A 72,089-nucleotide genomic window follows, 5' to 3' on the forward strand; every position below is an offset into this window, starting at 1 on the left:
GATATAGTACAAACAGTGGTATCTGAAGTGTCTGTGAGTGAGAACTTAGGCTCTAGAGATCATCAGTCTGTATGATTTAATATTCAGGCAAAGGTATTGTGCAACATCGTAAAAACAAAATTTATGTAAGAACTTACCTGATAAATTCATTTCTTTCATATTAGCAAGAGTCCATGAGCTAGTGACGTATGGGATATACATTCCTACCAGGAGGGACAAAGTTTCCCAAACCTTAAAATGCCTATAAATACACCCCTCACCACACCCACAATTCAGTTTAACGAATAGCCAAGAAGTGGGGTGATAAAAAAGGAGCGAAAGCATAAAAAAAATAAGGAATTGAAATAATTGTGCTTTATACAAAAAATCATAATCACCACAAAAAAGGGTGGGCCTCATGGACTCTTGCTAATATGAAAGAAATTAATTTATCAGGTAAGTTCTTACATAAATTATGTTTTCTTTCATGTAATTAGCAAGAGTCCATGAGCTAGTGACGTATGGGATAATAAATACCCAAGATGTGGAACTTCCACGCAAGAGTCACTAGAGAGGGAGGGATAAAATAAAGACAGCCAATTCCGCTGAAAAATTAATCCACTACCCAAATCAAAAAAAGTTTCAATTTTTATAATGAAAAAAACTGAAAATATAAGCAGAAGAATCAAACTGAAACAGCTGCCTGAAGTACCATTCTACCAAAACTGCTTCTAAAGAAGAGAAAACATCAAAATGGTAGAACATAGTAAAAGTATGCAAAGAAGACCAAGTCATTGCTTTGCAAATCTGATCAACAGAAGCTTCAATCTTAAAAAGCCCAGGAAGTAGAAACTTACCTAGTAGAATGAGCCAAAATCCTCCAAGGCGGGAATTCACCCGACTCCAAATAAGCATGATGAATCAAAAGTTTAAGTAAGATGCCAAATAAATAGCAGAAGCCTTTTGACCTTCCTAACACCAGAAAAGATAACAAATAGACTAGAAGACTATCTGAAATCTGAATAGCTTCAACATAAGATTTCAAAACTCTTACCATATCCAAAGAATGTAAGAATCTTACCAAAGAAGTCTTAGTAAAAGACAATAATTCCTCCCTAATGTTGAAAGAAATCACAACTTTAGGTCAAAATTGAAATGAGGATAGCAAAAAACACCTTATCCTGATGAAAAAAATCAGAAAAAGGAAACTCACAAGAAAGAACAGATAATTAAAAATTGTTCTAGCTGAAGAGATGTCTAAAAAGAACAATACTTTCCATGAAAGTAAATAATGTCTAGAAAAAACATATGCTCAAATAGAAGAGCCTGTAAAGCCTTTAGAACCAAATTAAAACTCCAAGGAGGAGAAATTGGCTTAATGACAGGTTTGATAAGAACCAAAGCCTGAACAAAATAATGAATAACTGGAAGGAACACTGCCTTACCCTGATGAAAAATCAGAAAAGGAGATCCGCAAGAAAGAGCAGAAAACTCAGAAACTCTTCTAGCAGAAGAGATAACCAAAAGGAACAATACTTTCCAAGAAAGTAATTTTAATGTCCAGAGAACGCAAAGGTTCAAACGGAGGAGCCTGTAAAGCCCTCAGTACCAAATTGAGACTCCAAGGAGGAGATATTGACTTAATGACAGGCTTGATAGAAACCAAAGCCTGTACAAAACAATGAATATCAGAATGAATAGCAATCTTTCTGTGAAAAAGAACAGAAAGAGTAGAGATTTGTCCTTCAAATAACTTGCAGACAAAACCAACCTGAAAAATTGTAAAATTCTAGGAATTCTAAAAGAATGCCAAAAGAATTTATGAGAAGAACACCAAGAAATTAAAGTCTTCCAAACTCGATAATAAATCTTTCTAGAGACAGATTTACAAACCTGTAACATAGTATTAATCACTGAGTCAGAGAAATCTCTATGACTAATAATTAAACGTTCAATCTCCATATCTTCAAATTAAATGATTTGAGATCCTGATGGAAAAATGGGCCTTGAGATAAAAGGTCTGGTCTTAAAGGAAATGTCCAAGGTTGGCAACTGGCCATCCGAATGAGATCCGCATACCAAAACCTGTGAGGCCATGCTGGAACCACCAGCAGTACAAACAAACGCTCCATTAGAATTTTAGAAGAACTAGAGGCGGAAGATATAGACAGAATGATAATTCCAAGGAAGTGTCAAAGCATACGCTACTTCCGCCTGAGGATTCCCGGACCTGAAATAGGTCCCTGGGAAATTCCTTGTTAAGACGAGAGGCCAACAGATCTATTTCTGGAAGCCCTCACATCTGAAAAATTGAAAAACATATCTGGGTAAAGACCATTCTCCCGGATGTAAAGCTTGATTAACAGAGATAATCCGCTTCCTAAACGTCTATACCTGGGAAATGGACCCCAGAATTTAGATAGGAGCTGGATTTAGCCCAAGCAAATATCCGAGATACTTTGTCACAGTCTAAAGACTGATAGTCACACCCTGATGATTGACATACACCACAGATGTGATAATGTCTGAAAAAACAATAAATGTCTCTTCTTCAAAAGAAACCAACTGAAGAACTCTGGGAATGCACAGAGTTCAAAAATATCAAATGGTAATCTCGCCTCCTGAGATTTCCAATCCCCTTGTGCTGACAGAGAACCTCAGACAGCCTCCCAACCTAAAAGACTTGCATCTATAGAGATCATGGTCCAGGTTGAAAGAATCGAAGAGACCTGTAGAACTAAATGATGGTGATCTTAACCACCAAATCAAAGATAGATAAACATAGAATTCGAAGATTTAAAAAGTAAAATCCTAGAATCCCTGCACCATTATGCAGCATAAAAAACTGGAAAGGTTTTCTATGAAAAATGAGCAAAGGAAAATGAATCCAATGCTGCAGCCATAAGACCTAAATTTCCATGCATATATAGCATCTGTTAGAGACAAAGACAGTGACACAATCTATCTGGAAACCTAAAAAAGGTGACCCTTGTGTGAGGAATCAAGAGCTTTTGATAAAAAGATCCTCTAACCATGTCTTGAAAAAACAAAATTGAATCATATGAGATTCCGTAGTCTCAGAAAATAAAAATAATCTGAATGAAAACATAAATGAAGATATGCATCTATTGTATCTAATGAAAACAAATAATGCTATCACTGACCAAAAAAAGTCAGAATAGACCATATAAATACCAATCTAAAAGATGGTACATTTATATAATAAAAAGATTTTCTATCTTTGGAACAATGAATAGTTTGAATAAAACCCCAAAACCCAGATCCTAAAAATGGAACTGGAATAAATACCCCAGAAGATTCCAGATCTTGAGCAGCGCTTGATCCTCAACAGGTGATCAACCGCACTTCAACATTACCCAAAATATATGGGACTGAAACACCTTAAGGAAAGTGTTAGCCTTACTGGAATAGCTGGAATATAATAGAGAGAAAAACACTTCTCACAGACGGTTTTACTTCAAATTTTATTTTGTACCCAAAATCTAAGAATTTTGGACCGAATAGAACCAAAAAAACTTCTAAATAAAAACATGTTACTTGGGTAAGAATTTAGAATTTTATTCTTTAGTAAGATCAACCAAACTAAAATGAGCTTAAAGTTTTAGTCTAAGAACTTAATCTTGAAGCCCAGAGTAACAGTTAAGAATTGAATCCAATATGAATCAAAAAATTGATTATCTTGGAAAAAAAGAAATAAGGATTTTTTAGAAATCACAAAATTTCTTCTAGCTAAAAACAGCTAAAGACATAGATTAAACCTCATTTGTGAAAATATTCAATAAAAATTAAGAAACAAATAAAATTATTAGCATGTTAATCCAGTTAAGGGACCAGAACACACCGGACTTGCATAAACAAAAATGCAAGACAACAAGACAAATGCAACAGCACCCAGTCTGAACCTCAAATGAGCAGTAGACTTTGTCCCATAACAATGCTAAATAATACATAATCTGATACTTGATCTTTAAAGTAAACAGAAAAAATGGAGCAAAAGCAACATCATCCAAATAAATTACAGGTCCAAGAAAAGTACCTGAAAATAAAAAAAATTCCTTAAATAGGATACAACCATTTAAAAAGAAAATAAATACTATTTTGCTATAGAAACAATAGCATAATTTAGCAGGAGTAGAGAGAGCCCCATTAAATTGGAGAACCCTCAAAATTGAATTTAACTGCCGGCAAAAAATATAATTTAAAACCTTTGAAGAAAATTGTCAGCCTATTCCATTCCCTAGTATGAAGGAATGGAAAAAAACCTCTGAAGACACAGAAGATAAAATAAGCAGAAATAAAATGTTAGCTAGTTTTGAAAAAGAACTAGTTACCTCAATATCCAAAATAATCAACACCTTTTCAACAAAAAACAAATGTACTCTAATAAAAAATAAAAAAGTAGATTTGTTAGTGTCAATATCTGATGAAGAAAAGTTCTGAAAGAGAAAAAAACATCATCAGAGAAGGATAATTCAGTATGTTGTTGGTCATTTGAAACTTCATAAAAAAGAAGTTTGAAAAAGACCTAAAAATATTTTAATAGAAGGAGCAAAGTCAGACAAAGCATTAACCTAGAATCAGAAAAATATTCTTATAAATTTTCTAAGTATATCTTGTACATAAGATGTAAAAAGAAAAGCAATACATAAAGCATAAATACTAATGGATTCTGCATGTAAAAGTTTATCATGATAACTTATTACAAACCATAGCTAAAGATAAAGATTCATAACATTTAAAATAAATGAACTTAGCTTTGGTAGGACTTCTTAGTCAACAGGAATCCCTCAGTATGTTCTGATCCAGGAATAATTTATGGAAAATCTTGCAATATGTAATAGAAAAAAACAACATATAAAGCAAAATTATCAAATTCCTTAAATGACAGTTTCAGGAATGGGGAAAAATGCAAAACAAACAAGCCTCTAGCAACCAGAAGCAACAAAAAAGTGAGACTTAAATAATGTGAAAAAAAAAAGTGGCGCCAAGTATGACGCCCACTTTTTTTTGGCGCTAAGTAAAACGCCCACATTTTTTGGTGCCAAGTATGACGCCCACACTTTTTGGCGCAAAAAAACGTCTGTAACACACAGGCGTGAAAAATGACGCAATCAAGTGTAAACTTCCGGCGTCAACTATGGCGCCGGAAATGACAAAATTTTGCGCCAAAAAAGTTTGCGCCAAGAATGACGCAATAAATTGAAGCATTTTCTGCCCCCGCGAGCCTAACAGCCCGCAAGGAAAAAAGTCAATTAGAAAATTTCTTTAAGGTAAGAAAAAATATTTTATTCATATGCATTTTCCCAAATAATGAAACTGACAGTCTGAAAGAAGGAATACTGATTATCCTGAATCATGGAAATATAATTTTAAAGACATATATTTAGAACTTTACGTATAAAGTGCCCAACCATAGCTTAGAGTGTCACAAAAAATAAGACTTACTTACCCCAGGACACTCATCTACATATAGCAGATAGCCAAACCAGTACTGAAACGAGAATCAGTAGAGGTAATGGTATATAAGAGTATATCGTCGATCTGAAAAGGGAGGTAAGAGATGAATCTCTACGACCGATAACAGAGAACCTATGAAATGGATCCCGTAGAAGGAGACCATTGAATTCAAATAGGCAATACTCTCTTCACATCCCTCTGACATTCACTGCACTCTAAGAGGAAAACCGGGCTCCAGCCTGCTGTGAAGCGCATATCAACGTAGAATCTAGCACAAACTTACTTCACCACCTCCACGGGAGGGAAAGTTTGTAAAACTGAATTGTGGGTGTGGTGAGGGGTGTATTTATAGGCATTTTAAGGTTTGGGAAACTTTGCCCCTCCTGGTAGGAATGTATATTCCATACGTCACTAGCTCATGGACTCTTGCTAATTACATGAAAGAAACAAAAGTTTTAGATTTTAAAAAGGCTGATTTTTCTTACATGGGAAAATACCTAAATGATTCTATAAATGTACGGTGCAGATTTCAGGAGCACAAGAACAATGGGAATATTTTAATAATGTTTTTTTTAGATGCAACTAAACACTGTTAGGCTTGTTTGTAAAATTGATAGAAAAATAAAATTAATATGGTTTTAAAGAAAAGTAGCACATGCAGTTAAGACAAAAAAAGAGTCTATAAAATATTAAATAACACTGGCTCAGAAGTGGATAGGGAATTATGGAGAACCTATCAAAAATGACAAAGCACTTAATCATAAAGGTTAAAGCTGATACAGAAGAGAGAATAGCACAATCAGTAAAAATTGAGTCAAAAACTTATTTAGATATATCAGTGAGGAGAGAAAAACTAAGGGAGGAATAGCATGATTAAAGACTGAGGATGATAGAGTAGTGGAAGATAAACAAATAGCAAACTGTCTAAATGATAAAGATAGTGAATTATATTAAGGGATGTTTGTTTAAATGATACTGTGAGCAGTACTTCTCTTTTAACAGAGGAAGAGGTTTCAAGGGATTTATCAAAAATTAAAGTAAATAAGTCTGTGGGTCTAGATAATATTCATCCAAGGATTCTAAGAGAACTTTTATCAGTGATAGCTACTTCATTAGCTGATTTATTTAATATGTCACTGTTACTTGAAGTTGTTACAGAAGACTGTTAAATTGCTAATATAGTCCCTCCTAATTAAAAGGGTAGTAGGGGAGATTCTGCTAACTATAGGCCAGTCAGTTTGACCTCAATTTCAGGGACATTAATGGAAACTCTTTTAAAGGAAAGACGTGTGTCCTACCTTCAGGTAAACAACTTATAAGACAAAGGACAGCATGATTTAACTGCTGGATGATCATGACTAAATTAATAAATCAGGGAGGAGCCATATATGTAGCGCATCTGGACTTTGGCAAAGCATTTGACACTTTCCCACACAACAAACTTATTTACAAAATGTATTGGAGCAGATGTTAATATTGTTAATTCTTCAAAATTGACCTTCACTTTAAGTGGGTAGAATGCTGGCTTAAGGATAGAAGCCAAAGGGTTTCAATAAATGTAGTACGTTCAATTGACCAGTTACTAGTGATGTTCCCCAAGGATCAGTCCTTGGGCCTGTTTTGTTTAACGTATTCATTAGTGATATTGGAAGTGGGCTCCAGGGGAAGGTATGCTTGTTTGTTGATGATACAAACATTTGTAACATAGTTGATATTCCAGAGGAGTGGATCAAAAAAGCAGTGATATTAAAAAAACTAGAGTACTGGGAATTATTGTTCCAATACAGCAAAGAATGCTGAGTAAAATATGCATATGAGGTTCACAATCTCTCACCTTTTTACTTCAATCTGCTTATAGGCAGATTCCCTTTTAGCCATAGCATTGCTGTGTAGCTACTGAATGAGAAATAGCACAGTGGAGGAGGTACTCTAGGTTGTGCAGCAATGGGCAGCAAATATAAATGTATATGCTTATATACATATATATCTATGTGTGACTATGTATATATACATATATATTTATGTGTTAGTATGTATATATACATATATATTTATGTGTTATTGTGTGTATATACATTTATATTTATGTGTTAATAAGTGTATATATACATATATATTTATGTGTTAGTATGTATATATTGAGAATATGATAGTGAAAGACAGCACTTATTTTCCTTCTGCGGCACAGGAAAAGGGTTAGCCAGACCCCAATGTATATCCAAAAGAAAGTATTTATCCAGCCATCAGTTAAACTTTAAAATAGACCTTTATTCATTTCTTACAGGGTCCATCATGTCAAACAACGTTTCAAACCTATACTAGGTTCTTAATCATGTCATGATTAAGAACCTAGTATAGGTTTGAAACGTTGTTTGACATGATGGACCCTGTAAGAAATGAATAAAGGTCTATTTTAAAGTTTAACTGATGGCTGGATAAATACTTTCTTTTAGTATGTATATATACATATATATTTATGTGTTATTGTGTGTATATACATATATATTTATGTGTGACTATGTGTATATACATATATATGTATGTGTTAGTATGTGTATATACATATATATTTATGTGTTAGTATGTGTATATACATATATATTTATGTGTTTATATGTGTATATACATATATATTTATGTGTTAGTATGTGTATATACATATATATTTATGTGTTTATATGTGTATATACATATATATTTATGTGTTAGTATGTATATATACATATATATTTATGTGTTAGTATGTGTATATACATATATATTTATGTGTTTATATGTGTATATACATATATATTTATGTGTTAGTATGTATATATACATATATATTTATGTGTTATTGTGTGTATATACATATATATTTATGTGTGACTATGTGTATATACATATATATTTATGTGTTAGTATGTGTATATACATATATATTTATGTGTTACTATGTGTATTTACATATATATTTATGTGTTAGTATGTGTATATACATATATATTTATGTGTGACTATGTGTATATACATATATATTTATGTGTTAGTATGTATATATACATATATATTTATGTGTTATTGTGTGTATATACATATATATTTATGTGTTAGTATGTGTATATACATATATATTTATGTGTGACTATGTGTATATACATATATATTTATGTGTTACTATGTGTATATACATATATATTTATGTGTGACTATGTGTATATACATATATATATTTATGTGTTAGTATGTATATATACATATATATTTATGTGTTATTGTGTGTATATACATATATATTTATGTGTGACTATGTGTATATACATATATATATTTATGTGTTAGTATGTGTATATACATATATATTTATGTGTTACTATGTGTATATACATATATATTTATGTGTTACTATGTGTATATACATATATATTTATGTGTTACTATGTGTATATACATATATATTTGTGTGTTACTGTGTGTATATACATATATATGTATGTGTTACTGTGTGTATATACATATATATTTATGTGTTACTATGTGTATATACATATATATTTGTGTGTTACTGTGTGTATATACATATATATTTATGTGTTACTGTGTGTATATACATATATATTTATGTGTTACTATGTGTATATACATATATATTTATGTGTTACTATGTGTATATACATATATATATTTATGTGTTAGTATGTATATATACATATATATTTATGTGTTATTGTGTGTATATACATATATATTTATGTGTGACTATGTGTATATACATATATATTTATGTGTTAGTATGTGTATATACATATATATTTATGTGTTATTGTGTGTATATACATATATATTTATGTGTTATTGTGTGTATATACATATATATTTATGTGTGACTATGTGTATATACATATATATTTATGTGTTAGTATGTGTATATACATATATATTTATGTGTTAGTATGTGTATATACATATATATTTATGTGTTTATATGTGTATATACATATATATTTATGTGTGACTATGTGTATATACATATATATTTATGTGTTACTATGTGTATATACATATATATTTATGTGTTAGTATGTGTATATACATATATATTTATGTGTTAGTATGTGTATATACATATATATTTATGTGTTTATATGTGTATATACATATATATTTATGTGTTATTATGTGTATATACATATATATTTATGTGTTATTATGTGTATATACATATATATTTATGTGTTATTATGTGTATATACATATATATATTTATGTGTTAGTATGTGTATATACATATATATATTTATGTGTTACTATGTGTATATACATATATATTTATGTGTTAGTATGTGTATATACATATATATTTATGTGTTACTATGGGAATATACATATATATTTATGTGTTAATATGTGTATATACATATATATTTATGTGTTAGTATGTGTATATACATATATATTTATGTGTGACTATGTGTATATACATATATATTTATGTGTTAGTATGTGTATATACATATATATTTATGTGTGACTATGTGTATATACATATATATTTATGTGTTACTGTGTGTATATACATATATATTTATGTGTTATTATGTGTATATACATATATATTTATGTGTTATTATGTGTATATAAATATATATTTATGTGTTACTATGTGTATATACATATATATTTATGTGTTACTATGTGTATATACATATATATTTATGTGTTACTATGTGTATATACATATATATTTATGTGTTAATAAGTGTATATACATATATATTTAGGTGTTAATAAGTGTATATACATATATATTTAGGTGTTAATATGTGTATATACATATATATTTAGGTGTTATTATGTGTATATACATATATATATTTATGTGTTAATAAGTGTATATACATATATATTTATGTGTTATTATGTGTATATACATATATATTTATGTGTTATTATGTGTATATACATATATATTTATGTGTTATTATGTGTATATACATATATATTTATGTGTTACTGTGTGTATATACATATATATTTATGTGTTACTATGTGTATATACATATATATTTATGTGTTACTGTGTGTATATACATATATATTTATGTGTTAATATGTGTATATACATATATATTTATGTGTTAATATGTGTATATACACATATTAACACATAAATATATATGTATATAAGCATATGCATATATATATTTACAGGGATAACAGAGTTCCCCATAGACCACGATGTAAAGGCACTTTTCAGTGCCGTTATTTTTCTAACACCCCACACCAGCCACTTTTAAACCATTATAACTGCTTTTAGCATTTTTTTTAAAATAAATAAAGATGCTTTTTTTTAAAAAAAATTAAACCAAAGCACACCACTTTATTGGGGGACATTTACAAAATTAACCAGAGATCTGATCGCTGGTTAATTTTCTGAGCGCTAATTGCTATTATTTTCTTATGTACAAAACATCCAATAAAATGTATTGATCTGTGTCAACTCCATCCCTCACTCTGTGGTCAAAGCTATTATGTGTATAGCAGTATATTTTACCACCACACACACAGGACCGCTATCAGGGGGTGAATAGGGTAATTCCTGTCAGGGGCCCCATGAGGCAAGCACAACTATTATTTAAAAATATATATATATATATATATATATTATTATTTTTTACATTTTGGCAGCCACCAGAGGGCACTACAGCAGAGTGCTATTGAGCATGGGAAATGTCATTACAATGAGTAAAGCATTAGCATTTGAGAGAATTTCTGAGTGTGCACTAAACCACTATGCACAGTGTGAGACAGATTTGGCACTTCAGTTTGTACGGCAGATCACTTTCATTTGCAGAGTAGGTAGGACTTACTAAATGTAAAATGTTTTTTTATTTATTTGTGCAATTTCAGATTGTAACTTCAGTGTGGTAGTTGTGTCGTGTGGCCAGGGGTCCATAAAAAAATATTTTTTTAGCAACATGCAGCAGTGTATTTATGATTATTTGACAATGCTGTAGAAATTCTATATTTAAAACCATGCAGAAATGTTTCCTTCTCAATACACAAAAGGTGGGTGCCCTTTTGGCAGATATGATTTTTTAATGTATATATATATATATATATATATATATATTACATTCCAGTTTACTGCCCCTTTATGCAATGACTTTACAGATGCCAGGAGGCATTGTATCTAAAATTTTTATATTTGCATAAAATGTTATACTTTTAAGCTAAGATTGATCAGTGTTTGAAATGAGACAGGTTAACTTAACACTGTTCAGTTTACACTACAGCTGACTTAATTTTGAAATACATACAAACAAGCCTAAATTCTGCATTTAACCAGATTTAATGGTATGAGACCTAGTGCCACAGCTTATGATTCCACCAAGACCATATAGAGTAGAGCATTTTCAAAATCCATAAGTACAACTAACAGATGGGAACATTTGTACACCAGATTTAAAGTGGTGCTCTTGGTTGGGGAAAATGGGGAAGGGGGAAACGCTAAACATATGTCAACCTTTCAAAAGTACTTTTCATCATCTACCCATTCTGACAGATCAATAATGTACACTCTTGAATATACAGAAGTATTTTTATTTTCACAATTACAAATATGATTCTTTAAAAAGTGATCTTTTAATTTCTGCTATTTCTTTATCATGCATGTCACACAATGTTGATTTGGGGGATGGCAATGTGCAGAAATTTTTCCTCCTGTGAGTGTTTCTGTGGGTGTCTGTGTTTATGTCTTTGTGCTTTTGTTGCTGTCTCTATGAGTGTGTATATATTTTTTCTGTGGATCTCTCTGTAAGGGTTTGTGTGTCTGTCTTTGTGCATTTTCTGTAGATGTCTCTGTGAGAGTGTGTGTATGTATGTATTTGTGTGTTTTCTGTAGATGTCTCTGTGTGTGCATGTCTTTGTGTGTCTGTGAGTATGTATGTCTTTGTGTGTTTTCTGAGGCTGTCTCTGTGGATGTTTCCTTGAGTGTATGTGTAAGTTTGTGTTTGAGTTTGTGTGTGTGTGTCCATTGTCTGTTCCTTTTTAGGACATTTTTACCTTACTACTGATTATTCACATCTTTCTACAGACTTTGAGACTGAGACCTTTCTGGGAGTCACCAATCCACCACTTAACCTTTAAATTATTGTTTAGGCAGTTCAGGGCCCTTCCTTTCAGCCACTGCATGCTGTTGTCATCATATAGTTGGCATCTTCCTTGACAAAGGGATAATCAGAAATCCATATTTTATCTTGTAAATCTCCTTTTTTGACAAAACTGTAGTTTACCTCATTACTTGTCAGGTCAATGAAAACAAGTGCTTAGTGTCTGTGTGGGCGTCTGTGCCTGAGATTGTTTGTGTGTTTCTTTGCATGTCTGCTAGAGTGTCTGTATGTGAATCCTTATGTGTGTCTGTGTTTGTGTGTTACTACCTTTACAACATTTTCAAGTTTGACTACACCTAAGAATAAAGTGCATATACGTTTTAGTTACTTGGTCAAAAATTGCACATGTCATGGGTGGGGGCTGATCATGATTAAGTAAGGGTCCCCAAAATTTCTAGTGGCGGCGCTGCACACACATATAACTCTGAAACCTACCAACATAGAATTTATCTGTAATATTTTACTGTGCAAGATTTTCTATGTGACATTTCCCTGCAGGTCTTTATCTAGATTATTTCACCTCCCTTATTTCACATTACTTTGGCCTTATTTACTTTGTGCACATGACAGCCACATATTTTCTCATATACATCTGACACTTTCTTTGACACATTTAATTTAATTTCAGTGGGGGATGGAGATGTCTTATGCTTACTTTACATTAATTAGGGGTGTTTTAAATATAAAAATAACTCCTTTAAAATATATACAGATGCAATGCTGTCTACAGTTTCATCTGACCACATTATTACTGCTATGCATGTAGTTGGTGTGTGTGTGTGTGTGTGTGTATATATATATATATATATATATATATATATATATATATATATATATATATATGTATCAAAATAACACTTCCTCCTCTCCCTGCACTTTCTTTCTTCTTAGCTATTCTGTGTTTTAAGATATAATCTGTAAATTCCATTGAATAGGTCAGTATTGCTTCAGAATTGATAAAGGAAGGAACTCTTCCGAAAGCTTGTCAACTTATAAATGTATAGTTAGTCCAATAAAAAAAAGTATCATTGCTCAATGCAATACTCTTGTTATTTTGATATCTAAATCTCTGGACTAACACGGCTACTCCAATCAACATATATATATATCTCACCCTAACCTAAAGCATAACTCTCTGGTAAATATTGAGCCCCAAAAATAAACCTAGCATGTTAGTGATGTGACATATGTAAGTTTATAATGTTACATTTGAAAACATGAAAGTTATAGAACAACTTTTTTTAACCATAAGTTTGGCGAGTTACATATAATTATAGTAACCTGATAATCTGGAAAAAAACCTTGACCATACAGTTTCTATCAATAATTAGTAGAACTAATTTAAAAATATATATTAGATAATGATTTGTTAATATAAATTATTTATAGTGTTATGGGACCTGTGGATAAATTAATCTTCATGAAAGCAACCTATTTTTTTTATTTTTTCTAAAATGACAGAACACACCTGAAAAAAATTAGGTTGATAATTAAAAATGGTAATAAAACTAAAACCTGGTAATTACCTTATTTAACAGTTTAATTAATTATATAATTTGTTTTCTAAAAGACAGATTTTAATTTTGGTTTGTTTCATTTTGGAAATTAGTTTCATTAAGTGATGATAGTAAGAGAATTCCTGGACTGTGATCACTGTATTTACCTATGTATACAATTTTCATAATATTTATTACCTAAATAATGTTTTTACATGCATTAGGAAATTGTATGTTTTTTTTTAATTTAAACTATGCGATACATTTTAGGTATAAAATAAATGTTATTTTATTTTTTCATTTTTTCATTTTTATTTATTTATTATTTATTTTGTATCTATTTGCAGATTTTTCTTATTTCGTATATAATCAAATTTAATTAATGTGTGATTTATGAAATAAAATCTTAATATATAACAATTGGTCAGAAGATAATATTTTTAAGCTATTTAAGTTTACTGGTAATATCTCCATTTGACTTTTGAAAACATTTTTGTAATAAAACCTGTTAAAGGGACCATTTGTTATTGTTGTGAACGAGAGAAATAGCGTGCATATTACCAGTTGAAAGTAAATGCATTTGCTTGTGCACAATCAAATTTAACGTGCGTCAGGTTAGCGTGACTTCTGATAAAGAGTAATTTAAAAAATTGCATTTAAACGTTATAAGGGCTCAAAGATTTGAGTCCTCAGATGTTAAAAAAATGCCTACAAAGAGCTTTAACAGAGAGATGCATACATAAACATGTATAAATATGTATGTGTATGCATAGATATATATTTATTTGTGTACATATGTATTTTAGTATTTATGCATTTTACTGTGTATATACTGTACATATTTTACATTCCAATGTTCTTCACCTACAGGATGTCTTTTTTATTGTAAATATATATATATATATATATATATATATATATATATATATATATATATATATATATATATATATATATAAATATATACCTTTATATCTATTCCTATAGATATATAGGTATAGATATTTATTTTACACGAACATTAAGATATATATATATTTAAAAATATATGTTTAATAATAAAAAATACAATATTTTCTATGTGAAGAACATAGGAATATAAACTATGCATAACATGGATCAGATTTCACAACTCAGGACTGGTTCATTTTTTAAATGTCCCCCAATTGCCCCCCAAATAACATGTGATGTCCCTTTTATTAAAAAAAAAGTAGCATTTAAAAAAAAATAAAAAAAAATAAGCTGCACAAAGCAGTTTTTGGAGGCTAAAGTTGGAGGGTGTTAGAAACAAAACGTCACTGAAAAGTGCCTTTACATTGTGATCTATGGAGACTGTGTGTTCCCAGTAAATATATATGTATATTCTTATATACATATATATGTATGTGTTAATATGTGTATATACATATATCTCAACAAAGGACAGGAGCGATCGGTCCGTATACAAATAAAAGATTCTTTATTTCCACAGGTTAAAAAGGACCTCAGAGTCCATGGTACAACATAGAGGGTGTAGTGTATCAGATAGGCTTACGCGTTTCGGTGAAAGCCTTAGTCATAGCCTGATCTATCCGGTACACTACACCTATTTAAATACATAAAAAAAGTATTCTTGGTTAATTGACAAATCAAACATTTGCATAAACACGCCCTCTAACAATGTTACATGATACCAGTGCTGCCCAGGATGAACATGTAATCATTCTGGAAACATATAAATGCATTCCACCATGCCTACAACCATATAATAAATAATCAATACACCTAAAACTGACATACAAAATAGAAGAGGGCATATAAGGAGGTATTAATTATTAATTCTAATTTTAGTGGCAAAAAGTAGAACAGATGTTATCCCACCAAGGAATAAAAAATAATAATTTTAAACATTAGGGGTTATCTCCCAAAATTAATGGCACTTCTCCACCTAGCAATAATATCTCAGCTAGTTACCAACTCTATTTGCTGCTAGGTAACTATAAATAGCAAAGCTAATCTATATGCCCTTATTCTATTATGTATTCAGATAAATGGCATATACCATACATAAAATTATACAATATATATATATATATATATATATAAGAAGGTATCTATCCCGGAATGGGGAACCAATCTAAATATGAATACCAAAGATTTATAGTATAAAAAAAAATCTAAGATAATAGAAAAATATTTATATTGTCAGATATATTATCCCATTCCTGGCACAGTACAAACAAACCTCCACAAGTTATCTATAAGTAATATATAAATATGAATAAAGGATGTTAACAAATCGTTATATGATAGTGTAGGATTACAAACAATATATGATAATAAATCAGATATATAGAGAAATGTAAATATATATATTGACAAAGTAATACACAAAATAACAAAAGGAAGAAAGTAAGAAAATTGGACACTCAATCTATTGCTAGAAATTAATTAAATAGTATTCAGAGCTGAGTCCTGTTGGTACCCTGTTTTTTAGCCGAAATATCCAAAACATTTCCTGACGTTCAAGCCATTTGTTCTTGTCCCCACCTCTACCTACTATAGGAATCCTTTCAATGATATTCCAGGCTAAGGTATCAGTGCTTTTATTATGGAAATAAGTAAAGTGCTGTACCAAGGGAATTTTTGCTTTACCTATGTGGATAACTGAAAGATGTTCTCTGATACGGGAATTAACATCCATAGTCGTAAGTCCTACATATTGAATAAAACATGTGGTACATGTTATAATAAGGTATATAACAAAATTACAGGTGCAATTTAAGCAACTGCGAATAACAAAGCTTTCCTGTGTTACTATAGATTTAAATGTATCCCCCAAAAAGACATGTTTACACATTGATCTACTACATTTAAACATGCCTTTGTGTTGTAACCAAGTGTGGGTGGTCTGTTTGGGTTTGATCACTTCTGATGGTGCTACTGCATTTTCCAATGTTCTCGCTTTCCTATAGGCACATCTTATACATTTTTTGACTGTAGGGACCAATAGGTCATCAGCGATTAACACTTTAATGTGTTTGCGTATTATGTCACACACACTTTATTGTATTGTGCACTATAATTGGTAATAAATGTAACACCATCAAAGGATTTATTTTCCATTGTATTTTTATCTTGCAGCAAAGAACCCCTATCCAACCAATCCACCTCTAGTCGAGTTCTATTAACTACAGATTTCTTGTAGCCCCTTTCCATAAGTCTACTGCTCAATTCATTAGCTTCTTTTTCATACTGGCAAGTATCTGTACAGTTTCTTTTTCTTCGTATAAATTGGCCTTTGGTTGCAACATGCCTTGGGTTGCAACTCTCAAGAGTGTATTGCCTAAGATTGGCTTGCGATACATCCCTGATTCAATTCTACCATTGGGTAGTCCCTTGAGTTTCAAATCCAAAAAATTGATGGTATCCTTATGAAACTCATAGGTGAATCACAAGCCTACCTCGTTGGTATTTAACCAATTCACAAAGGCAAGGGCAGACTGTTCATCACCCCGCCACAACAGTAGCAGGTCGTCAATATACAGTCTGTATAAATGAATCTTAGTTCTAAAGGGATTAGTATCTGCAAAAATGTAGGTCAGCTCCCACCATCCCATGAAGATGTTAGCATAGGATGGGGCAAATTTTGCCCCCATGCCTGTCCCACATTTTTGCACATAAACCTTACCATCGAAACTGAAGAAGTTATGGGTCAATAAAAAAGATGCAACCTCCAATACATATTCCTGGAAGCAGGTAGTGAAATCAGTGTAGTTGGACAGAAAATATTTCAATGCTTTTAAACCAAAGTTATGTTGAATGAACAAATAGAGTGAACTTACATCTATTGTCAACCAACTAGACTGTATATCCCAACCAGTTTCCTCTACTATCTTCAGGACATATTTGGTGTCAAGAAGATAGCTCGGAAGGTTCTTAGCAATAGGCTGTATAACCTCAACAAGCCAAAGAGAGAGCCAATGCCACTTACTATGGGTCTCCCCTGGATATCAGTTAGTGACTTGTGGACCTTGGGCAAATGATGGAAAATTGGCATTCTAGGATGCTCCACATAAAGGAATTATATGATGTTTTTGTCCAAGATCCCCAAGCCACCACCTCTGTCCAGGAGATGCGTCCACTCTCTTTGATAATGGAGGGTAGGGTCACTGCTCAACAAATCATAGTTATCCCTATTGTCCAATTGTCTAAGGGACTCAGCTACATAATCACTCTTGCTGAGCACTACTACCGACCCCCCCCTTATCAGCATTACGTATTACAAGATCATTGTTATTTTGGAGTTCCCTCAAGGCTAGTTTCTCTTTTCTTGAGAGGTTAGAGGGGGCAGTCATGCCTTCACTTTTAAGTTGTATAAGATCCCTTTCTACTCTATTGAAAAACAATTCTAGAGTAGGACCTCTACTATGGATGGGATAGAACTGAGAAAGTTTTTTAAAACTCCTAATTCTATTCGTTCCTTCCAAATGGCTAACGTCTAGCCTACCCTCCTGTTCTAACAATTCAAGTGAAAATAAATCACAACACTCTTCAAATGGCAAATTGATCCCTGCTCCCTGTTTAATCGTTGAGGATTCAATCAAATGCTTGTCACTGTGGAAATGTTTACGTAAAGTAACATTTCTAATTAATCTGTTGACATCAATCAATGTGTTAAAGAGGTCAAAGTCAGTGGTTGGTGCAAAATTAAGCCATAGGACAACACCTTACGTTGTTCCTTGGTCAAAACATATTTGGATAAATTAATCACATTGGCAGTTTGTACTTGGATTGAGATTGATTTCGGCTTCCTCTCAGTTGGTACCGTTCCTGAGTTGTTTTGTGTATATCCCCCTGCCCCCCTCCCCCCGTGTCTATCCTGTCTATAGGAAAACCTGCTCCAATATATTTGGATCACTAGAAGTTCTAGGATTGGAAGTAATCTGTGATACATGAGAGGGTTGTGTGGGTTTACTCATTAAATATTTTGAATGTTGGTGTATGGGACCAGCTGATAGTTTGGGCACAATGTGATCCTTCGGTCTGACCGCTGGATCAGCAGTAACTATATTTTCTTGTACCAGATGGCTTACTTATAAGCTCATTACCACTGGAGGATGCTCCGTCATCAGACTGTAACCCTTCTCCTCCTGAGAAAGAAACCTTTCTGTTTTTCTTATGTCTCTGTCTACATCTACGTGCTCTATTGTTATTAGAAAATTATCTATTTGCTTGTCTCAATTTTCTATTATACATGTAAACAGTGTTACTATTGTAATCAGCTTTGTCTCGCAAATACTTAGAATGCTTGGTCTCAATCAAACTCTGTCTAGACTCTGCTACAGTTTTCTGCAGTAAGTTGTCAAAGTTACAAAAATCATTATCCATACTACGAGTATTAAGTTCTAATTGTAACTCATCTATTTCTATTCTGAGTGCTGTGAGATCTTATACTGTAATAATAGCTGCATGAGGCGAATAGAACAATCTGTAAGAACTAAATTCCAAGAACCTATAAAGCTTTTATCTGTAATATCAAATGTCGGATATGTGTTCATTCTAAGGCCTCTTGATACCATTTGGAGCTCAATATAATTTTCAAAAGTCCAAATATCCCATTGGAGTCTTAGTTCTTTTGTCAACAGATTTTCCATGCAATTAAATAATGCAGACAAACAGAAATTGGCTTTATGCAGTAGCACCATCAGAAGTGATCAAACCCAAACAGACCACCCACACTTGGTTACAACACAAAGGCATGTTTAAATGTAGTAGATCAAGGTGTAAACATGTCCTTTTGGGGTATGCATTTAAATCTATGGTAACACAGGAAAGCTTTGATATTCGCCGTTGCTTAAATTGCACCTGTAATTTTGTTATATACCTTATTATAACATGTACAACATGTTTTCTTCAATATGTAGGACTTACGACTATGGATGTTAATTCCCGTATCAGAGAACATCTTTCAGTTATACACATAGGTAAAGCCAAAACTCCCTTGGTACAGCACTTTACTTATTTCCATAATAAAAGTACTGATACCTTAGCTTGGAATATTATTGAAAGGATTCCTATAGTAGGTAGAGGTGGGGACAAGAACAAACGGCTTGAACGTCAGGAAATGTTTTGGATATTTTGGCTAAAAACCAGGGTACCAACAGGACTCAGCTCTGAATACGATTTAATTAATTTCTAGCAATAGACTGAGTGTCCAATTTTCTTACTTTCTTCCTTTTGTTATTTTGTGTATTACTTTATCAATATATATATATTTACATATTCTCTATATATCTGTTTAGATTTATTATCATATATTGTTTGTAATCCTACACTATCATACACCGATTTGTTAACATCCTTTATTCATATTTATATATAACTTATAGATAACTTGTGGAGGTTTGTTTGTGCTGTGCCAGGATTGGAATGGGATAATATATCTGACAATAGGAATATTTTGCTATTATTTTAGATTTTGTTTGATAACTATAAATCTTTGGTATTCATATTTAAATTGGTTCCCCCATTTCGGGATAGATACCCTCTTATATATATATTGTATATTTTTATGTAGGGTATATGCCATTTATCTGAATACATAGTTGTAGGCAGGATGTATGCATTTATATGTTTCCAGAATGATTACATGTTCATCCTGGACAGCACTGGTATCATGTAACCAATGAATACTTTTTTATGTATTTAAATAGGTTTAGTGTACCGGATAGATCAGGCTATGACTAAGGCTTTTGCTGAAACGCGTAAGCCTATCTGATACACTACACCCTCTATGTTGTTCCATGGACTCTGAGGTCCTTTTTAACCTGTGGAAATAAAGATTTTTTTTATTTGTACACGGACCGATCGCTTCGGTCCTTTGTTGAAATATTCAGTTTTCGCCAGAAAGTACAGTCCGTATACAGGGATAGCCAGCTTACGACCATTGGATCTTTTACAGCATGTGATCACTCGACCATGTGAGTGGTTACATACCCTGAAGAAGATGGATGTGGGCGCATGGTACAGCAGGCATTGTACTCTAAACGGACTGCCGAGTTTGAATATCGCGGGTCCGCGAGTAGACTCGGTTGGATCTGAGTTTCCTGCCAAAAACACCTGAAGGTCCTGGTCTCCAGAGCTTCACCCTTTTGCATACTGAGACTTTACCTCTTATCCTTTGTTTTAAAGCAAGCAAGCTGTTGTCTACACCACCAACTCTTAAGTGGTTATTGAACTTTATTTTTTTATGACAAGTACATAGCAGTGCAGCGACCTCTTGTGACTTTATATACATATATCAACATATAAATATATATGTATATAAAAATATACATATATATTTATACTTGCACAGCATGAGAACGAGGTTCCTATTGAAGCCTATGGAAGCGCGCTTCCATGCAATGCGAATGCGAGGTCGCGTTCGCATTGCACCTCACTTGTAATAACAGCACACATTTGAGTGCACTGGTATTACTAAGTTGAGCACAAATATTGCTTTTGTGGAAGCGTTCACTTGCGCTCAACTTGTAATCTAGCCCAATGTTTTTGAACATTTGGTTCCTAAGGTTTTGCTAATATGGACAATGCTTATATCCTAATCGGGGGTGAACCACATGCCTCTGTCCACCTTATGTAATTTAAGTCAGTAATGGCAAATAAAAATAGTAATACAAAATAAATACATAAAACATTTAAAAACACAGATATACATTTTACAACACTCCCTTTTAAATGCAGTAAACATTAAGCCTGACAAGGTTCCATTTGCCTTTTCCAACTCATCATGTTGTTTAAAACTATTATTTATAGATTATATTCACTGTTAGAATCCCTTATTGTAAGCATGCAAAACCAGTAAATGTGATGCCTATTTAAACTGCACAAATTAATTTTGAGGTTCAGTGACATTTTACAATCCTTACAAGCTTCTGTTTTATGTTTTTCAAATGTCATATAACTCATTGACAAAAGTAATCCTTTTAAAGGAAAAGTTGATTTCTTCAGCTTTATCTGCTTAGTGTGTGTGTGCATATTGTCTGAATGTATTTCCAATGCATTAGTTCCTTTTTCTTCTTGATAAGTGGAAGAAGCCTGAAAATGTAAAGATATCATTTACTCGTTGTTTGAAGGGTCTACAATATTGACTTTTGGACGATCTGCTTCAAAAGATATGCATAGTCAATTTTAAATCATAAATGTACACAGTAACAACAGAACTCAGATAGATGAAGCTGGTCGACAAACCTTATCAGTACTCAAATGAGTTCATTCTTCAAATATGTACGAGTTGAAAAAATTAAACAAACACAAATTTGATTTGCGTGTAGTGAAATGAATTGTTTTGGGAGACAAATGATTAGTTTAATTGAAACACTTTTAATTAGTTATGTGGTATTTTCCAGATAATGAATTTCTTTTTTTTTTATGCAACATTTTTCTCCATGTTAACCTAAAATATTTATAGATTTAATATATATATATATATATATATATATATATATATATATATATATATATATATATATATATATATATATATATATATATATATATATATATATACAGGGAGTGCAGAATTATTAGGCAAGTTGTATTTTTGAGGATTAATTTTATTATTGAACAACAACCATGTTCTCAATGAACCCAAAAAACTCATTAATATCAAAGCTGAATATTTTTCGAAGTAGTTTTTAGTTTGTTTTTAGTTTTAGCTATTTTAGGGGGATATCTGTGTGTGCAGGTGACTATTACTGTGAATAATTATTAGGCAACTTAACAAAAAACAAATATATACCCATTTCAATTATTTATTTTTACCAGTGAAACCAATATAACATCTCAACATTCAAATATACATTTCTGACATTCAAAAACAAAACAAAAACAAATCAGTGACCAATATAGCCACCTTTCTTTGCAAGTACACTCAAAAGCCTGCTATCCATGGATTCTGTCAGTGTTTTGATCTGTTCACCATCAACATTGCGTGCAGCAGCAACCACAGCCTCCCAGACACTGTTCAGAGAGGTGTACTGTTTTCCCTCCTTGTAAATCTCACATTTGATGATGGACCACAGGTTCTCAATGGGGTTCAGATCAGGTGAACAAGGAGGCCATGTCATTAGATTTTCTTATTTTATACCCTTTCTTGCCAGCCACGCTGTGGAGTACTTGGACGCGTGTGATGGAGCATTGTCCTGCATGAAAATCATGTTTTTCTTGAAGGATGCAGACTTCTTCCTGTACCACTGCTTGAAGAAGGTGTCTTCCAGAAACTGGCAGTAGGACTGGGAGTTGAGCTTGACTCCATCCTCAACCCGAAAAGGCCCCACAAGCTCATCTTTGATGATACCAGCCCAAACCAGTACTCCACCTCCACCTTGCTGGTGTCTGAGTCGGACTGGAGCTCTCTGCCCTTTACCAATCCAGCCACGGGCCCATTCATCTGGCCCATCAAGACTCACTCTCATTTCATCAGGCCATAAAACCTTAGAAAAATCAGTCTTGAGATATTTCTTGGCCCAGTCTTGACGTTTCAGCTTGTGTGTCTTGTTCAGTGGTGGTCGTCTTTCAGCCTTTCTTACCTTGGCCATGTCTCTGAGTATTGCACACCTTGTGCTTTTGGGCACTCCAGTGATGTTGCAGCTCTGAAATATGGCCAAACTGGTGGCAAGTGGCATCTTGGCAGCTGCACGCTTGACTTTTCTCAGTTCATGGGCAGTTATTTTGCGCCTTGGTTTTTCCACACGCTTCTTGCGACCCTGTTGACTATTTTGAATGAAACGCTTGATTGGTCGATGATCACGCTTCAGAAGTTTTGCAATTTTAAGAGTACTGCATCCCTCTGCAAGATATCTCAGTATTTTTGACTTTTCTGAGCCTGTCAAGTCCTTCTTTTGACCCATTTTGCCAAAGGAAAGGAAGTTGCCTAATAAGTATGCACACCTGATATAGGGTGTTGATGTCATTAGACCACACCCCTTCTCATTACAGAGTTGCACATCACCTAATATGCTTAATTGGTAGTAGGCTTTCAAGCCTATACAGCTTGGAGTAAGACAACATGCATAAAGAGGATGATGTGGTCAAAATACTCATTTGCCTAATAATTCTGCACTCCCTGTATATATACAGTATATATATTACACTCAAGAAAAAAATAACATTTTATTAGTGACATCAAGAACAGGCGTACAAAATATACACACATGCCTAAAAAGTAATTTGAAAGCTAATGCTTAGGATAGTGAGTTGGGTACATCCGTTTTTACTGGTTTCTGTTTCATACCAGTTCACAAACTGGCCAGGGCGACACTAATAGATATCATTATAAAGGGGGCATCTCCTGGACCTGTTTGAAAACTGCAAGTTGCAACAGGAACAGCAAGATGTGACAAAATAGGACCCAAGACTCCCACACCTCTGAAGCAAATAAAATAAAAAATCTTGTGTCACTGGGGTTTCACTTGTTTACATGTTCGACAAGTTTGTCACAATATTTGTAGGAAAGGGAGAATATATATATTGGTGTCGGTGGATTCATTTTATACAGACACAAACACACACATACTGTATATATATATTTACATTGGTGTCAGTGGAATCATTTTATATATCTATTAATTATCTATTAAATACAAAACATTGGTGTCAGTGGGATATATATATACACACACATATATATATATATGTACACACACATATATATATATATATATATATATATACACACACATGGGTGTCAGTGGGTTAATTATATAATAAGTAATTGGTGTCAGTGGGCTAATTACATAAATCATTGGTGTCAGTGGTATATATATATATATATACTATATATATATATATGTATATATATATATATATATATATATATATATAAATATATATATATATATATATATATATATACATTGGAGCCAGTGGGCTAATTATAATATAATTAATTGGTGTCAGTGGGCTTACTTACTTGTAAGCAAGATCCGTCTGCTCCTTGTTACTATTCACACCGTTACACAATCATGATGCGCAATGTCGCTTTGACAGCCTGTCCAGAATTTCAGAGATGTGCTTCGTTTCTCTATGGGAAGACGTTCTCAAGAGGAAATATGATATTTAGTGCTTTCTGTGCTGCTATCATCACAATTCCTTTTTAGAACATTTTTTCCGTACAAAAACGTGCATTGAGGGTTTTTTTGTTACCTAAGGGATACCATACTCCTACCTATTATGTGCTGAACACCAAGGATGCACATGACTCTGAGCATAGGATCCTACAGTAAGGAAGCAGCTGTTTTTGGGAGGTAGAAAGTCAGGAGCTATCCAGTGACATTTCTGTTTGCCAATAATACTTTCACTTTTGTAAGTGCATTTATAGCTGTGTGTCACAAGTTGTTTTCTTATTAAACTATTTGAATTGGAATTGCACTGTCTGTCCATGTATTTTAGATTATCTTACTTAATGACAGCCCCATGGAACAAAGCTTTCAGGATAGTAGCTCATGAAGAAGGATATGTTTTAGATGATTCACTTGGAACAGTGCTTGGATTTTTGAGCTGACTGTGTTTTTTTACATAGGATTTTTTATATAAATACATTGGGCTGTATCACAAGTTGCAAACAAATGTTAGCACATTGAAATATCACAAGTTAAAAATAAATGCATTTGCTCGAGCGCAATTAAGGTGCGTTTGGTTAGCATGACTGAAGACCTTGCATAGAGAGTTAGGGATAACATAAGAGTTGCATCAAACACAACATAATTATATATATATTATATGCTGAATCTGTTTTTGGCTATCTAATACTATGACTACTAGTTGCCGAAGTGTGTTTTTAACTTTTATAATTTCTAATTTTAAATAAACAATTAATGTTAAGTTTTATTTTTTTGGGCTCACATTGTAGTGTTCTAGTTATTTTTCTGCTATCATCATTTCGAGCTATATCAGTATTCCAGCAAACTCCTGAGTGCTAATAAGTGTATCCTATTTAGGGGGTTTCTCTACCCCTCTGTTTTTATTTTTTAAGTTTAACCACAATACACAGCACCTATACCTATTACAATAATCTCTGATGTAGAGTTTTTAACAAGGATTTAGACTGAGTTTGCTATAACCCAATAGTAGTGCCATTGGTTTCCACATTTTTAGCATATATTGAAATTTGTATTTACAATAAAAAGAACATATTCCTGTATGTGATGAACTGAAATGTGAAACATTTACCGTAAATACACAGTAAAATATTCTAGATTTATTATTTAGATACACACACACACGGTCTGAGGAAGGGGTGAAAACCTCAAAATATTGTGTAGTAAAGATTGGTGAATTTATAAATCCAGAGAGTGCATTCTCTTCATTCATTTATATCATTCCTGATACACTCTGGTATGAATATTTTCAAAGGTTCATGAGAGTGCTGTAATTTTTGTAAATATATATATACAGAGAGAAGTGCATTCACAGGAGCGTACAACTGACTCAATACCCTTGTTAGCCTGTTCTATGGTGATTTACCACCAGCTTTTTAGTCCAGTAATGCTTTTCACAGAGTAGAACTTTCCTGTAGTATATCAGTCTGATCCCGCCTATCCTATATCAGTCTGATCCCACCTACGATCGTCTGGGGTTGCTGTGTTCCTTGTTCAGAGAGGAATTGCTTGGTATTTTGGTGCTGGACTGACCGTAATAGGCGTGATCAGACTGATATACTACAAGAAAGTTCTACTCTGTGAAAAGCATTACTGGGCTAAAAGAATTTGCACCCAGGTGGTAAATTGCCATAGAACAGGCTAACAATGGTATTATACTGGTTGTTTGTTCCTGTGAGTGCACTTCTCTCTGGGTGTATTTAGTCTCCCTATGGGAAAAAGGGGCAACCAGACGTGGACTCCTTGCTCAGTGTGCTTAAAGGAATATGACTACACCTCACTGATGAGGCCCAATGAAGCCCGAAACAATATTCTGGGGTTGCTGTGTTGCTTGTTCAAAGAGAAATTGCCTGGTATTTCGGCGCTGGACTGACCGTAATAGGCGTGATCAGACTGATATACTACAGGAAAGTTCTACTCTGTGAAAAGCATTACTGGGCTAAAAGAAGTTGCACCCAGGTGGTAAATCACCATAGAACAGGCTAACAATGGTATTGAACTGGTTGTTCATTCCTGTGAGTGCCCTTCTTTTTGTGTGTATTAAGTATCCCTATGGGAAAAAGGGGCAACCAGATGTGGACTCCTTGCTCAGTGTGCTTAAAGGAATATGACTACACCTTACTGACGAGGCCTAATGAAGGCCAAAACAATATTCTGGGGTTGCTGTGTTCCTTGTTCAAAGAGAAATTGCCTGGTATTTCAGCACTGGACTGACCGTAATAGACGGGATCAGACTGATATACTACAGGAAAGTTCTACTCTGTGAAAAGCATTACTGGGCTAAAAGAAGTTGCACCCAGGTGGTAAATCACCATAGAACAGGCTAACAATGGTATTGAGCTGGTTGTTCGTTCCTGTGAGTGTACTTCTCTCTGTGTGTATTTAGTCTCCCTATGGGAAAAAGGGGCAAAGAGACATGGACTCCTTGCGCAGTGTGGTTAAAAGAATATGGCTACACCTCACTGACGAGGCCTAATGCAGTTGGAAACGATCGTCTGGGGTTGCTGTGTTCCTTGTTCAGAGAGGAATTGCCTGGTATTTCGGCACTGGACAGACCGTAATAGGGGGTATTAGACTTATATACTACAGGAAAGTTCTACTCTGTGAAAAGCATTACTGGTGGTAAATCGCCATAGAACAGGCTAACAATGGTATTGAGCTGGTTTTTTGAGCTGGTATTGAGCTGATTGAGCTGGTTGTTTGTTCCTGTGAGTGTGCTTCTCTCTCTGTGTGTATATATATATATATATATATATATATATATATATATATATATCCCTTTGCATCAAATACATTGCCATATATATATTTTAATCTATTGATGTTGTGTTTGGTACAACTTTTATGTTATCCCTAACAATTTATTCAAGGTCTTCGGCCACGCTAACTTGACGAGCGTTAAATAGTATTGCACTCTCACGTTCACAAACGCAAATTAAAACACCTTTAAAATTATTATATCACACGCTAATGTTAGTGTTCCACTTGTAATCTAGCCCATGGTCTTTTACGTTAAGGCCAATTCAAGTAAGTAAAAAATAACTCATAATTGTATGAGATTCAGTTTAAGTAATTAAACATCATTACATCATGCGTGAATATAAGTTCACTATCTCTAATTAAAGTTGCATTCTATTTATAAATTGACAAAGATATATATATATAATTGTCATGTTATAACAAGCTAAATACATACTTACTTTCCTCATACCCTAAAGGTTAACTTAAGTGTTGTTACATTGGTGTATATTTAGTAGACAGTTGTCATAATAAACAATTTCATTTTTTGTGGAAAGCACAGATGCATTTTAGTGAAAATGTACAGTATAAAATGGATGAGAACATTATTTCTATAATGTTATATAATTGAAGAATACAGTGGGGTAGCTTTCCTCATATATATTATTAAATAGCAAGTTTACCTAGAAACAAAACATAGATTTTGTTGGCAGATAAGAACCATAGACCCAATAAGTTTGCCCACATTTCCATTAAAGTATAAATAATATTTAAAAGGGCTAGATTGCATGTGGAGCACTATTTAAAGCTTCCGCTGGAGTATTACCTGTGCTAGAAGTAAGCTTTTTGCACTCGTCGGGTTGCGCTCGTATTATTAGTTGAAAGTTAACTGTTTTCATTTGTGTGCTATGCAGACGAGCGCAAAAATCTAAACTTACAATATCACATGCGCAATAACCTATTTTCCCATAGAAATCAAAGGAGAAAATAAACACAATCCCATATTCTCCTGTGCACTAACCTGACATGAAAGTATGAATATTTCACATTCAAATGTTCTTCACATATTTTTAATACATGCGAAAATCCAGACGCACGCTAACACCCGCAATATACCATTATTACTCATGCGTAGTCTGGCCTTTAATTTGGTCATAGAATAGCCTTATTCTTATACCATGTCTTCTTGAAGTTAGACTGTCTCTATTTTAAAAGTAGACTGTCCAGAGAACTTTTTTTCTAAACAAGTTGGCTGGATAGAGTTTTATGTTGTCTCTTAGGGTCACATTTTAAAAAATATGTATGGACCAGGTTCTGCTTAAACATAATATTGCAGTACTTAAAGTGAACGTAAAGGTTAATGAATAAGTTCCCAGTCTTTAAAAATAATCGTAAAAAAAGGTGCACTTTCATTTATTAAACTTAACAATGAAGCTGATTTTTAAAAATCTTTGTTTTATGGAAAGCAGACCTGCGATACTCCGCCCGCCTGTTTTACTTAGCACAATGATGGCAAATCCGGCTTCCTCCAATCATTTTGCGCCCCCTTTGGCATTGCCTTTCTGATTACAGTGCTGTACTATATTTCTGATAGTAATATGTATACTAAATTAATAAAAAATGATAAAAAAAACTTTTAGGTTACACATATGTAAGTTGTATTATGACATATAAATTTTGTCTAAATGACAAGATGTTTACACTTGGTCCCATTCCATCTCTAAGCTATTTTATTTTACAGATTCATATATACAACTATTCCGAAAAACTTTTTATGCTCCCACGCAGTTTGGATAAAAGATTTTAGGCTAGATTACAAGTGGATCACTAATTTATTGTGCATGATAAATAAACAGCCATTACAAGTAGCTGTTTTTTGCTACCACAAGCTCGTGGTAGAATTTAGCGCTTATAAAATTAACCAGAGATCAGATCTCTGGTTAATTTTATAAATGTGCTCCAATTGGCCCCAAAATACAGTAAAATATAATTTATTAAAAAATAATCACCAAGATTACAAGTGTTGCGGTATAGCTATGCCGTTGAAAAATTGGCCATTGCGCACAGAATATGCAGGTCTCCCATATTACAAGTTGCGACGGTACAGCTATATCACTAGCATTTTAGCCTTTATGCAACTCTCCATTCCGCACTCCAAAAATTACATTTGAGTGTGAAATTTGGAGGTCTCCCGTATTACAGGTTGTGCGGTCCTGGTATAACGCTAGCGTTATAACTTATACCACTACGATCCATTCCGCAATCTGAATCCAGTAGTTATGGATTTTGCAAAATGTTTCACAAAACTCACAACAAAAATGTTACAAAGTTCACAAACACCCATAAACTACACTATTAACCCCTAAACCACCACCCCTGCATTGCAAATACTATAATGAACCTATGAACCCCTAAACCGCCAGCCCCTCAACATCGCTACTGCTATAATAAACCTATTAACCCCTAAACCGCTGGTCCCCCACATTCCTACTGCTATAATAAACCTATTAACCCCTAAACCCCCACCCCAACATCACTACTACTATAATAAACCTATTAACCCCTAAACCCCCACCCCCACATCACTACTACTATAATAAACCTAATAACCCCTAAACCACCGGCCCCCCACATCACCAATACTAAACTAAAACTTTGAACCCATAAACCGCTAAACACCCACATCGCGACACACTAAATTAAACTATTAACCCCTAAACCTAACACCCCCTTACTTTAAATTAAATTTACAATAAAACTAACCTTTAAATAATTAATAACTTACCTGTGAAATAAAGAACAAAACAAATTTAAACTATAAATTAATCTAACATTACTAAATTAAAAAAAAAATGAAAAATAAGAAACCTAAGTTACAAAATTAAAAAATCCTAACACTACTACAAATTTAAAAAACCTAACATTACAAAAAAAATCAAACACTAAAATTACGAAAATTAAAAATAATCCAACATTACAAAAAAAACCCACTAACATTAGGAAAAATAAAAAAACACTAAGATTACAAAAAATAAACAAAATTATCCAAAATAATAAAAATTAAACCTAATCTAATATCCCTATAAAAACAAAAAAGCCACCCAAAAATAGAAACACCCCCTAATCTTTCAATAAACTACCAATAGCCCTTAAAAGGCCCTTTTGTAGGGCATTGCCTTAAGTTAAAGAGCTCTTTTACCTACAAAAATAACAAAGTCCCCCCTAACAGTAAAAACCCCCACACAACCAACCCCCCAAAATAAAAAAACCTGTCTAAAAAAAACTAAGCTACCCATTGCCCCTAAAGGGGCATTTGTATGGGCATTGCCCTTAAAAGGTCAATCAGCTCTTTTGCGCCTATTAAAAAATAAAAAGTGCCTTAATCTAAACCCCCCCCCCCAAAAAAAAAAAACAGTAACCCCAGAAAATGTACTCACAGTTCCTGAAGTCTGGACATCCATCTTCATCCAGGCGGCGGCATCTTCATCCATCGCGGGGGCATCTTCTATCTTCATCCCAGTGGCATGGAGCTGTGGCGGCGTGGAGCTGGCAGGACTGGCGGTGATGACGACATCCAGCACGAAGCCTCATCTTCATGCTATCTCTGCCGCACACTGAAACTTGAATGCAAGGTACCCCTTTTATGTTTGGGCTACCGTTGCATTCCTATTGGCTGAAAATTTTAAATCAGCCAATAGGATGAGAGCTGCTTAAATTATATTGGCTATTCAAATAAAGGCTTTTTTTATTTTCATGTGCACTAAAAGAGCTGATTGCCCTTACAAATGCCTCTTTAGGGGCAATGGGTAGATTCATTTTTTTTTAAGTTAGGTCTTTTTTAATTTTGGGGGGTTGTACTGTTAGGGGCGACTGTAATTTTTTTTTGTGTAAAAGAGCTGATTTCTTTAGGGCAATGCCCTGCAAAAGATCCTTTTAAGGGTTATTGGTAGTTTATTCTTAGATTAGGGGGTGTTTTTTTATTTTGGGGTGTCTTTGATTTGAAACGGGGTATCAGATTAGGAATATCTTTTTTATTTTGGATAATATAATTGTTTTTTTTCTGTAATGTTAGATTTTGTTATTTTGTGTAATTTTAGAGTTTGTTATTTACTGTAATGTTAGATTTTTAGATTTTGTTATTTTGTTTAATTTTAGAGTTTGCTATTTTTTGTAATGTTAGGTTTTAAAAAATTGTAGTGTTAGGAGTTTTACATTTTTGTAATTTACATTTTTTTATTTTTGGTATCTTTTATTTTTTTAAAATAGTAATGTTAGGTTTTGTTATAGTTTAATCTTAGTTTTTTTTTAATTCACAGGTAAGTTTTTATTTATTTTAAGGTAGTTATATTGTAACTTTAATTTAAAGTAAGGGGGTGTTAGGTTTAGGGGTTAATAGTTTAATTTAGTTTGTCGCAATGTGGGGGACAGCAGATTAAGGGTTAATAGGTTTATTTAGGGAGTCACAATGTAGGGGGCCGGCGCTTTAGGGGTTAATAGGTTTATTTAGTGAAGGCGATGTGGGGGGGGTGGTGGTTTAGGGGTTATTAGGTTTATTCAGGGAGTCATGATGTGGGTGGGTAGTTTAGGTATTAATAGGTTTATTTAGTGTTGGCAAGGTGGAGGGGTGGCAGTCTAGGGGTTAATAGATTTAATTAGTGTTGGCGATGTGTGGGGACGGCGGTTTAGGGGTTATTAGACTATGCGTTTATGTTAGGGTGCTTTTAAAAAAACGTTCTTTTTCCATAGACTTCATTATGGAATGAGAAATTACGGTAGGTTTTTTTCCTACATTTTTTCTCCATTGATCTCTATGGGGGAAAACATGCACAAGCACGCCAAGTCAGAAATGTATTTTTGTGCGGTATACAGCTTACCGCACCATACCGCACAACAAAATAACGTTTTAGGTTGACTTGTAATACCGGCGGTATAGAAATAGCTGTATGGCCCCATTTTGCAATGTGTTTACGCTATGGCTATAGTGCACAATTTGTAATCTGGGTTATAGTGAAGTAAGCAGTCTGTTATATTCTCTTTCTTTCAATTTGTGTTTTTAAGTTTCTATTTTTGTTTAGTTTAACTGATCTTTTTTCTTGTACTAAGAAAAACTACAGGGAGTGCAGAATTATTAGGCAAATGAGTATTTTGACCACATCATCCTCTTTATACATGTTGTCTTACACCAAGCTGTATAGGCTCGAAAGCCTACTACCAATTAAGCATATTAGGTGATGTGCATCTCTGTAATGAGAAGGGGTGTGGTCTAATGACATCAACACCCTATATCAGGTGTGCATAATTATTAGGCAACTTCCTTTCCTTTGGCAAAATGGGTCAAAAGAAGGACTTGACAGGCTCAGAAAAGTCAAAAATAGTGAGATATCTTGCAGAGGGATGCAGCACTCTTAAAATTGCAAAGCTTCTGAAGCGTGATCATCGAACAATCAAGCGTTTCATTCAAAATAGTCAACAGGGTCGCAAGAAGCGTGTGGAAAAACCAAGGCGCAAAATAACTGCCCATGAACTGAGAAAAGTCAAGCGTGCAGCTGCCAAGATGCCACTTGCCACTAGTTTGGCCATATTTCAGAGCTGCAACATCACTGGAGTGCCCAAAAGCACAAGGTGTGCAATACTCAGAGACATGGCCAAGGTAAGAAAGGCTGAAAGACGACCACCACTGAACAAGACACACAAGCTGAAACGTCAAGACTGGGCCAAGAAATATCTCAAGACTGATTTTTCTAAGGTTTTATGGACTGATGAAATGAGAGTGAGTCTTGATGGGCCAGATGGATGGGCCCGTGGCTGGATTGGTAAAGGGCAGAGAGCTCCAGTCTGACTCAGACGCCAGCAAGGTGGAGGTGGAGTACTGGTTTGGGCTGGTATCATCAAAGATGAGCTTGTGGGGCCTTTTCGGGTTGAGGATGGAGTCAAGCTCAACTCTTAGTCCTACTGCCAGTTTCTGGAAGACACCTTCTTCAAGCAGTGGTACAGGAAGAAGTCTGCATCCTTCAAGAAAAACATGATTTTCATGCAGGACAATGCTCCATCACACACGTCCAAGTACTCCACAGCGTGGCTGGCAAGAAAGGGTATAAAATAAGAAAATCTAATGACATGGCCTCCTTGTTCACCTGATCTGAACCCCATTGAGAACCTGTGGTCCATCATCAAATGTGAGATTTACAAGGAGGGAAAACAGTACACCTCTCTGAATAGTGTCTGGGAGGCTGTGGTTGCTGCTGCACACAATGTTGATGGTGAACAGATCAAAACACTGACAAAATCCATGGATGGCAGGCTTTTGAGTGTCCTTGCAAAGAAAGGTGGCTATATTGGTCACTGATTTGTTTTTGTTTTGTTTTTGAATGTCAGAAATGTATATTTGTGAATGTTGAGATGTTATATTGGTTTCACTGGTAAAAATAAATAATTGAAATGGGTATATATTTGTTTTTTGTTAAGTTGCCTAATAATTATGCACAGTAATAGTCACCTGCACACACAGATATCCCCCTAAAATAGCTATAACTAAAAACAAACTAAAAACTACTTCCAAAACTATTCAGCTTTGATATTAATGAGTTTTTTGGGTTCATTGAGAACATGATTGTTGTTCAATAATAAAATTAATCCTCAAAAATACAACTTGCCTAATAATTCTGCACTCCCTGTACAGTAGTAAGACAAACTTGTTGTAAACTTGCATTTTTCCAAGGTAAAGTTTGGCTCAGTTCTTCTAGGATGCAATCATACGCCTAGTAATAAACATTCATTTTCCTTGACCATTCTAGACTATACAGTCATTAATACTGTATACTATCTAAAAAAATATAAGATTCAGTATTCTTTAATGACACAATGTTTCTTTTCTTTGACAGTACAAGCTATGAAACATTGAAGTGCGTAATTCCTTTCATGTAGCACTTCAAAACTACAAAGGTAATATTATTCTCTTTTTTAAATTCATGACTACTGAACTATAATCTCTATTTGAAGTTTCAAACTTGACTATAGATTTACAAACATTCAAATGAAACATTTCCTTTCTAAGTTCCTCTGAGGTCATGTTTTGGCAAGGCATTGAAACAAAAAGTCCTATTTTTACTAGTATCTGTTCTACTTACTTTGCATCATTGAATTTATGTGGCATCTTTTGTGAATTAAAAAATTTAGCAATAATGTTTTTAATATATAGCAATAGTGTTATTTTAATCTATAAAATGCTTTGAATTGATAAGTAAAACAAAGTGACCACTTGAAATGTACGTATTTTCTCTACCATTTTGTAAAATTGAAGAATTGATTTAGAGATGGGGCATAGGATAATAGCACATTGTGGGTTAATGTCACTAGTTTTGGAAAACTGGGATACACATTCATTTAGGGCCAGATTGCAAATTGAGCGCAAAATATTGCTTCTGCGAAAGTTATATTTGCACTGAAATGAGTAATACCATCGCTCGCAAATGTGAGCTAGTATTACAACGGGTTACGTTCTCATTGCATGGAAGCATTGCTCTTTTGATAGAGGGCACTTCCATAGGCTCCAATGGAAGCCTCGTTCTGATGCTGTCATACACGGCAAAGAACCAAAGTGCAGCAAAGGGGTAAGTTGTGCAGGGATGGGCAGCAATTTTAAATATATATGAATATATATATATATATATATATATTCAAATCAGCCAATATAATTTCAGTAGCTCTCATCCTATTGGCTGATTGAATTTCAAGAATCAAATCAGCCAATTTTGAAAAGGCTCCCTTGCATTGAAGATCCAGTGTACGGTGATGACCGTATGAAGAGGATGTCTTCAAGGATGGATCCGCTCCGCGCCGCTGGGATGAAGATAGAAGAAATCTCCTGGATGAAGACTTCTCACCGCCTGAATAAAGACTTCTCGCTGCCTGGATGAAGACTACTCGCCACCTGGATGAAGACTTCTCACCACCTGGATGAGGATGGATGTCCAGATTTCAGAAACTTTGAGTGGATCTTCGGGGTTAGTGTTAGGTTTTTTTACATTTTTTTGGGTGTTTTTTTTTAGATTGGGGATTTGGACTTTAGGTAAAAGAGCTGAATGCCCTTTTCAGGGAAATGTAAAAGAGCTGAATACCCTTTTAAGGGCAATGCCCATACAAATGCTCTTTTCGGGGCAATGGGTAGCTTAGGTTTTTGTTAGAGTTAGGATTTTTTATTTTGGGGGGTTGGTTGGGTGGTGGGTTTTACTGTTGGGGGTCTTTGTATTTTTTTTCTAGGTAAAAGAGCTGATTTCTTTAGGGCAATGCCCTACAAAAGGCCCTTTTAAGGGCTATTGGTAGTTTATTGTAGGCTTTATTTTTATAGGGCTATTAGATTAGGTGTAATTGTTTTTATTTTTTATAATTTCATTTGTTATTTTTCATAATTTAGTATTTTTTATTTTTTGTAATTTTAGACGTAAATGTTTTTAGTAGTGTTAGGTTTTTTTAATGTGTAATTTAGATTTTTTAATTGGTAATTATTTTAATTTTAGTATAATAGTTTAGTATAATAGTTATGATAGGTTGTTTAAACTTATTATTTTTTTTTTATTTCACAGGTAAGTTTTTTATTTATTTTAAGATAGGGATATTGTAATTTTATAAAGTTAGGGGGTTGTTAGGTTTAGGGGTTAATAGTTTAATTTATTTTTTTGCGATGCGGGGGACTGGCGGTTTAAGGGTTAATAGGTTTATTTAGTGGCAGTGATGTGGGAGGCCAGAGGTTTAGAGATTAATAACTTGTATTAGTGGCAGCGATGTCGGGGATCGGCAGAATAGGGGTTAATAACTTTATTTCAGCATTGGCAATGTCGGGAGCGGCAGATTAGGAGTTAATAACTTTATTTAGGTGTCAGTGATGACGGGGGCAGCAGATTAGGGGTGTTTAGATTTGGAATTTATGTTAAGATTTTAGGTTTAAATGTAACGTTTTTTTCCCCATAGATATCAATGGGGTTGCGTTATGGAGATTTTCATTCCGCGCTTCAGGTGTTAGTTTTTCTTCTAACACTCTCTCCCCATTGATTTCTATGGGGGAAAGTGTGCATGAGCACGTCAAATCAGCTCTTGGACTTTGTGCAGTATGGCGCTTAACCCCACCATATTGCACGCACAAGGAGGCTTTTCAGAAACTCGTAATGGCAGCGCTATGGAGGGTAAAATAATGCAACTTTTGTTGCGTTTTGTTCGCACCCTCTATAGCGCAAAACTCGTAATCTAGGTGTCTGTTTATTAAAATAATTATTAGAAATAATAAGAAATATTTGAATAAAGCAAATCAATAAACAAGTGTCATTACAATGATATAAATATTATCAGGTTAGAACTAATGAAAACAGTCACTAAATAATTTTATTTGCAGTAGCTTGCGTGTATCATAGAGAAACAGAAATGTTTGTTATTTAAATTCTCAGAATAGCTGGCAAGAGTCAGGTAAGCTAATAATCATGGCAAACCATAAGAAAAAGATATTATTACCAGATTCCATCCTGAATGACCCAGTGTTATTGTCGACAGATAAAACAAGGTTAACAGGAATTACCTAACAAAACCATTTGTGACTATAAAGGGCAACCAGAATCGATTAACTCACCTGATTCAATAAGAACACTTTAAATATAAATGTAAAGAGCATAAATCATATTAGCAAAGCTTTCATATAGGTTTGTTTCAATACCGTGTGATCCTTCACTACGGTTCAATGTAAAAGACCCTCCTGGGTTACCCCTAGACCCTCTTTTGCCATTATCCTGACTTGTCTGTCTGGTCAGCTTAGCCTCCCATCTCCTCTGGACAGGGTGTGGTCATCATGCATGCTCAGTGTGGCCCCTTGAGCCATCTGCTTGTGTCCCCTTGTGCCCCCCTTCTGTGGGTGAGTGTGTATTTTATGGAAATATTTTAACTCCACTTCAACTGATAAGGTTTGGTTCACATAAATGATTGGCTAACACTTATTACAGATTAATTAATATTTTTGTTAATGAGAAAAGATTTAGCAGTCAGAATATTTCGGCAGATGGCACTCGTCACAAAGGTATAATAAACAAATATGTATCTTGTAAATATATTCTGAAAAACAAGTTAGTGAGGCCAATTTAACAAATGTCTTGCGGACCTGATCTGACAGTGCGGATCAGGTCCGCAAGACATCACTGAATGCGGAGAGCAATACATATTCAGCATTGCACCAGCAGCTTACAAGAGCTGCTGGTGCAATGCCGCCCCCTGTAGACTCGCGGCCAGCAGGGGGGGTGTCAATCAACCCGAGCGTACTCGATCGGGTTGAATTCCGGCGATTCCTGTCCGCCTGCTCAGAGCAGGCAGACAGGGTTATGGAGCAGCAGTCTTTGTGACCGCTGCTCCATAACTTGTGTTTCTGGCGAGTCTGAAGATTCTCCAGAAACACGGGCGTCAAGCTCCATTCAGAGCTTGATAGATAGACCCCAGTATCTCTATTTGACCATTCACCAAAGTTGAACCCCACTAATGTTTATAGGCTAAGAGACTTACTGGAACCATGTATGAATAACATTGGGATCTATGTGGATATTTATACCAATAATAAAATGATAGGAATCATACTGTTGGGGACCTTGATTATTTTGTTAAAGTACAAAAACCTCACCGTAAGCAATTATATACTGACAAAAACCACTAGTTAATAGCTATATGTTAATACTGATTAATACTATATATGTGCATGTGTACATGAATATGTTAGTAAATACACATGATCAATTTTATGCCTACATAATACTAAGCACAGACACGTGATTAATATGCAGTATCAAACCCAATAATGTGCTTTTGTGATTCAGACAGAGCAGACCATTTTTAAAAAGTTTCCAATTTACTAATACTATTATTACATTTGCTTTGTTCCTGTAATATTCTTTGTTGAAGAAATACCTAGGTAGCATCTGGAGCACTACACCGCAGTAAATAGTGCTGCCCTCCAGTGCTCTTGCAAATGGATAACATTCTTGCAAAACTGCTGCCATATAGTGCTCCGGAAATGGGCCGTGTCCTAAGCATATGTCCCTCCTATTCAAGAAATGATACCAAGAGAACAAAATAAAATTGGTAATAGAAGTAGAAGATGAAATTACTTGCTATTCTTGAATCATTTAAGTTGATTTGTTTTCAGTTGGTGATTCCTTTACTTCCATACATTGCCTTATACTCGGATTTTATGCACTATTTGTCACTCTGATGTTTGTATCCCCTTTAGTAATGTTATCTACCCCTTCTCTACCCCTTAACATTTTGTATTTTTCTGCTAGCTCTTACTTTCTTTTCTTTGATTCTGATGTTACAGAACTAGCACTGTCCCATTTAAGATTATTGTGTCTGGGAGCTGAATAATCAGTTGGCTTTTGTAATTGTTATTATTATTACAGATTGGTAGCTGGAAGTAAGGAGCTTCGCGTTTGGCTAACTTTGGGCTTGGATGCTCTAAAGGGACATGAAACCCAATGTTTTCCTTTCAGGATTCATATAGAACACATCATATTAAACACTTATTTCTACTATCTTCTCTGCTTCATTCCCTTGATATCCTTTGCTGAAGGAGCAACAATGTACTATTTAAAGCTAGCTGAACACATATTGGGGCCCATTTATCAAGCTCCAAATGGAGCTTGTGGGCCCATGTTTCTGGTGAGTCTTCAGACTCGCCAGAAACAACAGTTATGAAGTAGTGGTCTAAAGACCGCTGCTCCATAACCCTGTCCGCCTGCTCTGAGCAGGCAGACAGGAATCGCTGGAAATCAACCCGATCGAGTACGATCGGGTTGATTGACACCCCTTTGCTGGTGGCCAATTGTCCGCGAGTCTGCAGGGGGCGGAGTTGCACCAGCAGCTCTTGTGAGCTGCTGGTGCAATGCTGAATATGGAGAGCGTATTGCTCTCCGCATTCAGCGATGTCTTACGGACCTGATCTGCACTGTCGGATCAGGTCCACAAGACATTTGATAAATAGGCCCCCTAGTCAGGACAATCACAAGAGACACATGTGTGCAGGCACCGATCATCAGCTAGCGCCCACTAGTGTAGGATATGTACGTACAATTTTTCAACAGTGGATACCAATAAAACAATTGAAAATAGAAGTGAATTGAAAGTGTCCTAAAACAGCATGTTCTATCTGAATAAGGCAACTTTAATTTGGGCTTTCCTATCCCTTTAATACTTAAAAGGGAACAGCCTCTTTCCATTGCATTTGCCCAAAGCCTTTCAATACTAAGAGGCATAGGGGCCGATTTATTAATGGTGGTATTGCCCCCAATGCAACAGGAGTTAAGAAGCAGTGGTCTTAAGACTGCTGCTCCTTAACTCGTACACCCCCTCTGAGACGGCGTACATCAATCAGCCCGATCACATATGATCGGGTTGATCGACACCCCCTGCTAGTGGCCGATTGGCCACGAATCTGCAGGGGGCGGCATTGCACAAGCAGTTCACCAGAACTACTTGCACAATGATAAATGCCGACAGCTTATGCTTTCAGCATTTATCGTTGAGCGGCGGACTTGATCGCTACAGCGGATCATGTCCTTCCGCACAATAGTAAATCTACCCCATAGGCTTAGTAAGTGATACTTGTAGACAAAGATGCAAAATATTTTCCTTGCTACATTTTGTAAAGTTTAAAAAAGTCTGCAATAAAAGCCTAATGGTAAAATTTGTAGTTCTGATTTTATTTTACTTTGGCAAAGTTACTACAAAATAGTTTGGCACAATTATTTTTTATTGTTTGTGTTTTTAATATATGCATCTACCAGGTAAAAACATTTTCTCAAAGGTTGATCTCATCTATATTTTTTATAGATTTCATTAAATCCATCCACTAAAATAAATTAGCTTTTATGCATAGTAATTCAAAAGATCATTTATGAGTGTATGATTTATTTTTAAGTTGACCAAGATGAAAATTGTCTAAGAGGTTGCCAGAGCGCTTGATTTCAACAAATTAAAAGATTTATATCTGTTTACCAGCCAGAAGTACTGTATAAGCCAGTGAACATGGCTCCTAATCAAGTCTTTGATGAGTTTCTAAACTTTCCAACATTGATTTAAAAGCATCATTTTGAGATAGAATAATTGACTTAAATTTTATTTTGGCTAGATTACAAGTGGAGCACACGTTAAATAACCAGCCATTACAAGTGGCTGGATAATGCTCCCATGAGCTCGCTAGAACACTTACCGCAATTAACCAGAGGTAAAACCTCTGGTTAATAAAAAAAACTGTGACCCAATTGCCCCCAAAATAAAGTTATTAAATAAAATTATGAGCATCTTTTTTTTTTTTTTAAACTGCACAAAGCAGTTATCAGGGGTTAAAGTGAGAGGATGCGGGGTGTTAGAAAATAAATGGCACTGAAAAGTACATTTGAAGTCTATGGCAACAGTGTTTTTACTTTAAATATATATGTATATGCTTACCATATATGCATATATATTTATGTGTTAATATGTGTATATACAAATATAAACACATAAATATATATAAGAACAGAAAGAACGCTCCTCATAGTGCAGTATTTTCAAGCAATGTATAAGCAATGCAATAGGTAGGGATGGGCGAATGTTTCGCAACATTAAAAAAAAAACGGCACGGATTTGAACACATTCGTTCGTTCAAATCGAATTTCGTATGTATACATAACATTCTAACATTCGATTTTCGAATGTTCGATTTCGAATTTATATGTTTGTAATAGTATTTCTTATGCTTTCTTTAAATGTAATATTCGAATTATGCAATATTCTATATAGAAACATTCAAAATTATATATTTGTATCTATTATGTATCAATTTACTAGATTCCCTCCCTACCACATGAACTATTGAACTTCTGAATAGTATTTGTTAAATAGAATGTTAAATTTGAAATTTCGAATGTGGACATTCAATATAATTATAAACATTCGAAAATGACATTCGAAAACTGTAAATAGCATTTGATTATAGAATTTTTAAGAACATTCGTTCTTATCAACATTCAGATTTATAATTCGAATTTCGGTAATAACATTTGTTGTAACATTCAAAATTCGAAAATGTACACATTCACCCATCCCTAGCAATAGGTGATCTGGTAAAAAGGTACTCACAAGTGTGATGGCACTTTTAGCGAAACAGGCAGGCTGACCTTTAATACAGCAGAAAAGGAGAGTATATCAGGAGCGCTATAGCTAAAGGTGCTAGGAGGTAAGACTATATAAATGAAATTGGCATAGACATTTGGCGTATCTTAAAAAAATTGCATCAATTTAATGCACAGCAAATAATACACAATAGTAAATAAAAACGGACGTCTCCGTGAGTAAAAGTCCTTAAGTTGCCGCCATATGATAATTATAATAGCAGAGAAAGTTCGTAGTACAAATAAATGACAGTCTGGTGTACACTTACAGTATCCTTAATGTTGGTTTGCTAGCAAACAGGGGCTTACCCCAAACTTTCCACTCAATATCCTCCGTGAGTTGGTTACAGCCGTTAGCGTGATGACACCGCTAATGTAGGCGCTGTCTCAGATCGGCTCTTCTGATTGGTCCAAACTCAGACCTGGTCAGCAGCAGACAGGGGCTTGCCCCAAACTTTCCCCTCAGTGTCCTCCGTGAGTTGGTTAAGAGCCTTTAGCGTGATGACAACGCTAATGTGGGCGCTGCCTCAGATTGGCTTTTCTTATTGGTCCAAACTCGGACCCGGTCAGCAGCGGTAGTGGTGACTATTAAAGTGTAGCAATTGTCCGATGAATAATACCTGCTCTTAGTGCTAACAAGCACGCAGGTACAGAATTAAAGATGAAAACAAGCTTGGTTATCCGATGAAAAGTTCAGAGAGTAGTTGCAAGTCTTTCAAATCACTAGTTATTATAGCGATATTGCACAATCCTCAATGAACACTGTGGTAGCTTCAGCTTCAAATAGTAATATCAGTAGTAGTTGCAGCACATCGACGTGTTTCCCCCTCTACAGGGCTTTCTCAAGATGATTAGACTGCAACAGGTATGTCTTTATTTAAAGGTGTAGTCTGTTTCTCATTGGTTGTAAAACACATGGGAGTGTTATCCAGGGCGGTCTTAGTATTTAAGGTAGTATTGGCAAGTCACCATATAGCTTAGGTAGCTTCATATCTCTAATCACTCACATAATTATAAAGGAGGTTTCTATTACTGAATTTCACAGAACTCCCTTAAAAGTGATATTAAAAGTTGATACTTTAGAATTAATACTTAAAATTAGTATTGTATCTGTTTCTAAATCACTTATGTTAAAAATTAATTGCTAAAAAGAAAGAAATACTTAAAAATAATTAAAACTGATTTAAAATTAATAGTCATGTTAAGAATCTAAATTGATATTGTGTATGTCATCTAGTAAAATACAGTTTGTGCATTACATAATAATGTTTAGTCAAATAAAAATGGAGAGATGTCTAATTCTGAATTTAAACCAGCAGGGAACAGAGTGTTGTGTCTATAAATCAGTTCTACCTCTTTTATTTTCAGAAATTTTTCTATATTACCCCCCCTCCAATTTTGTTTCACATGTAAAATCCCCCAATATTTTAGATCTTTAGTATTACCCTTGTGTACAGTTTTAAAATGCCTATATAGATTAGTGTCTGTCACTCCCTTTTCAATACATAATAGATGTTCTCTTATCCTATCTTTGATCATACGTTTGGTCTCTCCAAAATAAAGTAAGTTACATGTGCATTTAAGAATATAAATTACCCCCTTCGTGGTGCATCTGATGCATTCCTTGATAGTAATTTCTTCTCCTGATTTTGGAATGGTTATAGTTTTCCTTTTGTCACTACATTTACATGCCTTGCATGAATAGCAAGGGAAGAAGCCTGATATTTTCCCCCCTTGTAGATCTTTTTGTGTGAAATTTGATTTTTGATTTATCTCACGTGAGCTAGGCGCCAGTATTGTTTTAAATTTTTTTGTTTTTTTTAAAAATCAATCTCGGCTTATGGGGGAGTACATCTCCTAATATAGGGTCAGCTTTTAAGATAGCCCAGTGTTTATTCAGAATCTTTCTTACAATGCCATGATCTACATTATATTCCGTTATAAATGGAACATCAATTAAATTTGAATTTTCTTTAGTTGTCTTTTGTTTATATGAGAGGAGGTTCTTTCTATCAGTGTTTCTTGCTCTTATTACGGCCCTATTGACAACTTCCTCATCATATCCTCTATCTCTGAATTTCTCAATTAATCACTCTATTTGGTATTCAAAGTCTGAGAGTCTAGAACAATTTTTTCTCACCCTCAGACTTTGGCCCACAGGGATGTTGCCCTTCCATTGCTGGAGATGACAACTTTTGCAATGGATAAAACTGTTAGAGTTAACCTCTTTAAAATGTGTTCTTGTTTCTATATTTTTATTGATGGCCATAATTTCTAAGTCTAGAAAAATGGCCTTATCTTTACTGTGGTTAAAGGTAAAATTGAGACCTTTATCATTAGAATTCATATCAGAGAACAATTTTAATAGATTAGGTTCAGACCCCCTCCATATCAACAAGACGTCATCTATGTATCGTCTATAGAGCACAAGGTCCGCGCCATAGTTACCCAATTGGAAGAAGGACTCCTCCCAATTGCCAACAAACAAATTGGCATAACTTGGCGCGAACCTCGTGCCCATAGCCGTACCTTCTATTTGTAAGTAAAATTTATTATTGTACATGAAGTAATTGTTTCTCAATATAAACGAAATACTTTTTAATAAAAAATCTTTTTGTTCTCGTCTCATCTCTGGATCTTTATCTAAATATTTTTCAATGGCCATGATCCCTTTGTCATGGTCAATTGCTGTGTAAAGAGACGTAATGTCTCCAGTCACTAGGATAAAGTCATCTTCCCAAATAAATTGTTCCAAAATATTTAGGACCTGGGTTGAATCCCTCAAGTATGAGTCCAAATTCCTTACATACTTTTGCAGGAAAGTGTCCACATACTGTGAGAGGTTGGCAGATAATGCCCCTATGCCCGAAATAATCGGTCTCCCTGGCGGTTGGGTAAGGTTTTTATGTATTTTTGGGAGGAAGTAGAACACCGGGACCCTGGGATAGGTGGGGTCCAGGTATTCTACTTCTCTCTCATTTAATATTCCTGATTCTCTACCTTCTCTTATAAGCCTTTTTAATATTGCAGCAAATTTGTTAGTAGGGTTTAAATCAAGTTTTTGGTAGGTTTTATTGTCATTCAATAGTCTTAGGGATTCTTTGTCATAATAACTAGTATCCATAACCACAATCCCACCGCCCTTATCGGCGGGCTTAATGGTTATCTCACGGTTCTTTTTCAAATTATCCAAAATAAGGGTCTCTTTTTTAGTCATGTTAGTTTTCAGAAATTTTGATGGTTTGCTACTTTTTAGATCTTTTAGAACCATTTGTTCAAAGGTGTCAAGGTGATTTCCTTTGGCGAAAACAGGATTAAATGTCGATTTAGATTTAAGGTTGGTGTGAATAAAGTTATCCTCTCTTGTTTTATCTTTAGTCATGGCTAATTTCTCAAGGGGGCTTTTCATATAAAATCTTTTCAGGGTGAGATTCCTAACAAATTTCTTTATATGGATATGAGTATTGAATTTATTTAATCTAACACTTGGGGCAAAGGAGAGACCATAGCTTAAAATCTTTGTTTCCTCATCCTGTAGTGTAGTGTTACTGATGTTAAACACTCCAGTTTTCTTTATCTCCCTCTTTTTGCTTCTTGTGCTTTAATACAGCAGTCAGTATGCTGAAGCCACAGTATCCTATGTGTGGCTAAAAGGCTGATGCAGGATCCACAGCAGATACAATCCTTAGGACACCAGTCTAGTGTCTGTCTTGTAACCGGTTTCGGGAGTAGAGCCCAAGCAATTAGAATCCAGCTGGTGTTGCAATTGAAATGATTATAAAATTGTTTTTGTTTTCTTGTTATCCTTTGTTGAAAATAAGGAAGGTATTTTTGTTATTTATCAGTTTCCTAGAGTTGTAATGATCAAGCAGTAAACAGCAAATACATATATATTTTTAATTTGCTGCCCAACTTTGCGCAACTTAAACGCTGTGCTAGATTCTTTGCCGTGTCACACGGTATGAGACCGAGGCTCCCATTGGAGCCTATGGAAGCGCACTTTCGTGAGCACAAAGCTTCCAGGCTTCAGGGTCGCGTTTGCATTAATCTTAACTTGTAATTCCAGCACATATTTGTGTGCATTGATATTACTATGTGGACCCCAAATATCGCAAAAAACTATTTTGCGCTCCACTTGTAATCTAGCCCATTGTGTGCTAACACAGTGCCAGATTACAAGTGCAGCACAAAATATAGCTTTTGCTAAAGCTATATTTACATGAGACATGGCATGACAACTAGCGCAGAGAATTGGGTAAGTCGCGCAGCGATAGGCAGCAATTTTAAATATATATGTATATGAATAATGAGCTCATATGCCAGGTGTGATACCATAGAGAACAAGAAACATGTAAATAAAATGTCACTATAGTATGATCATGCTCTTTGTTGTGAGTTAAAAAACAAAATAAAGATACATGCAGATACCAAGAGTATTGACATCTTGTTTTATTTTGTCTTGTAAGAATTCAGATAGTGAATTAATTTAATGACTTTTTTGATAGCCAGTCTGCATCATGCTGTAAATAGCTAATCATTGGCAATTTTGAGAAGAGAGTCAAGTTAATTTCCAGACAACAGACCCATTAGACATTCACATTGAACTGTTTGTGAGTTTTTGTCGATGGCCATTAATACCAACCTTAATAGTAATGTTTGCAGTGAATTATTTTCCTGTACACAACCTGCTGGTGCAGTGACCATGTATTAGATGGAAACTATTTCTAACAATTTATTTTCAACAAATGAAGCCACATTAAATAAAATAACTGCTAAGACTAATTGCCAAAAAAACACATTAAACTTAATAGGATAAGAATATCTATTAAATTAAGCTGCATTTAGGATGTGAATTGAAAAAAAAGGTTTCTTCCTTTTGCATTCATTAATGTTAGACATTCTTCTTAGAGAAATTGCTTACATTGAAAAATCATTCTTTCAAAATGAGTTGGTTGGAAATAATGGTCCCAATTGATCAAAACTTCAGTTTGAAATTTGATTAAACTCAAACTTTTTACCTGTAGCTTTGAAACATTTACATTTGTTTTAACTAAAACTAATGTAAATGTATTGGGCAGGCAACGAATATTCGAAGAACGAGTTTACCTGAATATCTAAAAAAAAAATCATCAGAAACAAAATATTCTTTCCTGCATATATCTAGAGCGATAGACCTTGTATTGTAATGTAGGAGTCTTTGTTTAGATAGACCTTGTATTGTAATGTAGGAGTCTCTGTTTAGATAGATCTTGTATTGTAATGTAGGAGTCTCTGTCTAGATAGACCTTGTATTGTAATGTAGGAGTCTCTGTCTAGATAGACCTTGTATTGTAATGTAGGAGTCTCTGTTTAGATAGACCTTGTATTGTAATGTAGGAGTCTCTGTTTAGATAGACCTTGTATTGTAATATAGGAGTCTCTGTTTAGATAGACCTTGTATTGTAATGTAGGAGTCTCTGTTTAGATAGACCTTGTATTGTAATGTAGTACTCTCTGTTTCACATAAAGAACATTACATAGCAGTATAAACATTTCTCAAGATAACATTTGTGTTCCTAAAAAATTTTTATGGACCTCGCCATTCTGACGAGACTTTTTAAAATATCTCACCCGAGGACCGAGGTTTAGAATATTAGGCTCTCTATACTTATGTGTATTATTAGCAAGAGGAAATGCTCCCTAAAAGGGATGGGGGGAACCAGAAATGGACTCCTTGCACAATGTGCCTACACAGCTATAACTGCACCACACTGACAAGGTTTACAGTAGGCCAAAGCTGTCATCTGCTGTTACCATGTATCTTGTTTAGGGGAGAATTGTCAGGTATTTTGGGGAGGACTGTTCTATGAAGGTTTGATCAGACTGATAAACCTCAGGAAAGTTTTGTCTTTGAAAACACAACTAGGTTAAAAAAGGCTGCTCCCTGCCAAGAAATAAGCTACAGAGCTCTTGATTATTCCTAGCTGAGGACTTCACTTTCTATATGTATTAGGGTGTATAGCAAATATCTTTTTTTTTTAGTTAACTTAAGATGTTTAAAAATAAATAAAAAAAAAAAATTTCAAAAGTAATTTATGACTTTGTTGCGTTTGAAGTAAATTTTTGCCATATAAGGCTTGTTAAAAAAAAATATAAATATTTTACAGCCAATCAAATTAGAGTTCTGACAAGTTGTTTTGCAAGCCATTCAAACTCAGTCAGCATTAATTAGATTTTTTTAAACAAATTAGTTTTGAGAGAATAGTTTGACTTAAAAGCTGCCATGTGCACACTATTTCTACCAAATGTTTCTAGCACATTTGTTTAAAAAAATATGCTAGACCCTAAGTTATATTGTATTGGTACCATATTTGAATGTTATTTTTATATAATACATCCAAATAAATTCAAAAAGTATCAGCAAGTTCCAAAAAGATGTGACTGCACATATATTGAGCTCCATGTACTAAGCGGCGGTTGGACAGCTTCACGAGTTGAGAAGCTGTCTGCCCACCTTCGCTACACACAGGCAGTGGATATGTTGATCTGCTTGCCCTGATGTATCATTACACACTCATCGAAGTGTGTAATGCCAGCCCCTTCATTCGCGCGACTGAAGGGGCTGTCAATCACCGAGAGTGAGCGAGCTCTCTGTGACTTTCCCTCACCACCTCATATGTGGCGAAGAGTGTAAGAAGCAACGGTCTAATGGCCGCTGCTTCTTACATTGCGGGAAGCAGGCTTGCATATGCAAACCTGCCCCACAAGGGCTCCGGAGCAGCTTTCACTGCTTTGTACATGGAGCCCATTTTCTACAATTTGGGCTTCATTTATTAATTGCTGCGAGGGCAAAGTCTAGTAAAATGATGTGTGCAAACTGCCTCCTGCTTTCGCACGACCAGTCATGTGTGAGCAGGGATTACCAATCGTCCAGATCAGATTGGATTGGGATGATTTAACTCCACCAGATTTGAGGTGGCAAAGAGACTTACTAGCTGCAGTCAGAGACCCTGGGGGCCTGAAGCTGAATCCACAGCTTAATAAATGGAACCCTATGTGTTCATATGGGTCAAGCCATAGACATATTTTCATGCTTATTAAAAAAAAATGCCGTAAATCAATGTGAGTATATTAACTCATATTATAAACCTATAGAAAACTGATATCTACAGATGAAAAATGTTGGAAAAATATTTTTGAAGATAGACAGATAAATAAATAGATAGATACTATACATAGGTAGACAGATCTGCAAACTTCACTAATAAAAGGCTCCACTGCCTTAGGATTGTACAAACTCTGCACACCCCTATGTATAGACTGTCTGCTATAAGCCCCCCAAGTATTGGACCCTGGTGCCACTGCACCTTCTGCACCAATGGTAGTTCCACCACCCTTGTGAAACTATTGATATATTAATTATTTCTACTGTAATGCATGATTTTGTATAACAGTGCTTTTTTTCATTTGTGATTAAAATGTATTAAATAAAGTTACATATGATTACAATTATTCATTGAGAAATATAAATGTAAACCAGTCTGATAGGTTCATTGATGCTCAGCATTGTATGCATCAACTAGATTAAATGCTTGGAAGACAGCAGGTCTAACCTGGCTAAAGAGTAACAGCGATAAGAGAGTGGTTCTGTACTTTCACAATTACCATATCTTTCGATTAAGATTTATAGAACCCTGTTTGTTCAGGATGAGCTACGACCAGCGTTCCAAAGCAAGTTATCAAGCTGAATATTTTCATTTTACAATATCTGCTAGGCAGAAATTTATCTGTCTTTTAGGACTTTTCTTTCTCCAGTGATTAAGTATGGTCTGCAGGGGAAAATAAATAAACTTTTCGGTTAAATCACTGTCATTAAGTAGAAAACTAAAAGAGTTTCTTTATACTTTGAAAACAAGAGCTGAGAAATATTTAATATAATTCTTGTTTGATTTATTAGCTTGATTTCTCTTTTTTAAATAAAAATCAAAGGAATTTATGCTTAAAGCTGCATTGATGCACTTATAAATATACACACACATACACACACACACACATATATACATACACATACACACACACATACATATACACATAGGACATACACACACACACACACACACATACACACAGACACACACACATACATAAACACATACACATACACACACATATACACATACACATACACACACACATACACATATACACATACACACACACACACATACACATATACACATATACACACACACACACACACACACACACACACACATACACATATACACACATATACACACACACACACACATACATATATACACACACACACACATATACACATACACATACACACACACATACACATATACACATACATACACATACACACATACACATACACATGGTTATTAAATCCTGTGTTGATTGTAGTGATGTTTCTGGGAACCCTGGTCTGAGGAAGGGGAGAATTATTCCCTGAAACGTCACCAACATTAACACAGGATTCCAGGGAGTGTGGATTTCTATATTATTATTGTATTTTCTCTTGACACCCTCATGGATGCCATATTCCTGGTGAGAGTGTAAATCCCTGCAAGACATTTGAGAGTAGAGATAAACTGGATTTTTTTTTAACAACTATACTTTTTGTCATAGAGTCTTAAGTATAATATTATTTTTCAGCATATCCGTTAATTACAAAAATAACTCTGTGGGTTGCTAAGGGATAGTTGTATTCCTCAACAACAAGTAATATATAGCAAACAAATATTACTTAATGTTTCCCCCATGTGTTGATACATGTTTATGAACAGTTTGTGAAGAAAATACTCTTAAAATATAGTTAATTATTATATTGTTTCACTCATAACAAGCTAAAGTTTTATTTTGTCATTAAAGGGATATAAAATGGCAATATTAAAATGCTTTATTGACTTTATTATTGCACACAATTATGAGTTTTATTCCTGCAAAGGGGTTAAAAAGTCAGCTCTGGAGAGGCTATACACTGCAGATCCTGAGCTAACCATGGCCGTTGATACCTATATATGTCACCCCTGATTGGCTTAGCACCCATGTTCCGGTTACAGACCAGTTGTACATTGCCATTACAGAGCTGACTTTAACTATGTGTTTAAGCCCTTTCTGGGGTCAAAGACAGTGCTGTGCAAAACATATAACAATAATGACATGTTCTAATGTACTATGCAATGTCCTTATAACTAAAAGTTATATTGTAACTGTATTTTAATATTTTGAGCAGTGCACAAAGATTAGATGATCTTTGTTTTGAACTCTCAATTACTAAATTAATATTTTAATATATTGATGTACTGACTTGTTAGTTTTAATACCAGATATTTTTTTTAGTATTACATCACTGTTTTTGGTTAATAAAAATATATTTATTTTACAATTTTCTCTGTAAATATGTGACCTACATATGTATTAAACCATATAATTTATCAGCTATATACAATGTAGTGCAATAGCCAACATTTTGAAACAAATGTTAGGGACACTTTGCAGTAGAGTAATCAGTTAGGCAGGATATAGGGGTATTGACCACTCCTATGACTGTTTTCAAAGCTCTGTTAAATCTACTTCCCCAAATCATCTAAAGTAAACTGTACATGAAATGCGTAAAATAGTAAATATTACATTATTTAATCTAATATGTAAACATCTGGAAATTTATTCATGCCAGTTTACCAAAAAAAGGTGTTATTTATTATTGATATTGTAATAGAGAGTGCAGGTGACTCTGATGCAACAAAATATATAAAAAAAAAAATACCTACATAAAACCAAGAAAGACCTAATTTAGGGCTAGAATGCTAATTAGCGCTTTAGCTAGAGTGGCAACTGCACTAGAAATAAACCCCACTACACTTTCAGGTCTCATAAAAAGTGTGAGCGGTAAATGAGATTGCAATTGCGCATTTACATTTACTTTCAACTTGTTATAAGAGCACAAATTACTGCTCAACGCTACCTACAGAAAATATGGGGAGCGTAAAATTACCAGGATTTCATGCAAACAAATTTGCAGTAATTTTAACAGCTCGCCACTTGTAATATAGATTTGAGCATAAAGAACACCGCAATCTCACAATCGTGTTTACATTCCTCGCGCTAACGACAGTCACTTGTAATCTAGCCTTTAATATTTCCACTGATTGATATTCATGCCAACCTCACACCTAACTGTGGATTTTTACAGTTTGGGACAGACTCCTCGGAAAATCATTAAATGGGACCAGAAACCAAAAACCAGGAACAGTCTCTCTAATATAGGCATGGCTTGTAAGTACCTATATAAAGTTGTTAATTCCATATTTTTGGTTCAGATTTAAAGCTAAACATGCTCTGGGTAGTTCTGGCAAGAAATGTAATGGAAAATAAAACATACACTCTCATAAGCTTCACCATTTCCAAATCTGTCAACCAACATCCCACTAACAGTGACAATTTTCAATGTAATATTATTCAACTGTATATACTCCCCACAACACATAGCATGACAAGTTTATTATGTGGCAGGTAATGACATATAATTACACAAACAGATTTACATAAATAACACACTTTTGAATTATACTTGTCTAGCTTTATAGCTGGTTACCAAGGTTTATGATTATGTAAAAAGAAAATCTGTAAGTAGCCCAGAGAGGTGAAATTCACTTAAGTGTTGCCATCCCATTTACATATTGCCATAGCATTTGAGCTTATTGTACTAAAAATGTTTGGGTATCCATGTGAATAAGTAGCAGTAAACAAGATAACATTTTATTGTGTGAAGAAATATTAAAATAAAAATGTAATTTAAACTAAAATACCAGTACCAGTTGTGCACTAATGCTCATTAATTTAAAAGTAATGTCTACTAATTATCAAAGAGAATTAACTGAATGTACCAACTCAACTAATAATTATCAGGTAGTAAATATCAGCCAATAATTATTGTCACGTAACAACTATCAGCCAATGAACATTAGTAAGCAGTGGATATCAGCCAATAAGTATTCATTAGAAGTACACAACTGATACAGATTAGTTTCAGTTTCAATTCAAATAGCTTTTACTTCACTTTTTCAAGCAATCAATAAATAAATACAGAAATTAATAACAAATAAGTAATTAATACATTATTTAAATACAACATGTTTAGAAGTTCATATAGATGACAGATTTTTTTTTTTCCAGAAAAGTTTTCCTTTAATATACAAACACACTTGGATTCAGAATAGGAGAGGATTCTATTTTATACATTAAAAAATAATTGGTACACATATGAAATGTAATTCACCTGCAGGTTCATTGTGCAGCTGTAGTTGTCTAGTACTTGAAGAAGAAAAGTAAATTTTAATTGAAAGTCATGTATATTATTAACATATTTCTAAACAAATTAAAGATGAAAAACATAATTTATGTAAGAACTTACCTGATAAATTCATTTCTTTCATATTGGCAAGAGTCCATGAGCTAGTGACATATGGGATATACAATCCTACCTGGAGGGGCAAAGTTTCCCAAACCTCAAATGCCTATAAATACACCCCTTGCCACACCCACAATTCAGTTTAACAAATAGCCAAGCAGTGGGGTGATAAAGCAAGGAGTAGAAAGCATCAACAAAGGAAATTTGGAAATAATTGTGCTTTATACAAAAAATCATAACCACCATAAAAAGGGTGGGCCTCATGGACTCTTGCCAATATGAAAGAAATGAATTTATCAGGTAAGTTCTTACATAAATTATGTTTTCTTTCATGTAATTGGCAAGAGTCCATGAGCTAGTGACATATGGGATATCAATACTCAAGATGTGGAGTCTTCCACTCAAGAGTCATTAGAGAGGGAGGGAATAAAAATAAAAACAGCCATATTCCGCTGAAAAAAATAATCCACAACCCAAAACAAAAATAAGTTTATTTCATCTTTGAAAGAAAAAACTTAAATCAAAAGCAGAAGAATCAAACTGAAACAGCTGCCTGAAGAACTTTTCTACCAAAAACTGCTTCCGAAGTAGCCAATACATCAAAACGGTAGAATTTAGTAAATGTATGCAAAGAGGACCAAGTTGCCGCCTTGCAAATCTGATCAACTGAAGCTTAAATCTTAAAGCCCACAAAGTGGAAACTGATCTAGTAGAATGAGCTGTAATTCTCTGAGGCGGGGCCTGACCCGACTCCAAATCAGCTTGATGAATCAAAAGTTTCAACCAAGAAGCCAAGGAACTAGCAGAAGCCTTCTGACCTTTCCTAGGACCAGAAAATAAAACAAATAGACTGGAAGTCTTCCTGAAATCTTTAGTAGCTTCCACATAATATTTCAAAGCTCTTACCACATCCAAAGAATGTAAGGATCTCTCCAAAGAATTCTTAGGATTAGGACATAAGGAAGGGACAACAATTTCTCTACTAATGATGTTAGAATTTACAACCTTAGGTAAAAATTGAAAAGAAGTTCGCAAAACTGCCTTATCCTGATGAAAAATCAGAAAAGGAGACTCACAAGAAAGAGCAGATAGCTCAGAAACTCTTCTAGCAGAAGAGATAGCCAAAAGGAACAATACTTTCCAAGAAAGTTGTTTAATGTCCAAAGAATGCATAGGCTCAAATGGAGGAGCCTGTAACGCCTTCAGAACCAAATTAAGACTCCAAGGAGGAGAAATTGATTTAATGGCAGGCTTAATACGAACTAAAGCCTGTACAAAACAGTGAATATCAGGAAGTATAGCAATCTTTCTGTGAAATAAAACAGAAAGAGCGGAGATTTGTCCTTTCAAGGAACTTGTAGACAAACCCTTATCCAAACCATCCTGAAGGAACTCTAAAATTCTAAGAATTCTAAAAGAATGCCAGGAGAATTTATGAGAAGAACACCATGAAATGTAAGTCTTCCAAACTCTATAATAAATCTTTCTAGAGACAGATTTACGAGCTTGTAACATAGTATTAATCACTGAGTCAGAGAAACCTCTATGACTCAGAACTAAGCGTTCAATTTCCACACCTTGAAATTTAATTAATTGAGATCCTGATGGAAAAATGGACCTTGAGATAGTAGGTCCGGCCGTAATGGAAGTGGCCAAGGCAGGCAACTGGACATCCGCACCAGATCCGCATACCAAAACCTGTGTGGCCATGCTGGAGCCACCAGCAACACAAAAGACTGTTCCATGTTGATTTTGGAGATCACTCTTGGAAGGAGAACTAGAGGCTGGAAGATGTAAGCAGGATGATTACACCAAAGCAGTGTCAGTGCATCCACTGCTTCCACCTGAACATCCCTGGACCTGGACAGGTATTTGGGAAGTTTTGATGAGAGGCCATGAAATCTATCTCTGGAAGACCTCACATCTGAACAATCTGAGAAAACACATCTGGATGGAGAGACCACTCCCCTGGATGTAAAGTCTGGCGGCTGAGATAATCCGCCTCCCAATTGTCTACAACTGGTATATGCACCGCAGAGATTAGACAGGAGCTGGATTCCGCCCAAGCAAGTATCCGAGATACTTCTTTCATAGCTTGGGGACTGTGAGTCCCACCCTGATGATTGACATAAGCCACAGTTGTGATATTGTCTGTCTGAAAACAAATGAATGGTTCTCTCTTTAGCAGAGGCCAAAACTGAAGAGCCCTGAAAATTGCACGGAATTCTAAAATATTTATTGGTAATCTCACCTCTTGAGATTTCCAAACCCCTTGTGCTGTTAGAGATCCCCAAACAGCTCCCCAACCTGAAAGACTTGTATCTGTTGAGATCACAGTCCAGGTTGGCCTAACAAAAGAGGTCCATTGAACCAAACGATGGTGATCTATCCACCATGTCAGAGAGTGTCGTACATTGGGATTCAAGGATATTAATTGTGATATCTTTGTATAATCCCTGCACCATTGATTCAGCATGCAAAGCTGTAGAGGTCTCATGTGAAAACGAGCAAAGGGGATTGCGTCCAATGCTGCAGTCATGAGACCTAAAACTTCCATGCACATAGCCACTGAAGGGAATGACTGAGACTGAAGGTGCTGGCATGCTGCAACCAATTTTAAATGTCTCTTGTCTGTTAGAGACAGAGTCATGGACACTGAATCTATCTGGAAACCTCAAAAGGTGACCCTTGTCTGAGGAATCAAGAAACTTGTTGGTAAATTGATCCTCCAACCATGTTTCCGAAGAAACAACACTAGTTGATTTGTGTGAGATTCTGCAGTATGTAAAGACTGAGCTAGTAGCAAGATATTGTCCAAATAAGGAAACACCACAATACCCTGTTCTCTGATTACAGATAGTATGGCACCCAGAACCTTTGAAAAGATTATTGGAGCTGTTGCTAGGCCAAATGGAAGAGCAACAAATTGGTAATGCTTGTCTAGAAAAGACAGAAGAAAGAGAGGCCTTATGGGACAGTATCACTCGTCACAGAGAGGATAAAGAACACTAACAGCCCAGAGCAGGGGTACTCACAAGAGTGGCGGCATAACAGTATGCCTCACAACGCAGGACGGGACCTTAGTCGCCCGACAGACAAGCCAACAGGAGAAATCCCAGGAATCCAGGACCCAATCAGCAACCGCTAACTGCAATACGTCACAGAAGAGCCGTCCGTGGTGCGTCCAATCTCCGGTTACACAGTTTGAGAGACAGGCAGGCGGACCAACCAAAAAACGGCAAGCGAAGAGCGTGGATATCACAGTACAAAGAATTTATTTAAAAACCAAAGTTTAAAAACATGTGCAAAGTATGCAATTAGAAGCATTTCATTTGAGCCTGATGAAACGACCGGAATGTTGAGAAACACGTTGCTTCTAATTGCATACTTTGCACATGTTTTTAAACTTTGGTTTTTAAATAAATTCTTTTTACTGTGATATCCCCGCTCTTCACTTGCCGTAAAAAAAAAAAAATTATTTAAAAACCAAAGTTTAAATCAGGCTCAAAGAATTTATTTAAAAACCAAAGTTTAAAAACATGTGCAAAGTATGCAATTAGAAGCATTTCATTTGAGCCTCATGAAACGACCGGAATGTTGAGAAACGCGTTGCTTCTAATTGCATACTTTGCACATGTTTTTAAACTTTGGTTTTTAAATAAATTCTTTGTACTGTGATATCCACGCTCTTCGCTTGCCGTTTTTTGGTTGGTCCGCCTGCCTGTCTCTCAAACTGTGTAACCGGAGATTGGACGCACCACGGACGGCTCTTCTGTGACGTATTGCAGTTAGCGGTTGCTGATTGGGTCCTGGATTCCTGGGATTTCTCCTGTTGGCTTGTCTGTCAGACGACTAAGGTCCTGTCCTGTGTTGTGAGGCATACTGTTATGCCGCCACTCTTGTGAGTACCCCTGCTCTGGCTGTTAGTGTTCTTTATACTCTCTGTGACGAGTGATACTGTCCCATAAGGCGCCTCTCTTTCTTCTGTCCTTACAGATTTTTGCTTTGACTTCTCCATTAAGAGTGCTGCCTTGCCTTTCCAAGTGTATTATTGGCTCAAGAACCTCCTCACCTTTGCGATCATCCTCTGGTTAAGCCTCATCCCACCTTTTGCGCACCTCCAAGAGAGTCCACTTTCTCTTCCTTATTTTGTCTAGAAAAGAGAATCTCAGAAACTGATAGTGTTCTGGATGAATCGGAATATGAAGGTATACATCCTGCAAGTCTATTGTGGACATATAATGTCCTTGCTGAACAAAGGCAGAATAGTCCTTATAGTCACCATCTTGAAAGTTGGTACTCTTACAGAACAATTCAAAATTTTCAGATCCAGAACTGGTCTGAACAAATTTTCTTTCTTTGGTACAACCTTGTTCCTGAGGAGGAACTGGTATGATTACCCCTGAAGACTCCAGGTCTGAAACACACTTCAGAAAAGCCTGAGCTTTTACATGATTTACAGGGATGCGTGAGAGAAAAAATCTTCTCACAGGAGGTCTTACTTTGAATCCTATTCGATACCCTTGAGAGACAATGCTCTGAATCCAATGATTTTGGACAGATTTTATCCAAAAATCCTTGAAAAACCTTAATCTGCCCCCTACCAGCTGAGCTGGAATGAGGGCCACACCTTCATGTGGACTTAGGGTCTGACTTTGGTTTCCTAAATGGCTTGGATTTATTCCAATTTGAGGAAGGCTTCCAACTGGAAGCAGATTCCTTGGGAGGAGGATTGAGTTTTTGTTCCTTATTCTGACGAAAGGAACAAAAACGGTTAGAAGGCTTAGATTTACCCTTAGGTTTTTTATCCTGAGGCAAAAAAAACTCCTTTTCCTCCAGTGATAGTTGAAATAATAGAAACCAACTGAGAACCAAATATAAATTATTACCTTGAAAAGATAGAGATAGTAATCTAGATTAAGATGTCATATCAGCATTCCAAGATTTAAGCCACAAAGCTCTTCTAGCTAATACAGCTAAAGACATGGAACTAACATCAATTTTGATAATATCAAAAATGGCATCACAAATAAAATTATTAGCATGTTGCAGTAAGAGAGTAATGCTAGATATGTCAGGATCCAATTCTCGTTGCGCTAAATTCTCCAACCAAAAAGTTGAGGCAGCCGCAACATCAGCCAAAGAAATAGCAGGTCTGAGAAGATGACCTGAATATAAATAGGCCTTCCTTAGATAGGATTCAAGCTTCCTATCTAAAGGATTCTTAAAGGAAGTACTATCTTCCATAGGAATACTGGTACGTTTAATAAGAATAGAAATAGCCCCATCAACTTTGGAGATTTTTTTCCCAAAACTCTATAGATTTTGCTGGTAAAGGATACAATTTTTTAAACCTTGAAGAAGGAATAAAAGAAGTACCTGGCTTATTCCATTCCCTAGAAATCATATCAGAAATAGCCTCAGGAATTGGAAAAACCCCTGGGGAAACCACACGAGGTTTAAAAACAGCATTTAAACGTTTATTAGACTGAACGTCTATAGGACTCGTTACCTCAATATCCAAAGTAATTAACACTTCATTTAATAAAGAACGCATATACTCTATTTTAAATAAATAAGTAGATTTGTCAGTGTCAATGTCTGAGGAAGGATCTTCTGAATCAGATAGATCCTCATCAGAAGAGGATAAATTATTATGTTGCTGGTCATTTGAAATTTCATCAGCTAAATGCGAAATTTTAAAAGACCTTTTACGTTTTTTAGAAGGTGGAAATGCAGACAAAGCCTTCAGAATAGAATCAGAAACAAATTCTTTAAAATTTACAGGTAAATCATGTACATTAGAAGTTGAAAGAACTGCAACTGGCAATGTACTATTACTGATGGAAACACTATCTGCATGTAAAAGTTTATCATGACAACTATTACAAATGACATTTGGTGGAATCATTTCTACACTTTTATAACAAATGCACTTAGCTTTGGTAGAACCGATGTCAGACAGCAATGTTCCAGCAGAAACTTCTGAGGCAGGATCAGATTGGGACATCTTGCTCAATGTAAGAGAAAAAACAACATATAACGCAAAATGATCTATTTCCTTATATGACAGTTTCAGGAATGAGAAAAAAATGCAAAAGCATAGGCCTCTGATAGAGAAAAAAGCAAGAGGCAAACATCAATGAGGTATTGAAATAATGAAAAAAATTTGGTGCCAAGTATGACGCACAACGTAACTTAAACTTTTTTTGGTGCCAAAAATAACTGGAAATTGCGCCAACGCGTGAAAGGTCTCGGCGTCACGTATGACGCCAGAAATGACGAAGTTGCATCATAAACTTCTTTTTGCGTCAAGAATGTGCACAATAAAGTTTAGCATTTGACGCACCCGCGGGTCTAATACCCTCAATAGCAAGAAGTAGTCAATTGAAAAAAAGACTAAAACCCCAGGTAAGAAAAAAAAATTCTTAAAATGTTTAAATTCCCAAAATATGAAACTGACAGTCTGCTGAAGGAAATACATGAACCTGACTCATGGCAAATATAAGTACAATACATATATTTAGAACGTTATATAAATGCATAAAGTGCCAAACCATAGCTGAGGTGTCTTAAGTAATAAAAAACATACTTACCAAAAGACACCCATCCACATATAGCACAACAAACAACAAATGTCCACAGTGCTTCTTAGATTTCCTCAAGTGTCTTTATTGGTTACACAGACATCCAAAATGATAAGCGACGTTTCGGGTGACAACCCTTACTCATGAGTAAGGGTTGTCACCCGAAACGTCGCTTATCATTTTGGATGTCTGTGTAACCAATAAAGACACTAGAGGAAATCTAAGAAGCTCTGTGGACATTTGTTGTTTGTTGTGGAATCCAAGGGATTATTGCAGAGTCCCTGTCCTACGTGCGCAAACCTAAGAGGTTGCTGTCTCACTATATACATTATCCACATATAGCAGATAGCCAAACCAGTACTAAAATGGTTATTAGTAGAGGTAATGGTAAATTGAGAGTATATCGTAGATCTGAAAAGGGAGGTAAGAGAAGAATCTCTACGACCGATAACAGAGAACCTATGAAATAGACCCCCATTAGGGAAATCATCGTATTCAAATAAGTGATACTCCCTTCACGTCCCTCTGACATTCGCTGTACTCTGAGAGGAATCGGGCTTCAACAATGCTGAGAAGCGCATATCAACGTAGAAATCTTAGCACAAACTTACTTCACCACCTCCATAGGAGGCAAAGTTTGTAAAACTGAATTGTGGGTGTGGTGAGGGGTGTATTTATAGGCATTTTGAGGTTTGGGAAACTTTGCCCCTCCTGGTAGGATTGTATATACCATATGTCACTAGCTCATGGACTCTAGCCAATTACATGAAAGAAATACACAATTTTTGAGTTCCATCCATGAATAGTCATATAACACTAACTAGTAGTCAAGCACTTCTACACATAAGGATCAAGGAATTTAATAACCACATAAACCAATTTATTAGGATCACTTGTGCAGCTACACGGGTTTGCATAGCTCGGCACTGGAAGGTGGGAGCTCCAGTTTGGGATGAAATACTACTCAAGATTAGGTACTACCATAACATGTCAGCACAAGCAGCAATACTACAGGATAACCAGGAAGTTTTTCAGAAAGTTTGGTATTACTGGATTATATTTGACTCTACTAGACTCAGAAACCCATAGAGTTGCAATAACTCCCATAGATAACTTCTAGGAGAAGGGAAATCAGTAGACAGACAGTCACTCAAAAGGGTAATGGAAAATCCCATAGGTGCGCCATGGTCCGAGGGTAATTCTCTAATCTTTCCAGATTTTTCATCTGAGATTTCTTCTTCTTTCCTTTTGTTCTTTCTATCTTTCCTGTTGTTTTGCGGTCTTACATCAATGTTTATAATCTGATTAGATTACCCCCACGCTCAGTGGATATGCTCTCTCAGTTGTAACCAGATGAGAACGGGCTTCAAGTCTTCATATTCTGTTGATGTGAGATGGACGTGGTTTCTGTCACCGGGAATGCTATGGAATGTTTTGTGATATGATGACTTAGCCCTATACTTTCTAAGTTAGCTTGTTCTGCAAGGTCACGAAAATGATAGCTGATATTTGTTTATTTCTGATGTAACTTGATGCAACGAAGGTTTGACTGTAATGCATTACCTTTCTTTCCTTTGTTACTTTTTTATTTTTTGGATTGTAATTTAAAAAAAACAAATAAAAACTATTTCATTTAAAGATAAAAATAAATGATAAAATGAATCATTAGGACATATTTATTCAGGTGCTATCTCTGCTAGACTTGTGCAGCAGTGATAAATTTGGTTTGTCCAACTCTTTCGGAACGAATATTCTGAAAAATTAGATTTCAGAATAATTGTCTGCTGCAGCCTTCGTTATTCGTTTAGTTTAAAACTAAATGTATACTCGTAGAATATTTTACTTTCATTTTCATGAAATGAATGTAAATGTTCTTTTGCTACAGGGGAAAAAAAATCACCTGTAGTGTTATACTCTACCTCTAGTGTGCTAGAGAGCCACACTAATCCTGACCCTTCTACATAGAGCCGAAGCCACGTTAATAGAAGGCTTAGAGTGTATCTCAGGGTTGCGGTAAAGGACCTTCTCCTTTAATGCAGGCTGTAGGATCCGCTGCGCTTAAGTTTCAGGATTAGCAGAGTTCTTCTGCGTACTATAGTTAAGTATTTATACCTTAAAGGTAATTTTAAGGAAACAAATTAATACTGACAAATTTAGTCAGTGTTTCTTCTTTTTCATTAAATTTAGTTGGTGCATTAAATAAGATATTCATTTTGTAAAAACAAAACAAATATCTGAGCCTAATATCTTCATAGCCCCTTGATGTTTTCTTAAACAAAACATATGAAATACATATGTTAGTTTGGAGCAATAATGAAGTTGTCTAATAATTACACTAAATCATTTAATTCAATATTTGTACAATATAATGCACATCGAATGTTAACATTCTTTGGTCACTCAAAAACATGTTAATTATAAACAGCAAAACAATGTTCAATAACTACTATATGGATTGTTTTCCAGAAAATAGTTATCTAGATATAAATATGATCTGAGCTGTCTTTACATGAATAGGATAAAATTGTAGTCTTATTTGAAGTGTCCATTAGATGTATAATTAAAAAGTCATAGCATTTCTATAGTACCAGCTAAATATGGGATGGATATATCATAAATCTAGAACATTCTCTAACACTACTCATATTCCATTAAGCAAAAAGTGATATAAAATCATGATACAATAAGTAACAAGCTTGAAGCTCATATGATATATCTAACAAAATCCATTGTACTTTTCTGTATTTGAAAGTTTTTCTGAGTATGCTAAATATTTACATTTTAAATATGTTGTTCATATATGCCATATCTATGTCTCCATACACATCTGGATTCTGGATACGTTGTATCAAGCACATCTCTAATAATTAATAATTAATAAAATATAATTAATCCCATATTGAGAACAGCTTCCTAATATGTTTCACAGTATTTTTTCCACTTAAGCAATAATTTCAATACATGGCATTGGTGTTATTAATAATTGTATATGTTTGAGCAATTTTATAATTAACATTGTTATGCAAACCATATATCAGCAATTGTAAAAGATCTGTATCCAAAATAAATATTTTAAACTGATTTAAACACTGTCTTTCTGTACAATTTACAAGGTGTTGAAATGAAGCAGTTCAGAAATAAACCCCTTGAAAACTTTGATTAAATTTTTGTCCCTGGATTATTTTACTGTGGCCAGTTATGTAAGAACTTACCTGATAAATTCATTTCTTTCATATTAGCAAGAGTCCATGAGCTAGTGACGTATGGGATATACATTCCTACCAGGAGGGGCAAAGTTTCCCAAACCTCAAAATGCCTATAAATACACCCCTCACCACACCCACAAATCAGTTTAACGCATAGCCAAGAAGTTGGGTGATAAGAAAAAAGTGCGAAAGCATAAAAAATAAGGAATTGGAATAATTGTGCTTTATACAAAAAAATCATAACCACCACAAAAAGGGTGGGCCTCATGGACTCTTGCTAATATGAAAGAAATTAATTTATCAGGTAAGTTCTTACATAAATTATGTTTTCTTTCATGTAATTAGCAAGAGTCCGTGAGCTAGTGACGTATGGGATAATGACTACCCAAGATGTGGATATTCCACGCAAGAGTCACTAGAGAGGGAGGGATAAAATAAAGACAGCCAATTCCGCTGAAAATAATCCACACCCAAAATAAAGTTTAAATCTTATAATGAAAAAAAATGAAATTATAAGCAGAAGAATCAAACTGAAACAGCTGCCTGAAGTACTTTTCTAGGTACATGCAAAGAAAAAGCGGGTCTCAAGCGAAAAGGTGAAATCCAAAAAACACCTTTATTGTGAACAACATGGAAAGTAAAATGGTGGAACTTTAAAATAAGCTACATGTAGATAAAACGGTCAGACGCGTTTCGGCTCACGCCTTCATCTGTGACCTGTAAATTATACTCTGCTAAGCATGTATATACCCTAAGGACAATTCTGATTGGTTAATTGATGCACAGAATAGTCAGTTGGTTGATACTGAGACAACGCCTTCTTGAGATTTTAACCCCTGAAAAAACACATGTTACAGAGAACAGTTTAACCTCATAGTTGTACATGTTTGATTATATTTAGGAAAAAACAGCAACAAATTGAATAAATCCAAAAAGTAATAAAAGCCTGAAGTACTTTTCTACCAAAAACTGCTTCAGAAGAAGAAAACACATCAAAATGGTAGAATTTAGTAAAAGTATGCAAAGAAGACCAAGTTGCTGCTTTGCAAATCTGATCAACCGAAGCTTCATTCCTAAACACCCAGGAAGTAGAAACTGACCTAGTAGAATGAGCTGTAATCCTTTGAGGCGGAGTTTTACCCAACTCGACATAAGCAAGATGAATTAAAGATTTTAACCAAGATGCCAAAGAAATGGCAGAGGCCTTCTGACCTTTCCTAGAACCGGAAAAGATAACAAATAGACTAGAAGTCTTTCGGAAATTCTTAGTAGCTTCAACATAATATTTCAAAGCTCTAACTACATCCAAAGAATGCAATGATCTCTCCTTAGAATTCTTAGGATTAGGACACAATGAAGGAACCACAATTTCTCTACTAATGTTGTTAGAATTCACAACCTTAGGTAAAAATTTAAAAGAAGTTCGCAACACCGCCTTATCCTGATGAAAAATCAGAAAAGGAGACTCACAAGAAAGAGCAGATAATTCAGAAACTCTTCTAGCAGAAGAGATGGACAAAAGAAACAAAACTTTCCAAGAAAGTAATTTAATATCCAGCGAATGCATAGGTTCAAACGGAGGAGCTTGAAGAGCCCCCAGAACCAAATTCAAACTCCAAGGAGGAGAGATTGACTTAATGACAGGTTTTATACGAACCAAAGCTTGTACAAAACAATGAATATCAGGAAGATTAGCAATCTTTCTGTGAAAAAGAACAGAAAGAGCAGAGATTTGTCCTTTCAAGGAACTTGCAGACAAACCTTTATCCAAACCATCCTGAAGAAACTGTAAAATTCTCGGAATTCTAAAAGAATGCCAGGAAAAATTATGAGAAAGACACCAAGAAATGTAACTCTTCCAGACTCTATAATATATCTTTCTAGATACAGATTTACGAGCCTGTAACATGGTATTAATCACAGAGTCAGAGAAACCTCTTTGACTAAGAATCAAGCGTTCAATTTCCATACCTTTAAATTTAAGGATTTGAGATCCTGATGGAAAAAAGGACCTTGTGACAGAAGGTCTGGTCTTAACGGGAGAGTCCACGGTTGGCAAGAGGCCATCCGGACAAGATCCGCATACCAAAACCTGTGAGGCCATGCTGGAGCCACCAGCAGAACAAACGAGCATTCCTTCAGAATCTTGGAGATTACTCTTGGAAGAAGAACTAGAGGCGGAAAGAGATAGGCAGGATGATACTTCCAAGGAAGTGACAATGCATCCACTGCTTCCACCTGAGGATCCCTGGATCTGGACAAATACCTGGGAAGTTTCTTGTTTAGATGAGAAGCCATCAAATCTATTTCTGGAAGTCCCCACATCTGAACAATCTGAAGAAATACCTCTGGGTGAAGAGACCATTCGCCCTGATGTATTGTTTGGTGACTGAGATAATCCGCTTCCCAATTGTCTATACCTGGGATATGAACCGCAGAAACTAGACAGGAGCTGGATCCCGCCAATACCAGTATTCGAGATACTTCTTTCATAGCCAGAGGACTGTGAGTCCCTCCTTGATGATTGATGTATGCCACAGTTGTGACATTGTCTGTCTGAAAACAAATTAACGATTCTCTCTTTAGAAGAGGCCATGACTGAAGAGCTCTGAAAATTGCACGTTCCAAAATATTGAATGGTAATCTCACCTCCTGAGATTCCCAAACCCCTTGTGCTGTCAGAGGCCCCCAAACAGCTCCCCAACCTGTCAGACTTGCATCTGTTGAAATTACAGTCCAGGTCAGAAGAACAAAAGAAGCCCCCTGAACTAAACGATGGTGATCTGTCCACCACGTCAGAGAGTGTCGTACAATCAGTTTTAAAGATATTAATTGAGATATCTTTGTGTAATCCCTGCACCACTGGTTCAGCATACAGAGCTGAAGAGGTCACATGTGAAAACGAGCAAAGGGGATCGCGTCCGATGCAGCAGTCATAAGACCTAGAATTTCCATGCATAAGGCTACCGAAGGGAATGATTGTGATTGAAGATTTCGACAAGCTGAGATCAATTTTAGACGTTTCTTGTCTGTCAGAGACAGAGTCATGGACACTGAATCTATCTGGAAACCTAAAAAGGTTACCCTTGTCTGAGGAATCAATGAACTTTTCGGTAAATTGATCCTCCAACCATGATCTTGAAGAAACAACACAAGTCGATTCGTATGAGATTCTGCTAAATGTGAAGACTGAGCAAGTACCAAGATATCGTCCAAATAAGGAAATACCACAATACCCTGTTCTCTGATTACAGACAGAAGGGCACCGAGAACCTTTGTAAAAATTCTTGCAGCTGTTGCTAGGCCAAACGGCAGAGCCACAAACTGGTAACGCTTGTCTAGGAAAGAGAATCTCAGAAACTGATAGTGATCTGGATGAATCGGAATATGCAGATATGCATCCTGTAAATCTATTGTGGACATATAATGCCCTTGCTGAACAAAATGCAGGATAGTCCTTATAGTTACCATTTTGAATGTTGGTATCCTTACATAACGATTCAATATTTTTAGATCCAGAACTGGTCTGAAGGAATTCTCCTTCTTTGGTACAATGAAGAGATTTGAATAAAACCCCAGCCCCTGTTCCAGAACTGGAACTGGCATAATTTCTCCAGCCAACTCTAGATCTGAAACACATTTCAGAATTGCTTGAGCTTTCGCTGGATTTACTGGGACACGGGAAAGAAAAAATCTCTTTGCAGGAGGCCTTATCTTGAAGCCAATTCTGTACCCTTCTGAAACAATGTTCTGAATCCAAAGATTGTGAATTGAATTGATCCAAATTTCTTTGAAAAAACGTAATCTGTCCCCTACCAGCTGGGCTGGAATGAGGGCCGGACCTTCATGTGGACTTTGGAGCTGGCTTTGGTTTTCTAAAAGGATTGGATTTATTCCAGACTGGAGATGGTTTCCAAACTGATACCGCTCCTGTGGGTGAAGGATCAGGCTTTTGTTCCTTATTGTGACGAAAAGAACGAAAACGATTATTAGACCTAAATTTACCTTTAGATTTTTTATCCTGTGGTAAAAAAGTTCCTTTCCCTCCAGTAACAGTTGAGATAATAGAATCCAACTGAGAACCAAATAATTTATTACCTTGGAAAGAAAGGGAAAGCAAAGTTGACTTAGAAGACATATCAGCATTCCAAGTTTTAAGCCATAAAGCTCTTCTAGCTAAAATAGCTAGAGACATATACCTGACATCAACTCTAATGATATCAAAGATGGCATCACAAATAAAGTTATTAGCATGTTGAAGAAGATTAACAATGCTATGAGAATTATGATCTGTTACTTGTTGCGCTAAAGCTTCTAACCAAAAAGTTGAAGCTGCAGCAACATCCGCTAAAGATATAGCAGGTCTAAGAAGATTACCTGAACATAAGTAAGCTTTTCTTAGAAAGGATTCAATCTTCCTATCTAAAGGATCCTTAAAGGAAGTACTATCTGCCGTAGGAATAGTAGTGCGTTTAGCAAGAGTAGAGATAGCCCCATCAACTTTAGGGATTTTGTCCCAAAACTCTAATCTGTCAGATGGCACAGGATATAATTGCTTAAAACGTTTAGAAGGAGTAAATGAATTACCCAAATTATTCCATTCCCTGGAGATTACTTCAGAAATAGCACCTGAACATAAGTAAGCTTTTCTTAGAAAGGATTCAATCTTCCTATCTAAAGGATCCTTAAAGGAAGTACTATCTGCCGTAGGAATAGTAGTGCATTTAGCAAGAGTAGAGATAGCCCCATCAACTTTAGGGATTTTGTCCCAAAACTCTAATCTGTCAGATGGCACAGGATATAATTGCTTAAAACGTTTAGAAGGAGTAAATGAATTACCCAAATTATTCCATTCCCTGGAGATTACTTCAGAAATAGCATCAGGGACAGGAAAAACTTCTGGAATAACTACAGGAGATTTAAAAACCTTATTTAAACGTTTAGATTTAGTATCAAGAGGACCAGAATCCACTATTTCTAATGCAATTAAGACTTCTTTAAGTAAAGAACGAATAAATTCCATTTTGAATAAATATGAAGATTTATCAGCATCAACCTCTGAGACAGAATCCTCTGAACCAGAGCAACCATTATCAGAATCAGAATGATGATGTTCATTTAAAAGTTCATCTGAAAAATGAGAAGTTTTAAAAGACCTTTTACGTTTACTAGAAGGAGGAATAACAGACATGGCCTTCTTAATGGATTTAGAAACAAAATCTTGTATGTTAACAGGAACACTCTTATTATTAGATGTTGACGGAACAGCAACAGGTAATGTAACATTGCTAGAGGAAATATTATCTGCATTAACAAGTTTGTCATGACATTCATTACAAACAACAGCTGGAGGAACAGATACCACAAGTTTACAGCAGATACACTTAACTTTGGTCGATCCAGCACCAGGCAGCGTTTTTCCAGAAGTATCTTCTGACTCAGTGTCAATCTGGGACATCTTGCAATATGTAATAGAAAAAACAACATATAAATCAAAATTGATCAAATTCCTTAAATGACAGTTTCAGGAATGGGAAAAAATGCCAGTGAACAAGCTTCTAGCAACCAGAAGCAATAAATAATGAGACTTAAATAATGTGGAGACAATAGTGACGCCCATATTATTTAGCGCCAAAAAAGACGCCCAAATTATTTGGCGCCTAAATGCTTTTGGCACCAAAAATGACGCCACATCCGGAACGCCAACACTTTTGGCGCAAAAAAAGTAAAAAATGACGCAACTTCCGGCGACACATATGACGCCGGAAACAGAAAAAAAATTTCGCACCAAAAAAGTCCGCGCCAAGAATGACGCAATAAAATGAAGCATTTTCAGCCCCCGCGAGCCTAACAGCCCACAGGGAAAAAAGTCAAATTTTAAGGTAAGAAAAAAATTTATTCATATGCATTATCCCAAATATGAAACTGACTGTCTGAAATAAGGAATGTTTGAACGTCCTGAGTCAAGGCAAATAAATGTTTGAATACATATATTTAGAACTTTATATAAAAGTGCCCAACCATAGCTTAGAGTGTCACAGAAAATAAGACTTACTTACCCCAGGACACTCATCTACATGTAGTAGAAAGCCAAACCAGTACTGAAACGAGAATCAGTAGAGGTAATGGTATATATAAGAGTATATCGTCGATCTGAAAAGAGAGGTAAGAGATGAATCTCTACGACCGATAACAGAGAACCCATGAAATAGACCCCGTAGAAGGAGATCATTGAATTCAAATAGGCAATACTCTCCTCACATCCCTCTGACATTCACTGCACGCTGAGAGGAAAACCGGACTCCAACCTGCTGCGGAGCGCATATCAACGTAGAATCTAGCACAAACTTACTTCACCACCTCCATAGGAGGCAAAGTTTGTAAAACTGATTTGTGGGTGTGGTGAGGGGTATATTTATAGGCATTTTGAGGTTTGGGAAACTTTGCCCCTCCTGGTAGGAATGTATATCCCATACGTCACTAGCTCATGGACTCTTGCTAATTACATGAAAGAAAGAAATTTTTACTCTGACCTATGCAAATGTTGATTAAAATGTTGCAAGGTCCCTGAGGGGAACAAAATGCACAAAACGTGAAGATGCATTTTAGTACTAAAGCAGGAAAAACAATGGTTATATCTTTGAGTGCTGTTTTCTTTTCCTTAATTAAATATGTTATTGTCCCTTTTAATCCTGTGGCCAATTATATTAAATCAATTAAAATCCTACAGTATATTTTTTATTTTAACACCTTTCTTAGCTTCAAAATCACACTGTAAATTTTAAAAGCTTGCAAAGCTTAAAACTCCAGGAGAAACTTGTCACCCTAATGCTTTTAAATGAGTTTATAAAATATAAACGCATTTCTTTTTCCTAGAGACAAATTGTATTTGTTAAATTACTATATGCCTCTTGTATGCAACTGTTTTCAATTACTTCTGTTTTCTAATTGTTTTATATCCCTTGGCAGGTACCTGGTTATAAATTATATATAATATAATTTATACCCAAGTTAAAATCAGATATTGATATTTTTTGTTATCCCGATCTGCATAAATCTAGCAAGCGCAAAAGCCCTCGTTGTTAGATTTCTAACTGTATTCCCTAAACAGCAATGGCAAAATACATGAATATTGCTGTAACTTTTTTCTAAATGCCAGATTAGCACACACATAATCAACTGCCATCTGCTAGCTCGGTGCTGAGATAAACAGGAATTTTAGGCATAAATTTATTTTTGCTCATGTTACCAAGGAATTCCAAGATTCTTTTATGTTTACAAATTATTTTTTTGTTTTAATTTCCATTTTACATATATTTTTTAAAGAATGTATCCATTTTTTTAGCTAGGAAGTAGAGATGTGTATTGACAAAAAAAATCATTTTGGAAAAATCATTCATTCAGAATTGTTAAAAATGTTCATTTTGTCCCAAATTCATTATCAACCTGAAACACTTAGGGGCATATGTATCAAGCTCCGAATGGAGCTTGATGCCCCGTGTTTCTGGCGAGTCATCAGACTCGCCAGAAACAGCAATTATGAAGCAGCGGTCACAAAGACCGCTGCTTCATAACCTGTCCGCCTGCTCTGAGCAGGCGGACAGCCATCGCCGGAAATCAACCCGATCGAGTACGATCCGGTTAATTGACACCCCCCTGCGAGTCTGCAGGGGGCGGCGTTGCACCAGCAGCTCACCAAACACAAAAAAATTATTTGTTAATGCAAACTCAAGAAGAGTACAGACTCAGTGTTGTTTTGAAAAGATGTGCCTCTTTGTTGTAAATAGTACCTAATTGCTTGTAACCCTTTTACATGAGGGATACTAGAATATCGATTGTTGCCAGATCCTCCTCAATAGTCCGACCACTCATTTTTTTAAAGTAGATCCGGCATATTTTGCACATATGAGGTAAGATAAGTGACAAATGGTTTTAAGAAATGACCGATATACTCTCCTATATCAAGCATTTTAAGAGAATAAATATGTTGACAGACAGTTTATTAAATGTTTGTTTACATCTGTTTTCTTTTTTTCTCTAGGATATTAAAGGGACATAAAATACAAACTGCATGAAACTATAGATTAACACCTGAAAGTATTCTGCAGTAAATAACACAACTTTTTTCCCCCCACTGAGTTCCCTGTTCCCTAGAACAAAGGAATTTATGATAACCAAACTCCTCCTTTTTAATATGGATGTGGTAAGATTTTTCATGGAGGTTCACACACATGCAGTAGCAGGAAGATCAAATATATTACAACACAAAGCCATGAGCTCTTCTGTTCTCTTAAAAGGACATTGTAACACAAAATATAAATGCTCTAAATCATTAGTTATACAGTGAAAATTTAAAGCAAATTCAATTTAGTTCACTAAATAAACATGTTTAATAAATTATAAATATCATATATTATTTGGGGGAATGACTATTATTTTCTGCATAAAAATATTATGTTGCCAACAGAATTTTTAAGTAGGTTTCTTTTTTTTTTTTTTTTTTGTTATTGTATTTTCATGAGTCTATGTAATAGAACAACCATATTTTTTTTCATTTAGTTAAAGGAACAGTTTACAAAAAAAAAAATATTCCCTTTAATTTGTTCCGAATTATCCACTTTACCTGCCGGAGTGTATTAAATTGTTTACAAGTATTCCCTTTACCTTTATATTGGCATTTGAAATAACTGATTTAGCCTGTGGTATCCCCACCTAT

Source organism: Bombina bombina, chromosome 9, assembly GCF_027579735.1.
Source record: "Bombina bombina isolate aBomBom1 chromosome 9, aBomBom1.pri, whole genome shotgun sequence".
NCBI lineage: Eukaryota > Metazoa > Chordata > Amphibia > Anura > Bombinatoridae > Bombina > Bombina bombina.